The sequence below is a fragment of the Marmota flaviventris genome, chromosome 6 (assembly GCF_047511675.1).
Source record: "Marmota flaviventris isolate mMarFla1 chromosome 6, mMarFla1.hap1, whole genome shotgun sequence".
Taxonomy (NCBI): domain Eukaryota; kingdom Metazoa; phylum Chordata; class Mammalia; order Rodentia; family Sciuridae; genus Marmota; species Marmota flaviventris.
Window position 1 is genome coordinate 119,951,683 of NC_092503.1, and position 70,979 is coordinate 120,022,661.

A 70,979-nucleotide genomic window follows, 5' to 3' on the forward strand; every position below is an offset into this window, starting at 1 on the left:
ACTATTAGGTTTGGGGGCTATGTGCCAGGACTGCAGTGCCAACTACCTTCCTCTCCCACATGGATCCAGCCCAGTGGCTCACCTCCAGTGTCCCTGGATCTAGAGAACTCCCTGCCCGTCATGCCTACAACAACTTCTTTCCCCCCTTTTAAGTCTACCAGCTTTATTCCTTTCTTGGTTTAACATCAACTCTTCTTTCTATAGGTGTTTGTTCTCACTCCCCAGCTGACCTCAAGCAAGATGATATGAAGGCAGTGTCCCTATCTCCCACCAGGCATTCCCTGTTGCACTTCGCACATAAATACTGGGGTTCATCCACTGCAGGAATATGGTACCAGGCTAGGGGAAGAGGCATCAGGAAAGCAGAAGACTCATCCTGTGGGTCTTGCATAGTGGCCTTAAAAGAAGGATACCTGTGGGAATCTGCCTAGAGTTCCACTCCTTCCTATTGCCTCATAAATCATGATCAAAAAAGCAACAATGGACAGGACAGTTGAAATATCATTTTGAGTTGGCTGGAAGTGGGAAGACAGAACTACATCTGTAAAAATAGTGGTTGGGAGAAGAGGAAAGAAGAAACTGCTTCACTGAGCACAGGTCTCTGGGTGGTTTTTTTCTCCAGCCTTATTCTAAAAATCTCTCAGTGTTCACATGAATAGAGAAGTGAAATCTCCTCCTACCATTTCCTGCTGCTGCTTCACAAAAGGTTTCACATCTCCTTTGACTGTCAAGAGCCAGACCCGTCACAGGAGGGAACTCCCGCTCAGCCTCACTGCCACAGGTGATGGCCACATCCTGATGGCACGGGACTACATAGCACACAGTCCTTTGCCAGGGACAGGCTTTGTAGACATTGAAAAGGATGCCAAGACCTGGCTCCTGCAAGTTCAGGCTCACTATCTACTTGGAAAGGATGGGGAGGAATGTGAGGAGGAAGTTTAGGTGGGGGGGCAGGATTTGCATAATTTTGAAACTGTCATAAGAGAAAGTGGGCTGAATGTGGTGACTCATGCCTGTAATTCTAGCTACTTAAAGAGACTGAAGCAAGGGGATCACAGGTTCTAGGCCAGATTGGGCAAGTTAGTGAGACCTGTCTCAAAAAAAAGGTGGGGTGGTGGTGTCTGGGGATGTAGAACAGAGGTAGAGCGTTCCCAGCTTCAATCCCCCGAACCAAACAAACAAGAGAAAAACAACAAGAGAAAAAAATGAAAACCAGAAAGTAGATGAGAGTGGTTTTAAAAGCAGAAGGAATTCTGCGCACAGGAAAGAAGAATCTTGGATAGATTGGGTGTGGATTGTGGCCCTTTTCTTCCTCCTTTTCTCCACAGAGTTCTTACTAACTTCCCTTATTTGGGCCATCCCAGTTCCAGGAGGTATTTAAGTATGTGAGCACACTTGTTATAGCTGAAGAGGGAATGAAGCTTGGCACTGTGTGTGTGTGTGTGTGTGTGTGTGAGAAGAAAATAAGTTAAATCCTCTAGACCTTAGATGTGAATCCCTGGATTGTTTTCAAATCTATAAAATGAAGACAGTTGAGCCAGGTGTGGTGTTGCATGCCTGTAATCCCAGTTCCTTGGGAGGCTGAGGTAGGAGGATTGCAAGTTTGAAGCCAGACTCAGAAGCTTAGCAAGTTCTAGGCAACTTAGTAAAATCCTGGACCTTGTCTCAAAATAAAAAATAAAAAGGACTGGATGTGGCTCAGTGGTTAAGTACCCCTAGTTAAATTAAAAAAAGAAAGAAAGAAAAGAGAAGTAAATGAAGACAATTAACAAGTCTTTTAAGATTAAATGAGATAGCATTTAAAAGACCTACCTAGAATAGTATCTGTTACAAAGTTGAAATTCAACAAATTCTGGACCCACCACCTGGGTTCTGCCTACTTAAACACACCTGATGGTTCCTTACAGGGGTCAGAGTCTATAATCAAGGTGGGCACAAATCATGGGTATAGTTGGGAAATATGAGCAGAATTTCAGTTAATCTTAATTAGTTACACAAAATAAATCTTTTGTTCCTGACATTAATCTTGGAATTCATTTTTGGTACATTCCCCCCACCCCCTTTTTCTTCATAAATACCAGATTTTCTTGAGGTCAGGGACTTTGGCAGTGGGCAGGTAAGTGTGGTGTTGGGGGACTCCCTCCTGACCCTCTTTTGTTTAGTCTGCTATTAAATACAACAGCTTTCAGAAACTAAGGTGAGAACAGGTAGCCCTGAAGCCTGCTGGGGAGCAGAAGGAAGTCAATTTAGGGTTTTAAGTTTAGGGTGAAAAAAATTCATCAATTGTATAGTTCACAATAGGGTAAAGAGTGAATTTCTATTTAAAATCTGTCTTTTCAGGGCTGGGGACATAGCTCAGTGGAAGGGAGCTTGCTTAACATGTGAAAGTCCCCAAATTCAATTCCTGGCACCTAAATAAAATCTGTCTTTTCCAGGGGAATACTAACTGGGAAGCTTCCTCTCACTGTTTTGGTGGTGTTCATAATGCATGCACCTGCCTTGGGACTGAAGGGACTATGGGGGGAGACACTCAGGGAATTTAGAATTTGGGGGAAGACAGGTGAGTTTTAGACCCAGGGCCAGCTATTCACCCAAGGGCTTTAGTGGAATTGCCCTGCGGTCTACCCCAGAGATGGCTCTGAGCACAGGAGGTTAGAGTTTCCTGTCTCCAGAAGACAGCTGTTACAGGTGAGGGAGAAATGAAGCTTGATTGGCTAGAATGGGAGAAGCAAGGAGGCCGTGGGGGGACTTTCCTGTCCTGTCCCTGTCTCAAAAGTGGAACTACTTCCTTTCTTCTGCAGTCTTGCTTTGAAAGCAGTCCACTCTGCACTCTCTCTGCGCCTTCTTCCTTCTCAGTAGCTCTGCCTCTGCCACAGGGGTGACAGACAGATTAAGGGTTTATGTATTATTTCCCCATGTAACTGTCTTTTAAGGGACAAAAATGAGTCTCTGGCTGGGTACGGTGGCACACGCCTATAATCCCAGTGCCTTGAGAAGCTGAGACAGGAGTATTGCGAATTCAAAGCCAGCCTCAGCAAAAGTGAGGCACTAAGCAACTCAGTGAGACGCTGTCTCAAAATATAAAATAGGACTGAGAATGTGGCTCAGGGGTCAAGTGCCCCTGGGTTCTTTAGGAGGGTATTAAGAGAAGAAAGTTATACTTGTGGACAGTCCAGGCCACACATATCCTTGAAATGTTGGGATTATTCCCTCCACTGACCTTAGGAAATCACCTATAGTCTTGTTTTACACAATAAATTTAGAAAATGTGGATGTGTAACCGATGTGATTCTGCAATCTGTATTTGGGGTAAAAATGGGAGTTCATAACCCACTTGAATCTAATGTATGAAATATGATATGTCAAGAGCTTTGTAATGTTTTGAACAACCAATAAAAAAAAAAGAAATTTAGAAAGAAAGTCCAGGAATTTAAGAGAGAGAGAGAGAGAGAGAGAGAGAGAGAGTGTGTGTGTGTCTCCAGGAGTCCCAGCTGTCTAAGCCTATGGCAGGACAAAGTTTACCTGGTAACTGATGATGCTAGGCTGAGAACTCAGCAGCAATTTGTCTTTACATTTGTCCCCACCTACCGAGTTAATCTGACAACTCTGGGACAGGGGACTGAGTTGGTAGGATCAGTTTTAGTATCTAGGGGCTGGCTAGCCCCCAAACACTCATCTAGTGAGGATCAATACCCTATTCTGCTCAGTGTGTGGAGATCATTTACCCAGATTGGCGCTTCCAGAACAGAAAAGGACCCAAGGCCCTGTATGAGCTGGTCCTGGGGCTGGAATCCCCTGTGTCTACCAGAGCATGACCACACTCCTGCCGCTGCTGCTGGGCCTCAGCCTGGGCTGCACAGGAGCAGGTAAGCATCTTCCTTCCTGGGACCCTCTCATCCCCCGTTCCTCTTTTAGGGCAAGGCTGTTCAGTTTTGTTATTGGGTTTGGGCAACCTGGACTAGTTGGTCTCTCTACTTTGTTATTCCTATAGCACTTTGTACTGTACTTTTGCAGCATTTTTTTTTTTTTCCAGTACTGGGAATTGAAACCAGGGCTGCCTTGTGCATGCAAGGCAAGTGCTCTACCACTGAGCTACATCCCCAGCCCTTTTTTATTTTTTATTTTGAGACAGGATCTCACTAAGTTTCCCAGGCTAGCATTAAACTTGTGATCCTCCTGCCATAGGCTCCCTAGTAACTGAGACTTGCAGCAATTTTAATAATAACCAAGCGGTGTAGCTAGTTGTGTAATGTGTATTCCTTGCTGCAAAGTTGGCCAGGACAATGGCTGCATCTCCAGCTCCTAGCACTGTGCCTGGCACACAGCAAGTGTTTCATAAATAGGAATGCAATGAATAGTTAATAATATTTCCAACACAGAACAAGGCTTTTTTTTTTTTCTTCACCCCTTTTCTCCCTTTCAATCATTTGCCTTACTGAAGGTCTCTGTTTGGGGTAACTTTTAATGTTTAATCATGCAAATAATCATGGGCTGCTCCTATCCCAGTAGTCTCACATAATGAGGAAACTGGATCTAAAATCTTCTCTGCTTTTATATCTATTCTCCTCAGTTGGGGCTTTTAGAGACTCCAGCATGGAAGCATGGTCAGTAGAGGCTTTCCAAAATGGGAAATCTCTGCCAGACTAACTGGGTATAACTGAGGTTTGGGTTCCCAGCTGAATACAAGAAAACCCATGTATTTTGTTCTTCTGTGTGTTTATGTGTTCTGTGACCAGATGGGTAGGTTCCCCCCTACCCCCTCCAACCTTTTATCCTAGACCTGCTGGGTACAATTCCATGGTGACACATAGTCCCCACAGGCTAAGGGCTCAGTCACACAAGACTTCCCCCACTTCAGAGGTCACTCACAACTAGAAGGACCCCAGGTTAGAAGGCCCACAACTTTCACCCAACTTGGCTACAAATCAGAATTTTCCATGATCCCCTCCTTGAGTTTGATAATTCACTAGACAGGCTCATAGAACCTAGGAAAATAACTTACTATTGTTGATTTATTACAAAGACTAGTTTAAAGGGTAGAGGTGAGACACCAGATGAAAAGGTACATAGGGCCAGATCCCCAAACGTCTCCATGGAGTTAGGGTGTGCCTCCCACCTGACACTTGGGCTCAGAATTTCATAGGGGTTTATGAGACCTCATCACATAGGCATGACTGATTGAAGAGCCTTCCAGCCCTTCTCCCATTCCTGAATGATAGGAGATGGGGATAAAAGTTCCACGCTTCTAATCAGGGCTCCATCTTTCCAGTGTCCATCCCTCATCGGAGTCCACCAAGAGTCACCTCATTCAAACAAAAGACACTGCTAGGAAATTTCAAGGGATAAGGAACTCTGCATCAGGAACTAGTCAAAGACCAAATATTGGAACAAAAGATGCTTTTAACGCCCTGTACCATTGCTCGTGAAATCACAAGCATTTAGGAACTTTGTGCCAGGAACAGGAGAAAGAGAACACTTTATTTATTTATTTATTTATTTTTTTGGCACTGGGGATTGAACTCAGGGACACTTAACCACTGAGCCACATCCCCAACCCCATTTTGTATTTTATTTAGAGACAGGGTCTCACTGAGTTGCTTAGTGCCTTGCTTTTGATGAGGCTGGCTTTGAACTTGCGATCCTCCTGCCTTAGCCTCCTGAGCCGCTGGGATTACAGGTGTGTGCCACTGTGCTTGTCCAGAGAACACATTTTTAAGTATGTCATACCTACCCCTCCTCCTCTGGCTCCTCTAGGTGGCTTTGTGGCCCATGTGGAAAGCACCTGTCTCTTGGATGATGACAGGAATCCAAAGGACTTCACATATTGTATCTCCTTCAACAAGGACCTCTTGGCCTGCTGGAATCCAGAAGAGGGAAAAATAGCCCCTTGTGAATTTGGAACACTGTATCCATTGGCCCAACAAATCTCACAATACCTCAACCATAACGATAATCTGCTGCAGCGCTTGCGCAACGGACTGCAGGATTGTGCCACACACACCCAGCCCTTCTGGAAATCACTGACCAACAGAACACGTAAGAAGAGAGGGGTGCAGAGGGGCTATGGGGAAGCACAGTTGGGGGGTGGGTAGGGAAGATCCCTTAGCAGGCAAGGGGTTTGAGATTGGAGCAGGAAAGAAGCTACAGTGACTTCCAAGAGAGCTTATGGGTCAGACCTGGCATTTATCAATTGTGATTGAACATGATCTTGGAGTAAAAAAGATTAGTGCATTGAATGAAGGCAATGAAGGAATGCAAGAGAAGAAGCAGTGAAGCAGGTGTAAATGTAATGCCTCCCCTTGAAGCAGTGGCTCGTTACGGGGTGGTGAGCGTGGAAAGTAGGTTGGCAAAATCTATGAAGAGTTGAAATGGGAAAGAAATCAGGTTGGAGAGAAAGCCAGAATGTCACCTTTGTGATCATGTTTTTCCTTCTATGTAGGACCACCATCTGTGCAAGTAGCCCAAACCACTCCTTTTAACACAAGGGAGCCTGTGATGTTGGCCTGCTATGTGTGGGGTTTCTATCCAGCTGAGGTGACCATCACGTGGATGAAGAATGGGCAGTTTATCAACCCTAACAACAGTGCTCAGAAGACTTCCCAGCCCAATGGAGACTGGACATACCAAACCGTTTCCCATTTACCCTTAACCCCTTCTTATGGGGACATCTATACCTGTGTGGTGGAACATTTTGGGAATCCTGGGCTAATCTTTCAGGACTGGAGTAAGTGTATGGTAGACAGGAGGAATCAGAGAAAAAAAGAGATATTGGAAGTTGTTGGTTGGCAAAGAAACATGGGTATTTGGGCAAAGGGTATGAGATGTGGAGAGATGCATGGTTCATATGGATCAGATGGGGATGCCAGAAATTGGAAGCGAGTCTGGAAAAACTTATGGAGGGTTTATGACCAGAGATGGGGCAATGGGATAAAGGAATGTAAAGAGTTAGTTATTGTCATTGTTGCTATCATGGTGTGGTTGATATTGCTATGTCTTGTACTGACAGTGTGAGGGGAACATGATTGTCCTAGAAAGAGGATGTAAATTTGGGAACCACACATTCAGAACCAAGCATTGGAATTCACTATCATAAGAGACTGGTTAGATTTCAACTATTCTGTTGTCAGGTCAGGAATGGGAGTTGAAGAATTAATGAAGGTAAGAGGAAAGGGGGCTCTCTCCTGGTGGGGCAGCCATGAATCGAGGCTGTCCTATCTAGTGTGATGAGGTGGTAAAGACATGGAGGGTAGATATGGTGGGCATGCTTAGGGACTAATAGGTTAATGACCACTGTTTCAATCCCAGGATTGGGAGTTGTTAAAGGTAAGAAGAAAAGTAGCACCCAGATTTGGAGGTTCTTGGGAAAGGAAAGAGGTAGAAATGAGGAAGAGAAAAGGTGACTATGAGGAAAGGAACCATAGAACAGCATTCCAGACTGGCTGTGGAAACCAGGCCTCCCCTTGGTGGGAGTGCTCTGTCTTTCTGGGCAGCTGTTGAAGGGTCTGGGGAACAGGAAGAGAGAGGAACTTGCATGTTCACTCAAGTTCTCCTGGGGTAGGTCTCCCTGGTGCACAAGGAGTTTCGCTGGGGGATGGAAGGTACATTTTATGGGGGAAATAATCCAACTGGAATATGATTCAAATAGGACCAGCTCTAGGAATTGGGGTGGGGGGAGCGCTATGGAGTGGAATGGAGGCAAACCTCTAAAAGGATACATGAGAAATCTGGCTGTAGAAGACACATAAGCTGCTGTGTTAGAGAGGAAGTAGAAACTAGGGTGCCAACTCTGGGGACATAGGTTCTCCAGGGTTGCTCTAGGAGTAGAGGTCCACAGGATGGCAGGTTTGAAAGAGGAAAGTCATCTCCTTGGGAGTGGGTTGGTGGGAACCAGATCCATGGGGCTTGGAAAAAGGACCTGTGAACCTTCTAGATGGAGGTTGCAAGAGATCATGTTGCTCTGACAGTGAGTATTAGAGACTGGTTCTAGTAAGTTTCTACTTTTTGCAGCACCTGGGCTGTCCCCTGTGCAGACGGTGAAGGTTTCGGTGTCTGCGGTGACTCTGGCCCTGGGCCTCATCATCTTCTCTCTTGGTTGCATCAGCTGGCGGAATTCTGCGTCCTCTAGTGAGTGACCCCCTTGACCTTCCATCTTTACACCTGCTCCCAGCCTCTGCTCACTTTCTGTTTGTGGTTGATTCACCCACTCTTACCTGTTTGTTATGAATAATACTAGATATTTTCATCCATAAAAACTGGTATAATCAAGTGTCTTCCTCTCCTAGGCTACATTCCCCTCCCTGGATCCAATTATCCAGAAGGTAATTTGTTGGTCTGTTTGCCCTCTGTGGGGGGTGAGGGTTAGAGAGGGGTTGGTGTTGGGTTCATGGCATGATTTAAGCTGTTTTGGTTGGGATTAGGAGTAGGAATGAGGAAAGGGGAAAGAGGAGAGCCCACAACCTGTCTTCTACCCAATGGAGTGTCCATGGGAAGGAGCTGAAGATGGTTCCTTCATATTAGAGTTATTGACCTAGAATTTTGAATACCATTATATTAAGGGCTCTGACATGGGATGGTTATAGAAACAAAAGATGGGGTCAAGTTGACTTATTATGATCTCTCTTCTATTTCTTCTGCAGGACGGCACATTTCGTAGAGACAGAATCCTACAACTTCCATGCTGAGGAGATTCAAACTCTTAAGGATGCTACCCTACCCACTCCCCAACATCTTAAATTACCCTACATTCTTTTGGATCCTAAGATTTTTTTCCACCCAATTCTTTGAATTTCCCAGTCTCCCTATGTAAACCTTAGCAACTTGGGGGAGCTTATTCCTGGGAATATTCTAAAATTAAATTATTATCCAAGGCTATATTTCTGGGGTGAGTATAATCTGGGGGAGGCTGGGGATAAAGATCCTCGTGAGGGACTCATTGTGCCAAAGAGGTCACTGAGTTGCTGGTGTCATCTCTGAGAAATAAACTGATGGAAATATATTTTTTTTTCTGTGTGTTTTTCCTAGGGGTCTGGGGGAAGGAATATGGCTGAGGCTGATTCTCTCATTAAGTGAAGGAGCTGGTTGCCTCCTCGTTTTTTCAGCTAGACGTGACAGAATTTGGGACAATTTTTGAATTTTTAATTCATAAGAAGAAATTAAGCTGTGATGGAATAGAGTCACAGAATAAGAGGGAGTGTCTAACAATCTACCCCATAAGGGGTCTTTTAAGGATTAAATGAACACTTCTAAATGGCTAGGTACATGCCTGGCATATACTGAACTCTCAATGGTGACATTAGCTATTATCAGTTATTTGGCATCTGGGCAAGCAGTGTGCCAGGTCTTTTTTTTTTTTTTATTGGTTGTTCAAAACATTACAAAGCTCTTGACATATCATATTTCATACATTTGATTCAAGTGGGTTATGAACTCCCATTTTTACCCCGTATACAGATTGCAGAATCACATCAGTTACACATCCATGTTTTTACATATTGCCATACTAGTGACTGTTGTATTCTGCTATCTTTCCTATCCTCTACTATCCCCCCTCCCCTCCCCTCCCATCTTCTATCTCTACCCCATCTACTGTAATTCATTTCTCTCCCTTGATTTTTTTCCCCTTTCCCCTCACATCCTCTTATATGTAATTTTGTATAACAATGAGGGTCACCTTCCATTTCCATGAAATTTCCCTTCTCTCTCCCTTTCCCTCCCACCTCTCGTCCCTGTTTAATGTTAATCTTTTTCTCATGCTCTTCCTCCCTGCTCTGTTTTTAGTTACTCTCCTTATATCAAAGAAGACATTTGGCATTTGTTTTTTAGGGATTGGCTAGCTTCACTTAGCATAATCTGCTCTAATGCCATCCATTTCCCTGCAAATTCCATGAATTTGTCGTCTTTTAGTGCTGAGTAGTACTCCATTGTGTATAAATGCCACATTTTTTTAATCCATTCGTCTATTGAAGGGCATCTAAGTTGGTTCCACAGTCTAGCTATTGTGAATTGTGCTGCTATGAACATCGATGTAGCAGTATCCCTATAGTACGCTCTTTTAAGGACTTCAGGGAATAGTCCGAGAAGGGCAATAGCTGAGTCAAATGGTGGTTCCATTCCCAGCTTTCCCAGGAATCTCCATACTGCTTTCCAAATTGGCCTCACCAATTTGCAGTCCCACCAGCAATGTACAAGTGTGTCCTTTTCCAAACATCCTCGCCAGCATTTGTTGTTGTTTGACTTCATAATGGCTGCCAATCTTACTGGAGTGAGACGGTATCTTAGGGTGGTTTTGACTTGCATTTCTCTGACTGCTAGAGATGGTGAGCATTTTTTCATGTACTTGTTGATTGATTGTATATCCTCCTCTGAGAAGTGTCTGTTCAGGTCCTTGGCCCATTTGTTGATTGGGTTATTTGTTTTCTTATTGCTTAATTTTTTGAGTTCTTTGTATACTCTGGATATTAGGGCTCTATCTGAAGTGTGAGGAGTAAAGATTTGTTCCCAGGATGTAGGCTCCCTATTTACCTCTCTTATTGTTTCTCTTGCTGAGAAAAAACTTTTTAGTTTGAGTAAGTCCCATTTGTTGATTCTTGTTTTTAACTCTTGTGCTATGGGTGTCCTATTAAGAAATTTGGAGCCTGACCCCACAATATGTAGATCAGAGCCAACTTTTTCTTCTATCAGACGCAGAGTCTCTGGTTTGATATCAAGCTCCTTGATCCATTTTGAGTTAACTTTTGTGCATGGTGAGAGAAAGGGATTCAGTTTCATTTTGTTGCACATGGATTTCCTGTGGTGAGCCGCTTCTGCCGTTTCTGCAGACTATGGTCGCCATTACGAGATGGCGCTGGCTCCGCTGTGGTATGTGACAAACAACTCCTTATCTGAGAGAGTTGGCACATGATTTTCACCACCCTGTGAGAAAGCTCCACGCGGCAGCTTTGTATTGGGGCTTGGGATGCTTTATTAAGGCTGGGAGGGCATCCGGGGGAGAGAGAAGGAAGAAGAAGAAAGAAGAAGAAATATCAAGGGCCTGAATAAACTGCTGAAAGAAGATTCCTGAGTTGCGTCTTCCTTGCGGGCAAGGGGTCGCGACAATTTCCAGTTTTCTCAGCACCATTTGTTGAAGATGCTATCCTTCCTCCATTGCATGCTTTTAGCCCCTTTATCGAATATAAGATAGTTGTAATTTTGTGGATTGGTTTCTGTGTCCTCTATTCTATACCATTGGTCCACCCGCCTGTTTTGGTACCAGTACCATGCTGTTTTTGTTACTATTGCTCTGTAGTACAGTTTGAAATCTGGTATTGCTATACCTCCTGTGCCAGGTCTTTTACATACATTATTTTATTTGATCCTCATCACAGACCCAAGCAGACCTCAGAACTTCAAGATTCAGGGGGCAGAGCTCAACTTTAGATTTGAGTCCTAGCAAGTTGTTTTTCTTATACCCTGAGTGAGGAGGGGATCTGGCTGGAGGGCATGTCCTCAGCCCTGGGCTAGGTACATCATGTTTGCATCTCGTTCTCTTCTCCCAGTATCCCCATAGGGACCTATTTCTCTCTACGCCACAGACCAAGAAAGTGAGGTTCCAAGAAGTTAAATACTTTGTCCAAGGTCAAAAAAAAAAATGCTCTGTACAATGTTTGTCTACCGGAGATGGAAGTAAGTAGATATTTCTGAAGATCCTCGTGTAGGTGAGCATACCTCTCTAGAAGGTCGCCTTTCCATTTCTTTACATCTGAAGTCAGAGGGGGCACCTCTGTTGTGGGACAGAGTTCACCCTGTAGGAGAGGACATGGTTGGTGCTATTTATTTTCCAGTGGAGACACCTGCTGGACACAGAGAGATGAGCAGTGGAATTGTTTTTGGAATTAGAGTTGGGCACTCAATTGCCAGCAAGGAAAAGAAACCAGACATGAAAAGAGATAAAAATATTGAAGGAACTTAACAGAGAATTGTAGAGAAAGAATAAGGGGTTATGGTCACGTGTTTGTGGGGGGGCGGAGGGGAACTATGTAGGAACACAGCATCAGGATGCGATGAGCTGGGAGAAGGGATCAGAGACAGGCTGTTTGGAAACTCCCTGTGGACTCTTACTGTGGTAGGTGTGAGTGGGTGGGAGACGTGGTCACCAGTGCTAGAACCCTCTGCTCTAGACTGGTCCTGTGCTGATGGGGCCTGGAGAAGAGTGGGGGTCGCACTGTTCATACAAACTTCACGTCCAGTGTAGCTGCTCAGTGTTTTTCCAATCAATGAATTGATCTCCACTGCACCCACTGTTTCCCCAGAAAGATCCTTGTGATCAGGGCATTTTTTTTTTTTTCTGGAAAGAGTTTGTAGCAGACATCATCGGGAGGGGAAATACTCATGAATTTAAATGGTTATTCCTGGAGCAAGGCCATACAGGATAGGAAAAAGCAGAGTGATGTTACTGGGAAGGTAATTGGTAAATGTAGCGTCAGAAATTAATCCGCAATTTTTATCGGTTTTATATTTCACTTTCATTTTTTTGTTTTCATTCACTGACCTTTTTTTTGATTTTGATTATTTAACAAAGCATATTCCTTTTGAAATTGTAGGCTAGTTTGGGTTGGGGCTTTGGTTGTGTCTATGCTTGTGTGGTTTAGAAGAAGCCGCACATCTGGAATATCTGGAGTCTGGTTGTTACCAAAAGCTGGGTCCTTGAACTTGATGCCAATCCAATAATGAAGACACTGTTTTGAGAAAAAAAGAAAAAGAAGTATTATTGCTTTGCTAGCAAAGGAGAAACACAGGAGAATCCTGTCCCAGAGGCTGATTCTGCCCTTCAGCAGGAACAGAGGGCTTTTAAAGAGGTGATTCCATAGGACGTGCTCTCTGTTGGAGTTGTAATTCACTTGGTAATTTGGGAGTCTTCTCTGAGCTCTCCTGGTGCGGTCCCCAAAGTCTGGATTACTTCATTCCTATGGTGGGTGTGTGCTCAAGGACAGATAAATCTGCCTAAAATGGGGGAAGCAAGGTAATCCTGTTTCCCCTGACTTTAGGGAGGGGGAGAGATTAGGGAGGAGCAGGGTGAGACCAAGAGAAAGAAACATGTCCTTTTAAAAACTAAGTTGCAGTGGCAGAGCAGCAAGGGCTAGATTCAAAGTATAAAGTAGACCATTTTGTTAACACTGTTACAGCAGTGGGGATCAAAGGGCCAGGACCCCAGAGAAGGAAAGAGACAGTCATCTAATTAAACAGCTTTTAGACCTCTCCAACCCGGCCACCAGAGATTACTGGTGCAGGCTTTTCTCTGCCCTAAATTTGTGTTTTATTTTATAGGAGAAAGCTGTCAACTTCCAGGCGAGGATTAGAAGAAAACACCCCATGGGTCTCCCAGGATCTAGGAAGCCAGATTACTCTAGGTGGAAAAGGAAATACCGTTGTCATTACACAGGGGGATAAGGATGCATGAGAGGAAGGTAGAAGGGGGTAAAGGTGGGCCACTGAGGGATGGTGTGAAAGTAGAATTGTAAGGGTCCCGCGAAACGTCGGAGAAAGAGACCACCAAGTGACCACTCATGCAATTGGCAGAAGGGGGATTTATTGAACCAGCATGCTGGGGCTCCGTGCCCACTCAAGAAGGGAAAGCAGCCCAGAGCCCCGAGCAGGGGCTGAGCACTGCTTAAGTACACTTTTGGGGGAGGGCGGAGGGCTTTGTATACATCCGAACAAATCATCATTAGGCACGGGAAAATTGAATAACAACTCCTAAACATGATTGGTTCATTCATTGGCGGGAACAGGTCAGGCTGGAGTGATAGGTCATTCCTAAGGAGGGGGTTACATTTAAACTGATTGGTCCAGGCCCTGCAATGCCTACGTGCGACCACACAGAGCCCTTATTAAACAACCAATAGTCAGGGGAAATATTTACTGGGCAGTTCCAAGCATTGTCTCAACAGCTACAGAAATTTCAGATTTTGCAGGTAGCATAGAAACCTAACAATACCTAATCCTTTACATTTTAACTCAGACCTTGCAGCTTAGAAACTTTACAACACCCGGTATTTTACCCTTTAACTTTTACGCTTTAACTTCAATTTCTTTTACCCTTACAGAATGTCAGACATTATGGGGTGCCCAAGAGGAGGGAAGTGTGTGATAGTGGGGGAAAGAGGGAGAGGGAGAGAATAGAAGAGAGGGAGAAGAAGGCAAGAGCAGAGACCCAGGAGAGAGTAGAGAGAGTTGTGGGCTTTTGGATTATTCCTAATGTGAGCTACATAATGGTTCAGAGCTGGAACTGACTTTAAAGGTCATCTAGTCCAACTCTCCACTCATTAAAGAACCAGAGTCTCTGTCCCCAAGGGCAAGAACAGTGCAAGGAGTTCCTTCAACCCCCAGGGCAGATAACACTGCTTTAGAGAAATGTGTGGACTCCAGGTTTGAGGTTCTTTGACTATTAAAGACAATGGGAGTAAAACCCAAATATATGACAGGAGGGCGCAATGGAGGGCAATGGGAGGGAGTAGCCTCAGGTCTTTCCTGAGTTAGTTTTTTCCCCCCTTCCTACCTGTGCAGGCATTCGTGTGAATGGAACAAAAATCAGCATTTCATCACAGTGCCTAGTTATGAAAATTACTTTTTGATCATTTTCTCAATTAATTCTGTTTCCAAAGTAAAATTGGGCAAATCAGAAGACATGAGCGTGGAGCTCTAACTCAACTCCATCTCATATTTGGTGAAGTGCCTGCCATTCCTAGGAGCCCCCAAAATGCTTTGAAGCGAGGCATGAAGGATTCCTCCTTGATGCTTCCTGACAGTCCTTGGCCAGACTGTCCCCAGGGGCTGCAGAGGTTGCAGAGGCACCAACTGCTCCCAGACCGTGTGCTTGTGTAACAGGGGTTCACTGATGCTTTGATTATATCCCTAGTGACTTTGGAACTTACATTTTTTTTTTCTTTTTCCCCAATCTCCTTTTCCTAAACTTCTCCTCCCTGATCTCCTTTTCCTAAACTTCTCCTCCCTGATCTCCTTTTCCCTAACTTCTCTTTTCTGATCTCCTCCCTGATGTTTTTTTTCCCCTGAGCTTCTCCTTCCTGATCTCGCCTCTAATATCATTTTCTCTGAATCATCTCTGTAAAAGCCCACTGTTCCTGCTGAGGGGCAGAATCACAGCCTTTGAGAAGGGAGTCCCCTTTGTTTCTCCTTTGCTAGTGAAAAACCAGCCTCTACCTCAGAGCAAAGCCTGTCCAAGGAAGGGACCTGACCTTTGTCCTTGGAAAGACCCACAGTGCACTCCTAGGCACATTCCCACCCTGCTAAGTTGTTTATCTACTAATGAGATCTGCTGCGCCAGGTGTCCCTGACTCAGTCAGGCTAGGTGGGGACCCATAGCAACCCCCTAGCAGCCACCAATCAGCATGAGACAGGGAAATACCTGGGATGCCAGATGACCCTCCCAGTAGTTTATGGTGGTTGATAACGTGTTGGAAAACCATGTAGTTCAGCACCTACACCCCTCTTGGCTTAAACCAATCAGTTCAAATGAATCCCCCTCTTGTAGTAACCAATCACCTCTACCCGTGAATGTGTTAATCATGTTTTAGAGTTGTTATTTGATTTTTCCCGCGGTGTGTGATGATTTGCTAAGAGATGCTATAATGTATGTGGGGGTCCCTGCATTCTCCAAAGAATGTATAAAACTGCTGCAAACCCTGGGCTTGGGGCCTCTCAGCATCACCAGTTGCTGTGTGCACGAGGAGGACCGAGCTAGCTCGTAATAAACACCTCTTTGCTGCTTACATCTATCTTGGTCTCTGGTGGTCTTTTGGGGGTCCCGAATTCGAGAATAACATTAGCAAAGCAATAAACCTTTTCCCTTTTTCTCAAAACTCTGTTCCTGTTATTACATTGGCACTGGGGACAAGGATCAAGCTTTCGGCAACACTTGCTGGCTCTCAGACCCTGCCTCATCCACTGCATGTGAGGAGTCCAAGAACTCTTGGCCAAGGTGGTCTGGGACAGGGGATGAAGAAATGGTTTTTATGGTTATGGTGTCCAAGTCCCAACAGATAACAGATGGCATACTCAAAATAGAATAGTTCAAGGACAGTTTAATTTACAAGGAAGGATTTACAAAGAAGTGGGTGGAAGACAGTACAGTGAGCTGGTGGCAGCTGGGTTGTTCCTACCCTAAGAGCCAGGGACAGGAGAGGTTATCAGAATTCAGCTGGAGAGCAAGTCTTGTAGGGTTGCCACCCTGCCAGGAGCAGTGCCCATCAGTCAAGGGACAGCCAGTTCAAGGTGAATGCAGAGAAGGAAGCCTGACCTCATACTTCTCTTCCATCTGCTGTCAGGTGGAGGCTAAAGCAAGAGGAGCCTGTCTGTGCCCTACAGGTCAGCACTCTGGGTGCACACCAGGGTGGAGAAGGGTGGAGAGTGGGTCCGGAAGGACAGATGGGGACAGTAAGCACATTCACAACGGGGAGGAAAGGAGCCAAGGTTGGGTGTGTGCTGGGGGAGAGGTACAGAACGTGGGCTTCCTTTGGCCTTGAACAGCTATAGAAACTTAGTAGCAAGACCAAGTTTGGTTTCCTGCTGGGGAACCTGGGAGAACATTCTCTTGCCCTCAAGTTTTATGTAACTGTGGATCTTTGTTTATTTTTTTCATACATATTTTCCAGTACGTTTAATACATCCCTCAAAGTTAAGCTTGAATTTTGATTAAGGTTATACTGTATTTATAGAGCAATTTGGGGATAATTGGTTTTTTAAAATGTTAAGTCATCCCATGCCAGAGCAGAAGGTAGTTCTGTTATGCTCGAATTCAGGACCCCCAAAAGACCACCAGAAATCAAGATCGGTGTAAGCAGCAAAGAGGTGTTTATTGCGAGCTAGCTCGGTCCTCCTCGTGCACACAGCAACTGGTGATGCTGAGAGGCCCCAAGCCCAGGGTTTGCAGCAGTTTTATACATTCTTTGGAGAATGCAGGGACCCCCACATACATTATAGCATCTCTTAGCAAATCATCACACACCGTGGGAAAATCAAACAACTCTAAAACATGATTAGCACTTTCACTGGCGGGAACAAGTTAGGTAAGGATGATTTTGGTTAGTACAAGAGGGGGATTCGTTAAAACTGATTGGTTTAGGCCACCAGGGTTTCCCAACACGTTATTAATCACCATAAACTACTGGGAGGGTCATCTGGCATCCCAAGTATTTTCCCTGTCTCATGCTGATTGGTGGTTGCTAGGGGGTTGCTATGGGTCCTCACCTAGCCTGACTGAGTCAAGGACACCTGGCTCCACAGATCTCCCCCGTAGATAAACAACTCAGCAGGGTGGGTATGTGCCTTGGAGTGCTCTATGGGTCTTTCCAAGGACAAGGGTCAGACTTTGCTCTGAGGTAGAGGCTGGTTTCTCGGTTTCCCATTTATTAAAATAGATTTGTTTGCTCTTTTCCATGCTTTTTAAAAATGAAAATTTTCATAGTAGTCCTTTGTATGCTCTGCTAATTTTTAGAAATTTTATAGCTTTTGCTGCTATTGTGATTGTTATCTAATTGCAATTTTATTTTCAAATCAGTTTTTCTGGTAAAGAGAAATATAACCACTTCCCCCCACCCCGCCCCAGTACTGGGGGTTGAACCCAGCAATACTCTACTACTGAGATGCACCCCCAGAATTCTTTCTTTCTTTTCTTTTCTTTTTTGAGGCAGGGTCTCACTAAGATGCTTATTTGCAATCCTCCTGCCTCAGCCTCCCAGGTCATTGGGATTATGGGCATGCTCCACTGTGCCTGGCTCAATTTTTAAAAAAATTATGATTAAATATAACTTACACAATTTACCATCTTAATCATTTTAAAGTGTACAATTCAAAAGTATTAAGTATATTCACAATGTTGTACAATCAATCCCTAAACATTTTTCATCTTGCAAAACTGGAACCCTACCCATTAAACAACTTCTTTTCTCCTGACCCTCAGCCCCTAGTGATCATCAGTCTATTTTCTGTTTCTATGAATTTGAGTATTTTAGTTACCTCATATAAATATGATAACATAGGTTTTATCTTTTTGCAACTGGTTTATTTTTCTTAGCATAATGTCCTTAGAGTTCATCCATGTTGTGGCATATGACAATATTTCTGTATTTCTTCCAGCTGAATAACATTCTACTGTATATATATGCCACCTTTGTCTATCTGTTCATCTGTCAATGGACATTTGTTTAGTTTCTATTTCTTGGCTACTATGAATAATGCTGCTATGAACACAGGTGTGCAAATTTCTTAAGTTCTTTTTTTTCCAGTTCTTATTTATTTATTTATTTATTGGTGCTGGGGATTGAACCCATGGGTGCTTTACTACTGAGCCATATCCCCAGCTCTTTTTATATTTTAATTTGAGACAGGGTCTCACTAAGTTGCTTAGGGCCTCACTAAGTTGCTGTAGCTGGCCTTGAACTTGCAGTTCTCCTGCCTCCCTAGCCTCTGAGATGACAAGTGTGCACCACAGTGCTGGCAAATTCTTTTAGGTTTATACCTAGAAGTGGCATTGATGGATCATTTGGTAATTCTATTTTAATTTTTTTACATATGATGATACTGTTTTCCATAGCAATTGTACTATTATACAGTTCCACTGATAATGTATATGGATGCTAATTTCTCACATCCTGGCCTATACTTTTTTTCTCCCTCCCTCCCTCCCTCCCTCTGTCCCCCCACCCCCCACTTTCCTTTTTTTTCTTTCCTACTTCCCTTTCTCTCTTTCTTAGAGTAGCCCTCCTAATGGGTCTGAGGTGATATTTCAATACATTGTTGATTTGTTTTTATGTAAGTTTTAGTGGTGTTGAGCATTTTTTCAGATGCTTGATGGCCATTTGAATATCATCTTTGGAAAATTGTCTTTGCCCGTTTTAAAATTGTTTGCTGTTGCTGCATTGTAGGAGGTCTTTATATATTCTGGATATTAACTCACTGTCAGATATGTGATTTGTAAATGTTAGAAATTAACCGATTTTTATACTATTGGTCTTATGAAGGACAATCTTATTGGATTCTCTCTTTTGATTTTAGTGGCTTGTTATTGATGTTTCCTTTGTCTCTCCTTTCCAGGTAAATAATAATATCATCCACAAACAAGGAGAGTTTTTTTTTTTCTCCTTCTAAATTCTTCCTTTCCTCTTTCTTCCTTTCTTTTTCTTTTTTCTTTTCTTTTCTTTTTTTTTTTTTTTTTGTACTGGGAATCAAATGCAAGGGTGCTTGACCACTGAGCAAAATCCCCAGCCTATTTAATTTTTTATTTTGAGACAGGGTCTCACTAACTTGCTCAGGGCCTTGCTAATTTGCTGAGGCTGGCCTAGAACTTGTGATCCTCCTGCCTCAGCCTCCTGAGCTGCTGGGATTACAGGTATGAGCCATTACCCTGCCTGTTTTCTAAATTCTTAAACATTTTAATTAGTTTTATTTTTCATATTATTGACTAGGATTTCCAGTGCTATGTCAAATAGTAAGGTAATAATGAGCATAATTTTTTAAAAAGGAGACACAGCTCAATGATCTCCATTAAGTATGACTTTGCTATAGAGTTTTTAAAAATTAAATTCATTTGAGATATTATGGATTCACACACAATTATAAGAAATAATACCTTTTACTCAGTTCCCTGATAGCTGCATCTTGCAAGCTATGGCACAATATCAAAAGGAGGATACAATGATAGAGTCAAGATACAGAGCATTTCTGTCATCACACATTCCTCACACAGCCCTCCTCTGGCCCCACCCACTTCCCTATTGCCCAGCACCCTCCTTAAAGTTGCAGTTGCTAATCTGTATTTCCTTCCCTCCCTCCCTCTGTCCCTCCTCGCCACCCCACCCCGTCCTGTCCCTCCCTCCTCTCCCCCAGTCCCTCCCCTCCACACACCCCCCCCACCCCCCACTTCCTTCCTTCCTTTTTTTTAACCAGGGATTTAACCAAGGAGTGCTTCTTCAGCCCCTTTTATTTCCTAGACAATTCTAAGTTGCTTAGGGCCTCGCTAAATTGCTAAGGCTGGCTTGGAATTTGTGATCCTCCTGCCTCAGCTCCCAAGCCACTGGGATTACAGGTGTGTGCCATTCTGCCTGGCTTCTGTGCTTTTTATAATTTTTTCATTTTAAGACAAAATGTTTCTAAAATAGAAACATACATTATATAACTTCTTGGTATTGATTTTTTTCCTAAGAATCATTTCTCTGGAGATTATACAAGGTTGTTGCATATATAAATAATTTCTTACAGTTGAGTCATAGTCTGTGGTATGGCTGTAGCAGTTTTGTCTTTCACCTGTTGATGACATTCTAGCTTTTAGCTAAAATGAATAAAGCTGCTATAAGCATATAGGTACATTTTGTGTGTGTGTGTGTGTGTGTGTGTGTGTGTGTGTGTGTGTGAATAGAAGTTGTTTTTCCTTGGGATAAATGTGCTGTTGAATTCTTCAATGTCCTTCCTGAGTTTCTGTCTAGTTCTATTAATTTTTGTGAGTTGTGTTGAAGTCTCCAATTATAATTTTGTACTTATCTGTTTTTTCTTCCAGTTCTATTAGTTTTTGCTTCACATATTTTTAGCTTTGTTGTTTTTGCATAGACATTTATGATTGCTATGTACATCTTCTTGGTAGATTGACCCTTTTATTGTTATAAATTTCCTTTTCTTCAAAGTTTATCTGATAGCAGAACATTTACTTCTATTTTCCTTTGATTAACGATTGCATGATTTTACTTTTAATCTGCCTATATTGTTATATTTGAAATAAGTTTTTTTTTGAAGATAGCATGTTTGTTTCACCTTTTAAAAATTCATTGCCAATCTCTGCCTTTTAATTGATGTATTTATACTATTTGCATTTAACATAATTATTGATATATGTATTTCTCTATTTTGCTGCCATAACAAAATACCGTAGACTGAGTGACTTAGCAGAACTTTGTTTTCTCATGGTCCTGGAGGCTGGAAGTCTAAGATCAGGGTACCAATATGGTTGGCTTCTTCTAAAGGCTTTTCCTGGCTTGCAGAAAGCTGCCAGTGTTCTCACTGTGTCTTCACCTGGGGGAGGGAAGGCAGATTTCAGGAGACAGAGAGAGGGAGGGAGCGCTTGGGCATACCACTGTCTTCTGATTCCTGCAGGGACACTAATCCTATCAGATCAGGGCCCTACCCTATGACTTCATTTAACCTGAATTACTCAAAACTCTTTCTTCAGACAGTCCCACTGGGGATTAAGACACATGAATTTGAGGGACTCAATTCACTTTGTAGTAATACAATGGGACTTAATTTTCTCAAATTATTTTATATTCTGTTCATTATCCCCATTTTTTTCATTTTTCTGTTTACTGTTTTCTTTCTGTGATTTACCTGAAAGTTTGTTTATAGTGTTTTTTTTGCACAACTTTTAAATGGTTGATATATATTGCTTATCACAGTCTGCTAGTATCATCATTTACCAGTTTGAGTAAATTATATAAAATTTACTTCTTTTTATATCCCATACCTTCACCCTTTCCATGTAAATTCTTTTTTTTTTTTTTTTAAATTTTTTATTGTTGGCTGTTCAAAACATTACATAGTTCTTGATATATCATATTTCACAATTTGATTCAAGTGGGTTATGAGCTCCCATTTTTACCCCATATACAGATTGCAGAATCACATCAGTTGCACATCCATTGATTTACATATTGCCATACTAGTGTCTGTTGTATTCTGCTGCCTTTCCTATCCTCTACTATCCCCCCTCCCCTCCCCTCCCCTCCCCTCTTCTCTCTCTGCCCCCTCTACTGACATTCGTTTGTCCCCCTTGTATTATTTTTCCCCTTCCCCTCACTTCCTCTTGTATGTACTTTTGTATAACTCTGAGGGTCTCCTTCCATTTCCATGCATTTTCCCTTCTCTCTCCCTTTCCCTCCCACCTCTCATCCCTGCTTAATGTTAATCTTCTTCTCATGCTCTTCGACCCTACTCTGTTCTTAGTTACTCTCCTTATATCAAAGAAGACATTTGGCATTTGTTTTTTAGGGATTGGCTAGCTTCACTTAGCATAATCTGCTCTAATGCCATCCATTTCCCTGTAAATTCTATGATTTTGTCATTTTTTAATGCAGAGTAATACTCCATTGTGTATAAATGCCACATTTTTTTTATCCATTCATCCATTGAAGGGCATCTAGGTTGGTTCCACAGTCTAGCTATTGTGAATTGTGCTGCTATGCCATGTAAATTCTTATACCTTTATGTACATTTAGAATCACATCAAGCAATCACATTGCTTCAGTCATCAAACAATTTAGAACACTAAAGAACAGAAGAAAAATTTATTGCTTTTACACATATATTTGCTTACCTTCTTTTTTCTTTCTTGATGTTTCAACAGTGCTATTTTATCATTTCCACTCTGTTTAGAGAACTCCTTTTTACCATTGGCATTATTGCTGGGTGGGTGTTCTCCCCCGACCCTCTATCTCTGTTGATATCTTGGGGAGGGGGATCTCATTACTGAGCTGCAGAAATGAAATTCTTGGCTTCCTAACTGATCTTTTTGGACACCACTAGGGTGATGTGTGGGGCCTTGTTATAGACTCAAGAGTGTGGAAGTCTTTGGCTTCCTGGTGGGTGTGTGTGTATGGGGGGATCACAGTTATCTATGGTGTTTGCTTGGAGTAGAGCAGTTATTTCCTGAAAGTTTTGTCTTGATAGGCTGCCTCTGTCCCGGTTGTGGGCAGGGATTTTGCTGCAGGTGTAGCTTTTTGTGTGTGTGCCTTGCTCTTTCCAAGTTCCGTTTCTTCACCCCCAAGTCTGGGATAGATGAGGCAAAAGAAGACCCAAGGAACTCTCCCCACTGTGCTAGTCTTCAGGGCTGAGGTCCTAGCTGATCTTCCTTCTCATCTCCACCTTTCAAAGTCTTCTTATATTTGCTTCCTATATAATGCCCACAGTTTTAGTGACATTTAATAGGAGGAATATGGAAAAGTATGTCTAGTCCATCTTCCTAGAAGCAGACGTCCTTGCTGTAGGACTTGGGTGACTTATAATAAATCAGATAGGGTTTCTTTCATTCCTACTTTACTGTTTCTTTTTATATGACATAAAATAATTGTATATATTTATAGGCTACATTTGATGCACGTAAACACACATATTGATCAAATTAGAGTAATTAGTATTTTCATTTCTTTAAACACTTATCTTTTCTGCTAAGAATCTTCAAACTCCTGTTTCAGTTCACTTTTTTTTTGTTTTTGGTACTGGGGATTGAACCCAAGTGTGCTCAAACACTGAGCCACATCCCTATCCCTTTTTATTTTTAATTTTTATTTTGAAACACGGTCTTGCTAAATTGCTTAGGTCATCATTAAGTTGCTGAGGCTGGCCTTGAACATGTGATCCTACTGCCTAAGCCTCCCCAACAGCTGAACTCCCACACCCAGCAGAACTAATTCCTTCTATATAACTGTATCTTGGTATGCTTTCTCCACATGGTTTTAAAAGAAAACATAAATGGATGTTGAAATTAAAACAATAGTTTTCCGGTATTCATTTATTCTACTGTATCTATTTTGCTTTTATAATTTCTTAATATAGTGGATCATATTGAGATTTTTTTAAAAATATGAAATATCTTTGCATCCCTGGGATAAATCCTGTTTGATCATCCTACAGTTACACATTCACTGTTGGTTTGTTTAGTTAATTTTTTACTTAGGTGTTGTATTTTCTTTTATGAAGGACAGACATAAAACTTGTTTTTCTTGTATGTCCTTGTTTGTTTTTTTGATAAAAATTCCTCTATACAATAAACTTGGCAGATTTTTTCTTTGATCTATTTTCTGGAACGACTTATAAAACTATCTTTAAAAGCCAGCTTTTGTTTTCACTAATCTTTTTATTGCTTTAGTTCTCTATTTCATTGATCTCAATTCTTATCTTTATTATTTCCTTCCTTCTTTCGGTTTGCTTTTTTAAATTTTTTTATTATTTCTTACATACATGATGCTTTTTTTTTAATCTAACGTTTGAGCTAATTAGATTCTAACCTTTTTTTGTTGCCTGCTAAGTGCATTTAAAGGTGGAAAAATTTTCCTCTAAGTTTTGCTGTAATCATATCTAGTACATTTTTGTATATAGTATTTTAATTTTTATTCAGCTCTAAGTATTCTTCATATTTTTACAATTTTTAACTCAAAGTTTAGAACATTTAAAATTTTCTTTTAATTTTAAAGTGACTTCAAACTATAAAGAAGTTACAATAGTACAAAGAATTCTTATGTACACTTAGTCTAAATTCACAATTTTGCCTATTGATTTTTTTTACTGTCTGTCTCTCTCTAATGTTTCCCCTAATCTTTGCAGAGTTAGTTGTAGGTGTCCTAGCCCTTTACTGCTAAATATTTTCATGTACTTCCCAAGAACAAGAACATATTCTTATATAAATCCAGGAGAATGATCATATTCAGGGAATTTAACTTGGGAAAAATACTACTGTCTAATCCAATCTATATTCAAATTTCATGATTTTTTTTCCCCAAAAAGATACTCTCTACCCCAAACTCTTGACCTGCAGAAGCATTTATTGCAGTAAGTTTTCATGACTTTTTAGTGATTTTTAATTTGGAAGAGTTTAGCAGTTTTTTATTTATTGAGGCTTTATATTAACAACCTTAAAATTAAATAACAACTGAACTTCAATATCTATCCCCCCACCACCCCGGGGATTGAACCCAGGGGCACTTAACCACTGAGCTACATCCCCAGCCCTTTTGTATATTTTATTTAGAGACAAGGTCTCACCAAGTTCTTTAGGGCCTCACTAAACTGCTGTGGCTGGCTTTAAACTCACAATTCTCTTGCCACAGCCTCCTGAGCTGCTGGGATTACAGGTATGCACCACTGTGCCTGGCTGAACTTCAAGATCTCTGCTTTTTTTTTTTTTTGTCTAGTTTGTGAAGATTTTTGAAGGGATTTGTTTAAACCATCAAATGCATTCTTTTTTTTTTTCTTTTTTTCTTTTTTTCCTCTTCTGCAGTGCTGGGGATTGAACTCAGGGTTTTTCACATTCTAGGCAAGTGCTCTACCACTGAGACACACCCACCAATTTTGCATTAAAAAAAATCAACTTCTGCATGTAGTTTTTTTCAATTGTTGCTTTATAAATTGTGAGACCATTGTTAAATTTATTTGTATTTATGATTACTATAATTTATTGTTCTATTGTTTCTTTTTAGAATTACATAGATATCTTTTCTTGTCTTTTATGCACTTTATTTTTTTTTTGGGTTCTGAGGATTGAATTTGGGCACTTGACCACGGAGCCGCATCCCCAGCCATATTTTGTATTTTATTTAGAGACTGGGTCTCACTGAGTTGTTTACTGCTTCAGTTTTGCTGAGATTGGCTTTAAACTTTAGATTCGTCTGCCTCAGCCTTCCAAGCAGCTGGGATTATAGGCGTCCACCACTGCTCCTGGCCTACGCACTTTATTTTAACTTTGTATTCTATTTTGTTATATATTGTATTGAAATTGTTGGGACTTTATTTTGCCTCTTATTTACCATGGGGTAAATGTTTTTTCTCTCTTTCTAATTTTAATCCTTACGTATTTTTCTACTCTAAGAGTTATTGTGAATCACGTATGATTTTTTACAAATTTCCTCCATTTCGAGAACCTTGATCTTTTAATTGGTAACTCCTAATGTATTAAGATATACTCTTGCAACTCATTTCACATTTTCTATTTATGGTAAAACTTCCACTTCTTGGAAACTTGATAGATTGATACTTTTTTTCCTACTGGATTAAAAGTTGTTACATACTGACTTTGTTCTTATGATGGGTGCTTGTTATTATTTTAACTTTTATTTTTAAATTAGAGGGTACAGTGTGCTATCCATTGTATCAAACATTTATCATTTCTTTGTGTTGCAAATACTCAAAATCCTCTCTATTATCTCTTTTGTTATAAACTTTTCATTGTTGTCAGTCATAATTCCCCACTGTTCTATAGAACACTAGAAGTCATTTCTCCTATCCAACTGTACCCTTGTACCTATTAACCATTCTCTTTCTATCTGCCCTTCCCAGTAGGTTGCCTTTAAGACATACATTTATTTATTTTTAAAAATTTCTTAAGTACTTTAATATTTGTTTCTTGTCCTCAGTCTTTTAATAGCATTATCCTATGTCCTTTTGATGTTATCCTTCCCTTATCCAAATGCCAATTCTACCACCAGCTGTGTGTGTGTGTATATATATATAATTTGGGGGTCTGGGGATTAAACACAGGGTCTTGCAAATGTTAGAATTTGCTGTGCCAGTGACCTACACACCAGCCCAAAGTATATTCTATTTATTTATTTATTTATTTATTGCTGCTGAAGAATGAACCAAAGGGCGCTTAACCACTGAACCACATCCCTACCCCTTTTTATTTTTTATTTTGAGACAGTCTTGCTAAATTGCTTAGGGCCTTGCTAAGTTGCTGAGGCTTGCTTTGAACTTGCAATCCTCCTGCCTCAGCCCCCTGAGCTGCTAGGATTACACATGTGGTTCATCATGCCTGGGCTCCAAAGTATATTTTAAATTCTGGACACACACACACACACACACACACACACACATTTTCTTTTCTTACAAAAATAATTTTCTCTCCTGTAATTTCATTGTAAATAAACAAATAGTAACTAAAGACCATGTGATGTTCTTTGATCAAAGCCTTAAAATTCTGACATAGCTCCACATTTTTCTAGATGAATTTTGAATAAAAACATAGTTAATAATAAAATGCTGTGGATTTTCAAAATATTTGATTCTATTTTCCTTCGACCTCCTCTCTTGACTAATGCAACATGGCTTCTCTTATATATCTACAAAAAGGTGACTTCAAAATCTGTTTCTCCAAATCTGAATCCACCTTTATACTCAATACCCATGTTTGCCACTATTTATTTATTTGGTACTAGGGATTGAACCCAGAAGCTCTCTACCACCAAGCTACACCCCCAGCCCTTTTTTATTTTCTTTTTGAGACAGGGTCTTGCTAAATTACTAGGTTGGCCTCTAACTTGGAATCCTCCTGCTTCAGCTTCCTGAGTCACTGAGATTACAGGTGTGCACCACTGGGCCCAGCTGTGTGTTACTACATAGAAGAAAAAGAGACTGTTACTTCCAGTAGACTTACTACTATAAGTCTTGATTTCAAATGAAATCAACACAAGGAAAATCAATGGAACAGACTTCGATGTAGACCTGATAGGACTTGAAAACTGATCTGAAACAAGTTTCTGGCTCAGAAGGTTGAGTGGACAGCGTTGTGATCCACTGGAAGAGGAAACACACAGGCAGGGCAGAAGTGTAGGGAATGTTTTCTCAAAGGTCTTAGGAGAGGTGACTATTTTCACACTGGGTGCTCCATGGTTTCTTGTTTTTGTATCAGTTGGGGATGTTGGGAGACCCGGGAGATAGTTCATCTCATAGATAAAGAAGGAGCATCCAAGCTACAGGGAATCAGTTGGTCAGGAACCAAGGAGGCTCTGTACTAAGCAACAGTTCATCAAGTAAGTACCATGAAATGCTCAGCCATTAGGTGAAGCAATGGGCCAGGGACCTTAGGATCACAGGCCATATCCAGTCCTGAGCAGTTTGAACAGTTTCATAGTTGGAAATGTGGTCATACCCCATGGAAGAATACGGGCTGTTGTTTCACATTCTGATCAGAGATGATAATAAGAAATGGCTAGAGTTATGGCCTTGTAGATGGGTTCTTAGATCTGTTTCTTTGATCCAGTTCTTGTAACAGGCGGCAAGACAGAACATGTCCTATAGGACATTTATCTTAAAGTTGGGTCACAGGTGATCTGCATTAGAATTTTCTGGGGCTTAAGATGAAAATGTAGATTTCTGTACCTCTCTGAACCTGCTGAGTCAGAATCCCTGGGGCTGGAATCTGAGAATTTACACTTAAGCCTACTTCCTAGTAATTCTTAGGTAGACTAAAGTTTTAGAGGAATGAGTTAACTTGTTGGGTCAACTTGTGTAGTCTTAATAATAAAAAAAATTATACCAAATATGAATTAATTGGACAATTGGACATTTCACTGGTTTGAGGATGCTGATGATGACTTTGTCCAATATTTCTCAGTTCATCTGTTACTTCCAGTAGACTTGCTACCATATCTTCTATTGAAGTTTTCTTTTCCCCAGTAAATTTTCTTTCTGCTGGTACAAAGAAAAGCATCTCTGTTTTCCTTTTTAGATTTATTTTTTAATTAAAAATTTATGAAACATTCTTAGATTTAATGACAATCCTTCCGGAGCCCGTTCAAAAGGTGGTCACCTGGTTGATGTTCTGGAGAACTGAACTGTGTATCAGCAGAGTTTGATAAGTATTTGTAAGCATTTATACTTACAGGGTCCTTTGGATAAAACAAGAGAAGACAGACACCATTATCCCATGGGAGAGCACACACTCTAGTTATGCAGACACTTAAACTGTGGTATTGAATGTTTTTAAAATTCTAAATCCCTCTCAGTAAAAAAAAAAATATTCAAATTCCTACCTACGTGTACACAGGCTTGTTTATAAATTGACCTCATGTGCTAGTATATTATTTGCTTATACACACTATAATATACATCATACATAACAAGTAAATTTAAAAGCTGCTGACAATAATCAGGCATGGTGGTGCACACATGTAATCCCAGTGGCTTGAGAGGCTAAGGCAGGAGGATTGTGAGTTCAAAGCCAGCCTCAGCAACTTAGTGAGTTGTCTCAAAATAAAAAATAAAAAGGACTGGGTATTTGGTAAGTGGTAAGTGCTCCTGGGTTCAATCCCTGGTGTGTGTGTGTGTATGTATGTGTGTGTGTGTATATATATATATATATATATATATATATACACACACATACATATATATGTGTATACACTCGCTAAAAATAGAAATTTTGATATTTCCTTCCTATACTCCAAAGATCATTTGTGCATTCCCTGCAGTGGGCTCATATTTTGCAGACCAGTGGTTTTGAAAACAATGTGTGTCTACATATTGTTAGGTACTAAGTTCTAAATTACAGTAAAAAATGCTTTAGAGTGAAATAAGAACAAGTCCAGATTCCCTCTGAACTGGTCAATGAATTGAATATAATTCAGAAATGAAAATATATTCAATAAATAGAGGACATTTTTGCTTTGGATTCATGATATGGTCTAGTAAGAGGGAGACATAAATAACAACAAACAAAAACACATATGCAGAGGGCATAGAAACACAAGAAATTTGAATACTACTTCCTTCTGGTGAAATGTTTTGCTGCCCTTTATAGGTATTTGCTGACATCTACAGGCTGCAATGTGCTAATGATTTTACTTAAAGTGAATGCTTTCCAAATGTAGTTAATTTTAATTAATTGATTGATTAATTAAAAATTTTAGTACTGAGGATTGAATCCAGGGTCACATTAACACATCACCACAGCACCCCACCCCCAATTCTTTAAAATTTTATTTTGAGACAGGGTATTCCAAAGTTGCCCAGCCTGGTCTTGAATTGTAATCCTCCTGCCTCAGGCTTCTGAGTAGCTAGAATTACCATGACAGGCTAATGTGTGAATTAAAAAATATATATTTTACTAGAAGATTAAATAATTTAAATTAGTTTAGTAATTCAAATTAAAGACATTTTTTTTTTTAAACCAAGGATTGAACCCCAGAGGCACTTAACCATCAAGTCACATCTCCAGCCCTTTTATTTTTTCTTTTGAAACAGGATCTCACTAAGTTGCTTAGGGCCTCCGTAAGTTGCTGAGGCTGGCTTTGAACTTACCTCAGCCTCCCAAGGCACTGTGATCACAGGCATGTGCCACTGTGCCCAGCCAGTAATTTGAATTTTTTTAGAAGGCAAAATAGTTGTTGTAAATTTTAGTTATTTATACATCCAGTCTTGGTGTCCAAGACTGCATGAAGGGAAATTTTATATATATATATATATATATATATATATATATATATATATATATATATATATATATATATAATGGTTTTAGTCAGTCATAAAAATGAAATGATGTCATTTGCAGGAAAATGGATGGAACTTGAGAACATTATGTTAAGTGAAATAAGTCAAACTTAGGTCAAGGGTTGTATGTTTTCTTTCATAAGTGGAAGCTAGACAGGAAAAAGGAAAAGAAAGGAGGTGGGGATTTCATGAAAATTAAAGAGAGATCAGTAGTGTAAAGAAAAAGGACCCCGGGGGATGGAGGAGGGGAGGGTAAGGGGAAATGATATTCGTCGAATTTTATTGTTATATTGTGTGCATGAATGAATATGTAACCACAAATCCCACCATTATGTACAACTATAAAGCACCAATAAAAAATATGGAAAAAAATAAAAACAAACATCATCATTAGCTTTGTTAGGAAAGAGACTGTATCTGTCTTAAGAAGCTCCCTACATGACATAAGGCTCATGGTGGATACCTGAGAATGTCTTCTAAATGACTGAAATGTATTTGTTTAAGGAAATCTGTTACAAATCATTTAGTAAAATTAAAACCAATTAACAGTTGGTAAAATATATTTCTAGTGTTCATAAATGGACAAAGCCGTCATTTCAGTAAGCCAGTGGGCATGTCTGAGTGGCATGGTTAGTACAGATTCATATCTGGAACACAGTTCACACAGTGTCACACTTCTTTAGGAGCTGGAGCTTAAAGAAACTAGAAAAAGCTTGCCCAAGGCCACACCATTACTTAGGGGCAGTTATTGTAATATGTAACAAATTATGTGTGATTGTTGTCTTTCAAAGGGATTATTACAGGTTTTCTTAAAGAACCATCCTCTCTCTACTATCCAAAAATAATTCAAGCTCTTTCTTGTTTTCTGCAAGAGCAGACTACATAGGGCTAGGATAGCATTTTGTAGAACTTAAAACTTTACATTTGTTTTACAATACTTAAGGATTCTCAAGTGTTTAGTGAAAAATATTAAAAACACGTGCCACAGTTTTTATCTTAATTGTCCCCTAGAGGTCCTTGTGGTAAAGTCTTAGTCCCCAGCTTGGTGCTAGAGAGAGGTGGTGGAAAACTTAAGGGGCGGGGCCTAGTGGGAGGTCTTCAGGTCACTGGAGGCATGTGCTTGAAAAGGAAAGTGGAAGACCAGCCCCTTCCTCTTGCTCTCTTTTCCTTCCTGGCCATGAGGTGTTGTCCTCTGCTATATGCACTCGCCATGATGTCCCACCACAGGCATGAAGCAATGGGGCCAACTGATCATGGACTGAAACTTCTCCAACTATGAGCCAAATAAAAATTTTTTCTTTGTAAGTTGATTATCTTGGTTATTTGTTACAGTGACAGAAAGCTGACTGAACATGGAGGTTTAAAAATCTTCATCAGATAATTCTAGCATTTCTTTCATTTTATTTTTGGCTTCTATCTGTTGCTTTTATTTTTTCATTCAGCTTGAGATATTCTTGGTTATTGATACTAAAAATGATTTTCCCTTGAAACCTGGACATTGCATTATGTCTTGGTGTCCAGGCACAGATGAAGGTATAAGGCTCTGGGTCTTATTTAAATTTTCTGTTTTAGGTGATTTCTTCTAACAGCACTCTGGCAGGGTGGTGGGTGAACTTCATCACTCTCCAGGTACGGGTAGAAGTCCACCCAGCCTCCATTGACACCTCAGATGAGTCCTCATTATTGCTGAGTGGGGGTGGGAATTCTGGATCCCCACTAGGTGTTCACTCATACCTCTCTGTCTGGTTGGGGTGAAAGTGCCAGTACTATTTTTCACGTGACCTCCACTGACACTAAGCGGGGAGAGTGGGGGGAAGGGTGGTGAATAGAGTCAGGGGTGGTTGCCCGATTAGCTCTTGGTGGTGATGAAAATCCTGACTCTCCACTAGGTATTACCTTTCCCCTAAGAGGGGAAAAAGAGGGGTGCCTCATTACAGCTGGATGGGGGTGGAAGTCTAGATCCCACTGACACTATTGAAGTCTGGGTGGTCAGAGAACTCATTTCCTCTGAGAGTGGATGAACATCCTGGTTCCCTAGTCACCTTCTCTGATGTCACCTGGTGTGTGTGTTGGGGGCCTCATTACTGCATGGTGAAGGTGGAAGTCTAGACTGTTTGCTTGGCTTTTGCTGATGGGGATAGAATCACAATTTTTCTATGTGGTGTTTGGCTGGAGTAGAGCAGTTATTGTCTAAAAATTGTCCATTTTGCTATGTTGCTCTCCTCCCCTTCTCCCCCACTCCATGGCTATGAATATTTTGGGTTTCTGGCTTCTTTAGTTGCAATTCTTAGATATATAAAACAAATGGAAAACTTGGGGAATTCACTGTGGTTCTAAAGTCCCTAGTCAGTCTGCCTTCCCCACACCTTTTAGAGTCTTCTAGTGTTTGCTTTTATATATAATGTCAAGGGTCTTAAATGTACTTAGGAGGAGGAATAGAGAAAAGTACACCTACCCTCGCTCTTGGAAGCAGAAATTTTCTCCCCATGCATTTTGAAGTTGGCAACAAAGTTTTTATCATAAGTTAAAATAAAGGCTAGTTTGGGCTAAGTGTTGGAATTTTAACAATAGAAGTTTTCCATAGTTTAAAAACTGTATATGCAAGATGTTATACACTCCATCATCTGTTTCACAAATATAAACATTCAGACATTTTGCATTGTTTCTCTTTCCTCAATTTCACACTCAACTTGCCTACCAGAATTTTATTCTAGATTTGTACTTGCAAATTTTTTGGTCCATCAACATATCACACTTCTCTGCAATACTATAGTCAATATAAACTTAACATTTCTAAGGCTAAAATGTTTTCTTTTGTTTGACTTATTGCATTTAGAAAGAGTATACAATAGAGCAAAATAGTATAAATTTATTAGACATTTTGATAAATATAAGAAGCAAGATTATGTCAGCAATGAATCTGTTATACAGATACATGGAGCTTTTCCAATGAATTTAATGTATCTGTAGATGAAATATAGTATGAAAAATAGTTATTTCTAGATTTAGACAGCTTAGAATCAGTTTTATTTATTTTTATAATTTTTTTGTAGTTGTAGATGGACAGCATGCCTTTATTTTATTTGCTTATTTTTTTAATGTGGTGCCAAGGATGGAATCCAGTGCCTCACACATGTCAGGCAAGCGCTCTGCCACTGAGCCCTAGCCCTAGCCCCAGTTTAATTTATTTATAAATGATTTTTATTGTGATATTTAAGGTATGCAACATGATGTTATAGAATACATATAGACAGTAAGATGGTTACTATAGTGAAGTACATTAACATTCATCGTCTCTCGTTACTCTTTTTTTTTTTTTTTTTGCGTGGTAAGAGCAGCTAAAATCTAATTTAGTAGTAATTAGCATCAATTTGATTTGAATTATCCATTTGTATATGTAAGCACTTAGAAACTTTGGCATATAATTAAGAGGATGGGGACTGGGGCTGTAGCTCAGTGGTAGAGCATTTGCCTAGCATGCATGAGGCACTGGGTTCGATCCTCAGCACCACATAAAAATAAACAAATAAAATAAAAGCATTCTGTTCATCTACAACTACAAAAAAATAATGTGTCCACATTAAAAAAAAGATGGGAATGAATAGAATTTTGTTATAGCGATTTTTCTTAATTATTTAAATTTCTGCAGAATTTTATTTCCTAAATCACAGTGAGCTATTATCAAAAATTATTTTTAAATGACGTAACAGCAGACAACTTGAATAGGCTCTTTTTTTTTTTTTTTTTGGCCAGAAGTAGAGAACTGGAAACCACCTGACTTACAAAAAAGATTTGTTACTGGTCATTAGACTCATTCCTTGTGTCAATTTGTGGGAGAAAAATCTAAAAATAGAATGAGTCTAATCTAATTAAACTATCACAAGAGGTGCTTTGATTTTTAAAAAATGTTTATTTTTAGTTGTAGATGGACACAATATCTCTATTTAGTTATTTATATGTAGTGCTGAGGATCAAACCCAGTGCTTCGCATGTGCACTCTACCACTGAGCTGTAGCCCCAGCCCAGAGGTGCTTTGATTTGTTGACTTTTGTAAACTTGAGAAAATGCTGTAAATGACTTAGTTACTCACACACTCTGTAAAATTTTAAAATTGTACCTCTTTGGAAAACTACTTTTTGTTACTGGGCACTTAACCACTGAGCCACACCCCCATTTTTCATTTTTTATTTTTGAGATAAGGTTTCACTAAGTTGTTTATGGCCTTTCTAAATTGCTGAGGCTGGCCTTGAACTTGTGATTCTCCTGCCTTAGCCTCTCAAGTCACTGGGATTACAGGTGTGCACTACTGTGCCTGGCCTGGAAAATTTTTAATGTTAATAATGATAATATTTCTTTGAAGTTTCAAATGATTTTGTAATTATGAAATAATTCACATTGGGTTAATTAATAACTGACTTTTAATTATTTGCAAAATCCTCCAAAGAAATCATTCATATGGAGAAAAATTATTGGTTTACCAACATTTTTTTTTTTAAATGTATGTACTCTTGTCCATATTGACTTTTGGCAAATCTCAAATTAAGGTGGTAAATTCATTGTGATATGTACATTAGTGCATTGCACTGATAAAGTTCATTGTATTTTAGAGCTAAAGTTGAGAGTTTTGTCATTCAATTATATGTATATTTCTGCATGTTTAAAATACACACAGTCCTATCGGTATAGCTCAGTGGTAGAATAGTTGTTTAGCATACATGAAGCCCTAGGTTCAATCCCCAGCACCACAAAAGAACATAAACAAAAACAACAAAAAACCTACCAAACAGTGAATTAAAGTTAATAAGGAAAAAAAAAGAAAAGAAAGAGAAGGGAATCTGTCCTTCAAAATTGGTTTTGGAATATTCAGTGTATTCTTAGAGGTAGAAAAGTTTTTTTTTCTTTTAGTGGAATCTACTCAATTAAGCAGAACTTTCTTATTAGAACACTCTTTCAATATCTTGATAACTTTTAGTGCTTTGTGCTCATATTTCTGTTCTTAAATAATTTAAAAAACACATAGCTGGGCACAGTGGCTCATGCCTGCAATCCCAGGGATTCAGGAGGCTGAGGAAGGAGGATCGAGAGTTCAAAGCCAGCCTCAGCAACCTTGTGAGACTGTCTCTATATAAAAAATAAAAAGGGCTGGGGATGTGGCTCAATGGTTAAGTGCCCCTGGAGCCAATCTCTGGTATCATATAAATAGATAGATAAATAGACAGATAGGTAGGTAGGTAGGTAGATAGAAAGATAGATAGATAGATGGATGGATAAATCCACAACAACAACCAGAAAATTTTCTTCTGAGAACTCAAAACTTCTGATAATTATCAATACCTTGTTTATATTTATTTTAAAAAGCATTATTCTTACTCTGATTATTGAGATAGAAAAATCTTACAATTGCTCACTGTCATGTACCTGTGCTCTTATCTTAATTAAGTGTCTTTTTTCCTCTGAAAATTCCTTTTTGTTGTTGCCTTCCTCAAACCCATGTCCTGAACCAGAACACTAAAACTGTCAAGTTTACACTCCCCAATCTTGCCTTTTTCTCATTAAGTGGCACCTGCCCACTTGGCCACTAGGTGGCACTAAAAGCCTAATCTTTTGCTTTATAAACCAAAGGAAGCTGGAAGCAAATTAGGTGTGTTTGGCGGTGATTCCTGTATTTTAAAATTAATTCTATACTATTAAAAGAGCTATCCTGTATATCAAACCCAACATACAATGTGAAAAAAGCCTGAAAAAAACAGGAGTTCAACTTTCTTGTGTTAAATTTTTTTTTGAGGTAAAAATAATATTAATGTATATTTAGTGACTGCATGAGTTTCAGAAGAGTAAAAGGGCATGTCTGGCATGGTGGCTGTGAATACATTTATTTTTAGGAAGATTTTATTTATTGGTTTAGAACACTCTGGTGAACTGATAGGAATCTTAATCATACTTTGTAGGATGGGTTAGAAGATCATGGAAAGTGGTCAATGCCCTCCTTGTAGACAATGTGCTCTGACTTTTGGAATAAGGACTAGTAAGTCTTGGTGAAATAATGACCCTTGGAAGATTCTGCTCTTCTGTTCTGCTGTTGCTGGTAACTATGAGAAATTAAACAGAGGCATCTGGTCCTGCCTTAAACAGATGCTTTCTGCTTTCCCCTTATGTTTGCCTGAAGACTTCTGCTATGATCTAGTCATCAAAAATTGGGTTTCATGAGAGAAACAACAGAAAAGGGAAACCTCAGAGGTGCATGACTCTTGATATTGTGGAGAATACATACATACATATGTATATTTATTCTATTTTCTGATGAGCATAAGAAAACCTGTATTTTTTTCTTTTATTTATCTATAACTCTCAGCTTTAGCCTATGCTTGTGGAAACTAAGTCAAATGTTCTTGAATGGTATCTTGTTCCTATGGACCCAGTTTTTCTGGAAAAATATCCTATAATAAATATTAATGTAGATTACGAGGTCTATTGATTACTTAGGAGAAATTAAGCATGATTATGGACCTTATTAATTGGAATTCTGACAAATGCTTTTAAAATATTTTAAGGTTAGGAAAATCTTTGCTATCCTTTGTTAAAGAGCATAGAGTACAATTTTGCTTTTCATAAGCACCATACATCTATAAACTATGAAACATTTTATAGATAGCATCATTGATAGAATTTATGATGATTTTTCTATAGAAAATTTGATACATAGTTATTTTCTGAAAATATGCAAAGTGCCTTTTATGGGTTACTTTGTTTTTACAAAAAATGTAGTAACATGCAATGGTTCAGTGATCCTGAGAGCCACAAATTTGGAGCCCTGAGATACCAGAACTGTTACATTAAAAGAAATCTCATTTACTTGGGCATTAAATTATTAGAGAGCAAAGACTGTAGTTCATATGTGGAAACAAGGCTTACAAAGTCCTCCTAGGTACTGGTTTATAGGAGTCCCCACCTGATAGGTGGAAAAAACTTACTTTTGATAAGCCAGGATCACTGGTGAATTTTGGGAAACTCAGAGAAATAGGATTTCCTCCATAGATAGGGACTATGTATTGTCCTTAAAGCAAAGGAGAACAGTAAAACAACATGTCCCTGAAGGTCTCCTTTTTGTTTCCAAAAACCTACCCAAGTTAAGGGAACAATAAAAGCAGGCTTGGGTTAGAAAGTTCATATATATATTATCTTGAAGGACACTGGTTTGCTGATGGGCACACCAGAAACTAGGGCAAGTTAGTGTTATCTGGAAAAAGCTACTTTCTGGCATGTATACCAGGACACCTGCTCCTGGGGATGCTGGTCCTACAAGCAAGCTAATGCTGGAGATGTCCCTGCTTCTGTACCTTAATATATAAAACCCATCTTTAGGAGTGGGGACAGGTGTGGAACTGAGGGCACCGTGGAACGGACATGTGCTGCTCATCCAGCTGGTGAGGGAGGACAAAACACCGCGAGGGAGAGGAGGCACTACATGGCACAGTACCCTGAGTGACTGATGGAGGTGTGATCTGCCTGTCGCCCTGAACTTCTCTGCTGTCTATAAGCACTTCTTTGGCCTGTCTGCAATCTACCCCATTGTCCTGGGACATCCGGGCTGTGGGTGAGATAGACTACAAGCAAAACTCTGAAGAGATGAGTTAGGGGAGGTTTCTCAGAATAAATGAGTTGATGAGGGGGGGTAAAAACATACCTAATGGTTGGGGATATAGCTCAGTTGGTAGAGTGCTTGCCCAGCATCACACACACACACACACACACACACACACACACACACACACCATACCTTGTGGGCTGAGGGTGAAGCTCAGGGGTAGAAGGTGTGCTTAGCTTGCAGGAGGCTTTGGGTTCCATCTCCAGCATGCACACATGCAAACACACATACACACACACACACACACACACACATACACACACATCCTGGTTAAGACTGAAGTGAGTGAAATTACGACCTTATAGAACAAAGCCTTTCAGGCAGATGTGAACTCTCTAGCCTTAATCTGATAAGATTTTTGCTTTGTTAATTATACAACAAGGAAGTCTTTATTTCTGAATTCTAAAGCAGGCCAAACTAGAAGAGACTATAAAATTAATGAAACTGAATTAGAACATTTCTGTACCTTAAGGTCAGGAATTGTGTAGGAAAAAAAATGTTCCAGATTAGTAATAAGGTGAAATTGTGCCTGTTTGATTGTTTAATATCATACTTGAATCTTTTTTCAATAGCCTGCCTCAACATCTGAGTGATTATAACTTGCTTAAAAGAGGCCAGCTCTATCAACCCAGCCTACACAATTAGAGGCTAATTGGTAGAGAGCTGATAAGGGATGGTGGCTTTTGCCTTTTTTCTGTAGAGAAGATAACATGAAGGTTGGGATTTTATTACCCTGTAGTACATTAACCATGCTGAATGGCTAGCAGCAGTTTTTCCTGTTTTTCATCTTTCTCTGTTTTCATGATACTCTTTGAATCAAATCTCTTGCATTCTTCCTGGTTCCCTCATTAATGATTTTGATAAAACTTTGAAAAGTCTAGTAAACACTTCTGTTTCAGAATTAGACATTTGGAAAGGAAGTGCTAGAACAACGGATGGGAGGCTCCTCTTGTGAAGTGGGAAGTCCCAAACCACACACAGAACGAGGGTGCTGAACCTCCTCAGTGCTGTGGCCCCCCGGGGCTTGAGATGCTGCTGCTTCTTCTGTTAGGAACTGTGCGTTACTTGCAGCCACTACTGCAGGCACCAGCTAAACCACTTCTGTTCCAGGAACTTCATCTTTTTACCATCGCTTCTGCAAAAGCCAGTTGCTGCTTCTTTATTTCCATTGGCCTTTGCCAGCAAAATGAATACAGGTTGGATGCTTTTTCCTCCTGTTGCTTCCTTTTGAATTGAAGACTCAGGTGGATGAATTTGATTGATGGGACTCAGTTCCTGTATTTTTGTCCTAACTTCAAAAAGGATTTGGGGAAGTGATTTTTCTGATTTCTACCCTAGAGAGGCAGGACTCATAAGGTAGGAGCTACTTCAGAGGACTCTAATGGTGTCCAAATCTGATGGACACCCAGGAGATATAATCAGAGTCCATACCCCAAACACTGTGAGTGCTGGGTGAAGTGTTGGGCTACCATGAAAAGGCAGTTTGGCTCATGGGCTGTGTCAGTGCTTCTTAGAGGTCTGGTAATTCACAGACTCACAAGAGAGGATAAAATAATTTTTTTTTCTTTAGTCTAAAGCCATTAAGTTTGGGGGTGGTTTGCTAATAGCCATAGATAACTGAAATAAACAGTATGCTTTTTGTGTATGTATCTGGCTTTTCCACTTGATATTATTATTATTATTATTATTTTGTTACTGGGGATTGAACCCAGGGGTGATTTACCACTGATCCACATTCCCAGTCCATTCTATTTTTCATTTTGAGACAGGGTCTCACTAAGTTGCTGAGGCTGGTCTTGAACTCAAAATCCTCCTGCCTCAGCCTCCTGAGTTGCTGGGATTATAGGCATGTGCCACTGGTGCTTGGCACTCAATATTATTTCTGACAGAGTCATCCGTGTTGTAGTATTATCAGTTGTTCATTAATTTTTAATTGCTTATGTAGTATTCTGTTGTATGAATAAGCAACATTTTATTTATCCATTTATTGTTGATGAACTATTTTGTGAAACCATTTCAGGGTAATTTATGGACAGTATGACATTTCACCCCTAAATGTTTTGTCATGTACATTTTAAGAACGTGGACATTTCTCCTGCATAATCACAATACCATCATCAGATAAACTTGATACAATATTACCAAACACATAGTCCTATTAAAATTGTCCCTATTGCACCAGTAATGCCCCATAGAAAATGTTTGCTTTTGGCCTCATTTATTAGACAGCAGCAGATAATACCAGAGTCTCCTTCGATAGTGGGATATTCATGGAGGGGTTTGGTGATTCATGGTCCTCAGACTTCTCTGGATCTGCTCCTGTGTTCTCAGTTCATATCTCAGGATCTAGACCCAACTCAGCAGTGGCTGTACCTTAGCATCAGGGCCCCTGTGGAGTTTCGCAGCCAACAGTAGACCCTGGGCTGGCCCTCGTCCTTGTCTGTGCTGCATTGAGGATAAAAATATTCCCTTGAGATGGCCACAGAAACTTCTAAACTTTTCATTCATGTCTCAAGTTGGATTAAAAGCTTTCAATTTATTCTTTCTCCTCTCTGTGCTCTCTAGGGCAGTCAGAAGCAGCCAGCCTATGATGGTCCGGACAGAAACCTCAACTGAGTCACCCAGAGTTTGTCTGGTACCATTCTATCTTGTCACAGGTCTCCTTGGATGGGAGGCCAATCTGAAACTTCACGGATGACTGTAGCAGTTCACTTAATCAACACTCCTGCCACATTTACCTTAAAGTTTCACTTTGTGCCCTTGATGGCTAATTTTATGGGTTGACTTGGCCAGCGTATGGTACCCATTTGTTTGCTACCAGTCTAGATGTCGCTGTGAAGGTATTTTTTTTTTTTTTAAGATAAATTCAGCATTTAAATCAGTACATCTTTGGCAAAGCAGATTACCCTCCACAATGTAGGTGGGTCTTCCAATTAGTTGAAGGCCTTAAGAAAGACTGACATTCTCCAAGGAACAAGGAACTAACTCTACCTCCACACTCCATTCAGGCTTCAGCTGCAACATCTATTCCTCCTTGGGTCTTCAGCTTGCCCGGTAGATTCTGAACTTGCCAGTCTCCATAGACACATGAGCCAATTCCTTAAAATAAATCTCTCTAGGGCTGGGGGCATAGCTTCATGAGAGAGCACTTGCCTGGCATGTGCAAGGGCCCAGGTTCGATACTAAGCAATGCAAACAAAACCCAAACCATCTCTCAATCTATTCATTCTATTGGTTCTGTTTCTCCTGACAAATACAAGCCATTTTATAGAGAATGGAATCTCTATATTTTATCTCTGCATTTTTGAGAGCATACATTCTGTATTACACATACTATACATGGAACTCTGTCATGTTCCTTGTTGGGTAAAGTTGAATATTGTGAGCCAATTTCCAATGCTTCTGCGTAAGTCCAGTGAGTGAAAATGTTCTTCTTTTCACAATATACATCCATAGCCTGCAGACTCAATAATTTAAGGAGGACCAAAACAAATCCATATATTCTAGCTTGTTATATAAAATAAAACATGTTTTTTACATTCCAAAAGATTTATAATAATCTCCCCTGACCCCACAAATGCACTGTGGAGAGAGGCAAATGTAGGAATGAATATAAGAATCATTCTTTCTTTTCTTTTTTTTTAAAGTATTTTTTGTTGTAGATGGACACAATACCTTTTTTTATTTACTTATTATGTGGTGCTGAGGATTGAACCCAGTGCCTCACACATGCTAGACAAACACACTACCACTGAGCTACAACCCCAGCCCTGTAAGAATCATTCTTCTTCTTTTTTTAAAAATAACTTTATTTTGTGTATTTATTTTTTTTATGTGGTGTTGAGGATCCAATCCAGTACCTCACATATGTGAGGCAAGCTCTCTACCACTTAGCCAAAATCCTAGCCTGAATCATTCTTAGTTCTTACCTTCCCTTTCTAAATCTTGATCTTCAATTGACTGCTTTGTTTCCTGTTTATTTAGTTGTATGGGAAAAACGGGGGAATTAGCTAATATTTGTCATGAAAATATAAGGAAAATTGCTCTCAGAACTATGATTTTCTTTGAGTTGTTGATTTCATTTTAACCTCAGATGCAAATGGTGGAATTAATTCTATTCCTCAGTTCATTGTACATGGTTATCATCAGTCTATATAAAATCTCCTCTGTATTCATTATAATTTATTTCATTTCCTACTTCCAATTTCTTTCCTCTCACTAAAGACAATCATTCTAATGTGCCTTATGTATATTTCTTTGTTATATGTATTCTTGCAAGATTTGTATTGTTTGTGTGTGTGTGTGATTTTAACTGAGCAGTTTTGTGCTAAAAGCTCATTCTATTGTTTTCCTAGCTTTGTGTTTTCTAGATCCATCCATGTCACTATGGGTGCATTTAATGCAGTGCTCTTGGCTTCTTCCTGGTGCTCCAGGGTGGCCATTCACACCTTTCTCCTGCCTTCTCTCTGGTAGACATGAGGATTGTCTCCATCTCCTGACACCACAAGGTGTTTAAAATAGCTGCCTTACAGTAGGAGAGGTCTCCTTGTGGACACGTATAATAGGAGATGCGGGCATGTTCCCAGGAGTGAGGTTATTGATCATAGGGTGTTCATGCACATAATGTGATCAAGCATCAGAAAATTCTCCCCAGAATGGCTGCACCAGTTCATATTTTTACTAGCAGTGTGAGGGGCTTCTCTTAGTCCTATTTCCTCATCAACATTTGGCATCATCTGGCAATGTTTTCCAGTCTAATAGGTACGAGGTTGTCTTTTGGTGCATTTATCTCTAGGGGTTGCTAACTTTTTAATTACTGATTTCCAGTAGTTCATTGAATATTCTGGATATTATCCCTGGTTTTATTTATTTATTAATTACAGTGCTGGGGATTGAACCCAGGGCCTTGTACATGATAGGTAAATGCACTACCAGTGAGCCACATCCCCAAACCCCTGGTTGGTTTTAGATAATGCAAATACTCTTTCTCATTCTCTTTTTTGTAAGTGCTGTCCCCTTCATTAAAATTTTTTTAAATTTTAATTTAATTAGATAATAAAATATTTCCAATTATGGTTTTTGAAGTTTTATATTTTTGAATAAGTTCTTTGCTACTAATCACGAAGATAATTTTTTGCATTTTATTCTATAAAAGTTTCACATTTCTCTTTTCACTTCAACCTGCCTGTAGTCTGTTATTGTATGTGGCATTACGTCAGGATCTGGTTTTATATTTCTTTATATAGTAAACTTTGTTTTGAATAACATCTGTTACAATCCATAGTTTCTCTATTAATTTGTGGTGCCAAGTTAATGCATATTAGATTTCCATAAATCTATGGGTTTATCTTTCAGCTATTTCTATACCTCTGTTCCCTTGTCAATTTGTTTTAAAAATGACTATTAGATTTATAATAAGTCTTTTTCCCAGTTAGTTCCATAGAAGGTCTTAGTATTTCTTTAGATGAGTCTCTCCTTTATATTATTCTTTTCTGAAGGTTTGCTTAGCTATTTGATGATTTTATTCTATCATATACTTTTTATTTTATTATTTTAATTCTATCATATATTTTTTAAAGTAAATTTATAAGTTTCTTCAAAAAGGTCAAGTGGAGTTTCAAATGAAATTAAATTCAAGACTAATGGGAAGGCAATTGATACCTTTATAAGATTATGATCCTCCCCAAGAACACAAAATGGCTGTTATTTAAAATCATATTCAATAACTTCTTAGGGTTTTAAATTTTTCTATAAATTCTCAATTAAGTTAATCACTACATGCTTTATAAGTTTTTTGTTTATGGTGAATACTTCCTGATTTTATTGTATTTCTTATTGGTTGTTCTGGTGTATTGAAATGCTATTAATTTTATAGCTGAAAATCTTGATAAATTCTTTAATAATTTGCTGCTTATTTTTTTTTTCAGCCTGCATTATATCTGCCGTGCAGTGATCTGTGGGTGGACTACATGTGATGGAATTGATGGTCTCCCTCTATCATCGATGTTACAGGATTCTTTTTTAAAATGTTTTTCTAGTTGTTGATAGACCTTTATTTTATTTCTTTACATGTGGTGCTGAGAACCCAGTGCCTCACACATGCCAGGCAAGTGTGCTACCTCTGAGCCCCAGCCCCAGTCCCGGATATTTTTTTTTTTTTTAAGAGATCATTATAAACAAAAAGTTAGAGTTTGCTGGTTAGAATGAGAACCAGTCAAGGAAAAGTAAACTCTTCTGTCCCTAAAGGGCATTAACTAGGTCTGTTTTCATGTGCATCAGACAGTACATGTATAGGAAGCACAGTATCAGTGTTTGGTTTTTCATGTGTGTGTAAGCTTAGTTATTAATTTTCGTCGGATGCAGTCAACTGTTACTCAAACAAATGTGGTGCCTATTGAAACAACAGGATAGAGCTGCAGATGTTTAGTAAGGCTAGGAAAATATTTGCCCATTTAGCCGAGTTTGGTTTTTAATGGCTATAGTAATTAATTGAGGCAACTCTGGGGCATGTGCTATGAAAAATTCTATTCCTTTTCTTTTTTAAAAAAATATTTATTTTTTTAGTTGTAGTTGTACACAATATCTTTATTTATTTATTTATTTTTATGTGGTGCTGAGGATCGAACCTAGGGCCTCGCACATGCTAGGTGAGCACTTTGCCGCTGAGCTACAGCCCCAGTCCCAAAAAATTCTATTTCTTATTAAAGAACAACTTAATAGTAGATGAGTATTTCAGCAGTTGACTAATATTTGAAATTATTTTTTTCTAAGAATTTTTTATAACCTTCCCAAAGTAGTGATGTTTGTATTTATAAGCTTTAGAAGACAATAATAAATAAATAAATTAAGACTGCCTTCCTTTTAGGAAAATTGCAATTTTCTGGCCACGAGGTCATAGTACAGTTCACTTAAATGTTGACATCATTTATAGTCAGTCTCCTTTTCTCTTATGCAAAAGGTGCATAGTAAACCGTATTTTCTAAATAGTTGTTCTTAAAATTTCAGTCTTATAAAGTTAGTAGTAGAGTTTTATTTAAAGGCCTTAGTTATTATTTTTTTTTTAAATGAGTGCTTGAACTCAAAGCAGGTATTTGGAATAGCTGCCACAATTGTAGTCTTGTGTGTGATTTTTTTTTAAGTTGACATGTTCAATCTAAAGATTGTTCCATTAAAGTTTGATCTTTTCTTATGCTCAGGATGAGTTTGTGAACCACAAAGAAAATGAGACTAGAAAAACAAGTTAGATAATAGTAACTACAGTGGTTGCTGGTATTGAGATTATTGTTAAACTATAGCTAATAATTTGGATGGCAGTATTTATCTTTGTTGGAAACTCTCATAGCTGAATCACTTAGGTGTAATTTAATAGAGTTTTAGTGTAGTTGATTCTTTTTTTTAAAGAGAGAGAGAGAGAGAAAGAGAGAGAATTTTTTAATATTTATTTTTCAGTTTTCGGTGGACACAACATCTTTATTTTATTTTTATGTGGTGCTGAGGATCGAACCCAGGGCCCGGTGCATGCCAGGTGAGCGCTTTAACGCTTGAGCCACATCCCCAGCCCTGTAGTTAATTATTAATGGGAATATCTGAAACCTAAATTGCAGATTTAAAAGTTACTGTATAACCATTGTTTCTGTAAATAATCTTTAGTATGTAATACAACTTGAGTGAGCGCTTTGGGAAGTATTATCAAGTTCTAGTGGTTACTTCTTAGTATTGAAGTGAATTTTCAATTCTGTCCTAGACATTTTGCACTACAGTAGCCAAATCCATTCTTGTGTCTTTTTGTTAATGTGCTCTATGCTGCTGGGGAGTGCTCCTTAGTTTCCTTACCAGCTGCTACAGAAGGTTATTTTACATCCCTGTAGCTATCGCCAAAGCTACAAAAAGGAAAAGCTATATTTGCATGCAACACTAACCCTTTGGTTCTTTTTTTAAAAAAACATTTATTTTTTAGTTGTAGGTGGACACAATACCTTTATTTTTTATTTTTATTTTTATGTGGTGCTGAGGATGGAACACAGTGCCTCACACATACTAGGCAAACGCCTGTACCTCTGAGCCATAACCCCAGCCCTAACCCTTTGATTTCTAATATATGTTTCTGCTCTCTGTGCCTTGTTATGGCTGCTTTTTTGTGCTAAAAAAATTATGTTTGGTGTTCTCCTTTTGAGATATATATATATATATATATATATATATATATAGAGAGAGAGAGAGAGAGAGAGAGAGAGAGAGGGAGAGATTGAGAGAGAGTGAGTGTGTGTTATCAAAATAAAAATGTTTATGTTTTCAACTGGTGTTAGAGTCTGTAAACAAGTCTGGATGGCGCCTGGCTTTTCGCCAGAGGGAGTGGTTTATGAAGTAACGCCAGCGAGCCATTAAGTGTGGAGATTCCTTATTGGTTGACTGCTGTATCGAGTTTATGTTAATTAGATAAGCTGTGTGGAATGTATATATACCGCTCCTGTCCTACAATAAACGGCTCCTACACCTGCTGTATCGATCTACACAAGTTGTTCGTCACCCCCCCGGTTATTTTGCTGCAGCCGGGCTGCGGCAAACTGGGTACGGTGGTGCATGCCTGTGATCCCAGCAGCTTGGAAGGCTGAGACAGGAGGATCACAAGTTCAAAGCCAGCTCCACAACTTGATAAGGCCCTCATCAACTTAGTGAGACCTTGTCTCAAAACAAAATATAATAAAGGGCTGGGAATGTGGCTCAGTGATTAAGTACTGTTGGGTTCAATCACTACCCACCCCCCAATAAGATTTGATTCTTGGTTCTATAATTGTTTTCCCAAAATCATAAATATATAGTTTATCAAGTGCATTTTACTAATCAATTGAAAAAAAGCATATGACTCTAATTTTTAATTTATAAATATTGTGAATTATAGCAATGTATTTTATTATATTGAACCATCCTTGCAGTCCAAGGATTTTCCATTTGATTTTGATGTATTATTATTAGGTTTAATGCCATCAAACTCAGTTCACAAATAATTATTTATTTTTTCCCATCTGTATCCAAGGTTAGGTGGACCTATTATTTTCTTTCCCTGAATATTTCATATTTTGATTTGGAGTCAAAACTACATTAACCTGATAAAATTAGCTGGGAACCTTTTAATCTATTGCTTTCTATTTTGTGAGAAAAGTGCTGTCATTCTGGGAGGGCACAAACCTTCAGTCCATAACATGACCATCAACATCACACTCAGTCCCTAACATAACATGTGAGAAGGAAGAAGATTGAGATACCTTGCCAGCTCCAAGCATGTGTGGGTGCTCCCAGGGACCTTCTGCATTCATCACCTCCTCTGCCTCCTCTTCTTGTAAGCCTTAATTTTGGACGGCAGCTTATCCACCAAGTCTTCGAGCTGGGGGATATTCTTGGGGGCACTTCCCAAGCTCACAAAGAGAACATCCATGATAGGACTCCACAAACCTATTTGGCTTCTATTGATGAGATTTGGTCCACATGACCTTTGCTAAGGTTTTGGAGCCTCCACCTGCCCCTATTCTGACTATGGTAATCGTGCTCTTGATACTTGAATGGTGGCCACACACTCCAGATGTTGCTTGCCTGGCCTCTGGCCTCCTGTGCTGAGAGCCATGGCCGAGTCTGTATGGCCCCTGGCATTTTGCCAACAGTATTGATTGACAGGCGAGGCATTACTATCCGCCTCTGCCGCAACTTTTGAGTTCTCGCACTATTTTGGAGTTCTCGTGGGGATTTCCGGGGATTCCCCAAGAGTTCCCATTGGTTGGGGAAGTGCAGGAGGAGGGATTTACGGGGGAGATATTTCCGGCTGGGGGTTCCTGGACAAGCCTCGTGGCGTTTGGGAGGATTCCCCAGGAGCTGTGTGAAGTGTTTTCCTGCAGTTTAAAAATAAAGTTTGTTCCTGCTTCAGTGGCTCATGATTTGTGCCCAGCCAGACTGTGGCATTTGGCGGCCCGTGCGGGGAACGTCTGAAGCTTCGGGGTAAGTGAAATTGCTTGCCCCTAAGGGAAGGCGAGAGAATGGGTGACCATTTTAAAAAACAATGTGTTCTTGTTTTGATTTGTTTTGTGTTTGTTTCAAGCTGCCTATCCCTAGAATTTTCTCAGGCAGATTGGGAAAAATGGTTGGCTCAAGGTTTGAAGTTGTTCGCCCCTGAGGAAGAGATAGAAATAGACCACAAATGCACATGTCAAGAAAGTAGGAAAATTGATACAACGATTTTTTGTTTCATTCTGTTTCGGTTTTGTTTTGTGTTATCTTATTGGGTTGCGTTATCTTTATAACAGATTAGAAATTAGTAAAAAACAAACTGAAAGAGTGTTAAGTAAATTGTTAGAGGTTCAGACCATGGAGAAAGACATTTTAGATCAAGCAAAAGAGAAGGTCTCTCAAGCTAGTCAGACAGAGGAAGAAAATTTAAAGGAAGAAAGCTTAGAGGAGAAACAGCTATTAGGGAAAAAGCTACAACAGGAGGCTGCTACTAACACCGTTCTATCACCAGAGGGCGTAATTCAACCAACAGCTCCCCCTATGGAGATAGCTGAGTGGCCCTCAAACCCCGTAGTTGATAGATGGGATCCTGAGACAGGACCTCAAAGATTAGCATGCCCTGTACTTGAGCAGGCAGGAGGGCAGCGAATTCACCGTGCTTTAGATTTCAAAACAGTGAAGCAGTTAAAGGAGGCTGTAACAACCTATGGTCCTCAAGCACCGTTCACTGTAAGCATGGTCGAATCCATTACCAACTTGGACATGACGCCAGCAGATTGGGCTAGTATGTGTAAATCTGTGCTAAATGGAGGACAATATTTGTTATGGAAGGTTGCCAATGAGGAATTTTGCAGGGAGACAGCTAGACGAAATGCAGCAGCCGGTTACCCTCAAAGAAATCTAGATATGTTGTTAGGAAAAGGACCTTATGAGGGTCAACGGCAACAAATTGAATATGATCCTGGCGTATACGCACAAATTGCTGTAGATGTGGTTAGGGCATGGAAAACTTTACAGGGGCATGGAGGTTTACAAGGTCAATTATCTAAGGTAATACAAGGAACTAATGAACCGTACGCTGAATTTGTAGATAGGCTTATTCAAGCAGCTTCCAGAATTTTTGGGGATACAGAACAGGCAATGCCATTTATAAAACAACTGGCTTATGACAAAGCAAATCGTTGTTGCAGAGAGGTCATTAGACCATGGAGACATGAAGATTTAAACACATATATTAAATTATGTAGAGACATTAATGAACAAGGGCAAGTCTTAGCAGCAGTACAACAAGCTTTAGATGCCAGGCCAAAAACATGCTATAATTGTGATCAAACAGGACATTTTAAAAGGAGTTGCCCCATAGGAGGAGGATTTAACAAAGCTAGATATCAAACGAATAGAATACCGGGTATTTGCCCACGATGCCGTAGAGGGAAACATTGGGCTAATGAATGCCGTTCTCAAACCACCATAGAGGGTATTCCGTTATCAAAAAACAGACAAGGACCAAGTGTTTACCCACGATATCATGGAGAAAGGCATCGGGCTCCATTGCCAAAAAACGGACAGGGGGGCCCAATGCTCCGGGGCCCACGACCACAAATGTACGGGGCACTGGAGGAACCCAGAAACACCATGGAGGAACCCAGCAACACCATCAGGGTAGTGCCCAGGACACATTATCCATCAGATCTCTCATCAGACGAACCAGAGGGAGCGCAGGGTTGGACATCTGCGCCTCCGCCAGAGCAGTACTAACTCCAGAGATGGGAGTTCAAATCATTCCCACAGGAGTAAAAGGACCTCTTCCCCAAGGAACAGTAGGCTTATTGTTAGGACGCAGTTCTTCTACGCTAAAAGGACTTATGATAAGTCCCGGGGTAATTGATCCCAATTATGAAGGTGAAATAAAAATTATAGCCAGTTCTCCAAAGGGTATATCCGTAATTTCACCAGGAGATAGAATAGCACAGTTATTAATAATACCCAGCCTACATGATAAATTTTCCAGTAGTACTATAGAAAGAGGTTCCAGGGGATTAGGCTCCACAGGTGTAGATTGGGCTATGCTGTCTTTAAATTTAGATTCTCGTCCCATGCTAAAACTAAATATTCAAGGACATGAATTTAATGGGCTACTGGATACAGGTGCAGACCTTAGCATCATATCTCGTCAAGAATGGCCAAAACATTGGCCGTTACAACAAGCCACTCAAACGCTTCGAGGCCTAGGAGTGGCAACTAATCCCCGTAGAAGTGCAATGGTATTAGATTGGAAGGATCCTGAAGGATGTGAAGGAACTATACAGCCATATGTATTGGATCATCTTCCTATAAATTTATGGGGACGAGATGTCCTAGATCAATTAGGTTTGACATTAACAAATAACATCAATCCAAATGCACCCACTACTAGGGCTAGACAAGGTTTCAGGAAAGAAAAAAGATTAGGAGAACAAGGCATAGCAGCACCAATTCAAATAGATCAGGGAATAAATAGACATGGACTGGGTTTTCAGAAGGGGTCACTGAGGCAATAAAAATTACTTGGAAATCAGATAGACCAGTATGGGTTCCTCAGTGGCCCCTGACTAAAGAAAAGATACAAGCAGCCCATGACCTGGTCAAACAACAATTAGCGGAGGGACATATACAACCTTCCGTATCTCCTTACAATACTCCCATTTTTGTCATTAAAAAGAAATCTGGTAAATGGAGATTATTGCAAGATTTAAGAGCCATTAATAATGAGATGGTTATTATGGGACCTGCTCAATCGGGGATTCCTCAATTGTCTGCTTTGCCAAAAACCTGGTACGTTTTAGCTATAGATATTAAAGATTGTTTTTTTTCAATTCCAATTCATCCTGAGGATAGTCCACATTTTGCATTTACTATCCCTGCACTGAATCATGAAGGTCCTGATCAGAGATATGAATGGAAAGTACTCCCTCAAGGGATGGCTAACAGCCCAACTATGTGTCAAATTTATGTTAACAAAGCAATCCAGCCACTTAGAAATCAAAATCCTAAACTACAAATATTTCACTATATGGATGATGTATTGTTAGCACACAAAGATAAAAACACATTGCTAGAATGTTATGCCACACTTATAAATTTATTAAAAATTATAATCTAGAGATAGCAATAGATAAAGTATAATTAAATTTTCCAATTAATTATTTAGGAGTTCTATTATCCTCAACCATGGTCCGTCCACCAAAAATTCAAATACGAGTAGATCAACTCAAATCACTTAACGACTTTCAAAAGTTATTAGGAGACATAAATTGGATAAGGCCTTATCTAGGCATACCAACAGGAGAGTTGGGACCTTTATTTGATATTCTAAAAGGTCCATCAGATCCAAATTCACCCCGCATGTTAACGCCTGAAGCAAGAAAGGCATTAAAAATTATTGAAACATATATGGAAAATATGCATTTGGATAGAATTGATATAAGTTTGCCTTTATTATTTATTGTAATACCAACAAAAAATATTCCTACAAGAGTATTTTGGCAAGAAGGTCCATTATTGTGGATACATTTATCTTATTCTCCTAACACTATTCTTACTAGGTATCCTGAGGCTGTAGGACAATTAATACTCAAAGGAATAAAAGCAGCCAAGGGAGTGTTTGGAATTTCTCCCAATAAAATTATTACTCCATATACTATGGATCAAATTGATGAGTTAGCTAATGAGTTAATGAGTTAATGAGATTTCACCTAGGTAAAGCTACAAGGCCTTTACTATTGTCTTATGTGTTGTATGTTATGTGTGCACACTTCTGTTTTGTGTTGTATGTCTGTATGTGCGTATGTCCATATATCATATATGAGGAGCGCTCATGAATAAATGGATCTGAATTTTTTTATTCACATGATTTTAATGGTTTAATTTAGATTGGGTAAACAGCTGTTGAAAATTGTTTTAATATGTGAACAAATAAGGAGGTTAACAGATCTGTTTGTTTACTTTCACCTTTCCTTCTCATTATATTTAATAATTCTGTTCAGGATAATGTAAATTGTTCAAAAAATTGTTTTCTTAGTGCCTGTTGGAATGTTACATAATTTTTTTCTTAGCATCATTGCCAGAATTCCTATCTTCATCCCAGTGCCTGTGAAGACAAAGATAAAACCAACCTACAGCTTCTTCGATAGTTATCACAACAAACTGTAAAAACTGATGCATCAATGAATAATAACTCAACAAGTAATGCTCAATTAAGGAGTCGATTTACTTTGGGAGGAAATGGACATATTGACAGATTCCTCTGCTTTGAATTGCTTGCAGACCTTGCCTGGACTATGTATCACTTGTATGCATTGTGAACTATCTGTTGGTACAGCAAATTGTGGTAGTGCTGGAGTATTTTTGCTGATGGTGTCACCGGTGGTACAATTTTTCAAAGGAGCCCTCAATTGGCTTAGTGTCATGGCATTTTTGCATCCTCCTCCCTTCTACTAGTGATGGTCTAAAATTTGGGGGCCAACAGAGGTGAGGCAAAGAACCTCACCCCCCCCACTGGTGCAAAGGCCTATCCACAAGTATGGCTGTATGCTGGACCGGTAGTCAGTGATGGGTATGATCCAATTGCAGTGGTACCAACCTAAGACAGGAGGCTGACGCCTAGAGGTCAGTTCATCCGATGACGGGTAAGGACCATATGTTGAATTGGACTACCTAACAGGCACGGTCCCTAAGCCACATTGCTTGTTGTTTAATTAAACAAAAAGGGGGAGATGCTGAGAGCCAAGGCCGAGTCTGTATGGCCCCTGGCATTTTGCCAACAGTATTGATTGACAGGCGAGGCATTACTATCCGCCTCTGCCGCAACTTTTGAGTTCTCTCACTATTTTGGAGTTCTTGTGGGGATTTCCGGGGATTCCCCGAGAGTTCCCATTGGTTGGGGAAGTGCAGGAGGAGGGATTTCCGGGGGAGATATTTCCGGCTGGGGGTTCCTGGACAAGCCTCATGGCGTTCGGGAGGATTCCCCAGGAGCTGTGTGAAGTGTTTTCCTGCAGTTTAAAAATAAAGTTTGTTCCTGCTTCAGTGGCTCGTGATTTGTGCCCAGCCAGACTGCGGCACTCCTGGGTTCTGAATTCCTTTCCAGCAGTCACTGCACCTAAGCCCTGGAATACCCCTGGGTTGAATCTTCCTGATGGTGGCTATTCATGGCTCCACCTTTTCCTATCTTTTGCACCAACATTGAATCCAAGTGGTCATAATAAGAGATGAACAAAGTATCTGGATGATTCAGTGGTGTGTCTGTTTGTTGAATATTTGGGGTATTACAAAACAAAACAACAAAAAAATGGGTGGTGGAGAATGAAGAAGCCAGGATATTGGACATCTGAACAACAACTGGGTTCAATGATTTGAGTGTGAGGTCCCTATTATGGGTTGAATTGGTGTCCCACCTGTAATATGTGGAATTTCTAATCTCCAGAACCTATTGTGACCTTATTTGGAAATAGAGTTTTTGTAGATGATGGAGTTAAGATAGGGTCATATGGTGAGTCCAAATTCAAATGACTGATTAAAAAAAGCAATAATTTGGACACAGAGACAGGTACGCACGGGAAGAAAGCCAGAGATGATAAGGCAGAGACTGAAGTGATGCTTCTAGAAACCAAGAACATCAAGGATTGTCCATAAAACACCAAAAGCCAGGAAAGAGGCCTGGAACAGATTCTACCTCTCAGCCCTCGGAAGGAACCAACCCTATCGACACTTTGATTTCCAACTTCTAACCTCTAGAACTGTGAGATAAAAACTTTATTATTTTAAGATTTTAAGTTCAGTGAAAGGGAGAGGAAGAATAAGAAGGAGGAGGAGGAGGAGGAAGGAGGAAGGAAAGAAAAGGTATATAAGTTTTGAGCTGTGAGGCTGGGAGTTGTATGTTCCTTAATGTTTGTTAATCACTTTTTTTTTTTTTTTTTTTTTGTACCAGGGATTGAACCCAGGGAAGCTTAACTACTGAGCCACATCCCCAGCCCTTTTTAGTTTTTATACTGAGACAGGGTCTTGCTAAGTTGCTGAGGCTAGCTTTGAACTTGGAATCCTCTGTCTCAGCCTCCTGAGCTGCAGGGACTATAGGCGTGTGCCACCATACCAAGACTGGTGCAATGTTACTCACTTGTAAGATCATCTGGGCATTTAAAAAATCATTTATCAGAGGCCATCAACAACTTTTTCTGTATCTTCAATATTAATTGGTGTAGTTGATTTTGTATTTATTCTTGTGCTGATTTTAGTAGATTAAGTGGTTTTCTGGGAACTTATCTATCTCACCAAGGTTTTCAAATTTATTAGTATATATTTATTCAAAATACCCTTTATTATGTTTATATCTCTGTTGTACTCACAGCAATTCTCACTTTTTTGTTCTTTATTTTTATTCATTTTCTCCCCTTTATTCACAGTCTTGTTCTAACTTTGAATATTTTAGAAATATATTTTAAGAAGTAGATTTTTTTTTTTCTGTACTAGGGATTGAACTCAGGGACACTCGACCACTGAGCCACATCCCCAACTCTATTTTTGTATTTTATTTAGAGACAGGATCTGACTGAATTGCTTAGCACCTTGCTTTTGCTGAGGTTGGCTTTGAACTCAAGATCCTCCTGCTTCAGCCTCTGAGCCAATGGGACCTATCCCTTTTTATTTTTTATTTTGAGACAGGGTCTCAGTAGGATGCTTACAGTCTTGCTAAGTTGCTGAGGCTTGGCTTTGAACTTGCAATCCTCCTTCCTCAGCCTCCCTAGCCTCTGGGATTATAGGTATGTACCACCATGCCTGGCTATACCTTTTGTTTTGTGACTCTTCACTACTTAGTTTTTGTTCTCTATTTCATTTTTTTTAAATATTTTTTTTCTTCTTATTTTTTTAGGTTTATTCAATTTCTATTTTCCCACAGATTTTTTTTTTGTACCAAGGATTGAACCCAGGAACACTTTAACCACTGAGCCACATTCCCACCTCTCCCCCCAGATTTTTTTTTAATCTTTATTTTACATTTATGTGGTGCTGAGGATCGAACCCAATGCCTTGTGCATGCTTGGCGAGTGTTCTACCACTGAGCTACAACCCCAGCCCTCCCCCCAGATTTTTGAGGAGAATTTCTTGGCCATTTATTTTTAACTTTCTTGTTCTAATAAATATATTGAAGTCATAAAAGTCTTCCAAATTACTGCTATATCAGTATTCCAAAACATGGGGTAACATTTTTTTTTTAACCTGGTTTCAAATGAGTTCATTTTTCTCATGATTGACTTTTAAATCAATGTTATTTATCAATATTCTGTTAGATAAAAGAATTTTAGATATCATTTTGTTAACCAAGTTCTCATTCTATTGCAGAACATAGTTTCTAAAACTGAGACTTTGAAATTTACTGCAGTTTTCTTTATAGCATAATGCATATTCTATTTCAGTAAAAGTCCTGTGTGACTTAAGAAGTTATATATTTGGGATTTTTGGGTGGCTTTCAAAATATAAATCATGTGAAATCTTGTTCTAGGTTTTATTTCCTTGTTCTCTTTCTATACCCTGTGAGTCAGAGCCAACTGTATTTTATTCATTGATGGCTGGCTGGTACATATGTGTCTTGTTAAACTGGCTTTCTGGGGGAAAAAACAAGATCTGACTGGTAGCACTGCTGATTTCTGTAGGGTAAATACTTCCATCATGGTCAATATCAAATTACCAATGATTTAACAACTGTCTTGAGAAATTCTTTGAACTCACCATCCTTCTGCCTCAGCCTCTGAGCCAATGGGACCTAGCCCTTTTTATTTTTTGTTTTGAGACAGGTTATATTTTACAGTCTGTTCTTGCAAGCCAGTGTAAGCCAGCTCCATACCACTTTAATGTATATACACATTTTAGCCTTTAGATTCATTTATTCTCTTAACCTAATTTTCCCTTTACCCTGATTTGTACTTTTAAAAATTATGTCTGGCTGGGTATGGTGGCATACACCTGTAATTCCAGGGGCTCAGGAGGTTGAGGCAGGAGAATCGAGAGTTTCAAGGCCAGCCTCAGCAATTTAGCAAGACCCTCACAAAACCCTGTCTCTAAAAGATAAAATTCAAAAAAGGGCTGGGGATGTGGCTCAGTAGTTAAGCACCCCTTAGTTCAATCCTATATACAATATCTATATCTATATATACATATATATGTATATCTATATATACATATATATGTGTATATATATATATATATATATATATATATATATATATATATATATATATATCATATCTGTCTCTAAACTGTTATAAACTCTTTTTGGAATGAAGGGTAGGGATATAAGAGCAGTTAGTTGGCCAATAAAAAAAATCAAGCCTTCCAGTTTTAATAGGTTTCAATCTTGGTTCAGTTCTCAGTCTCGCTGTGCTGCTTAGGGTGTGTCACACGGGTAAGTCCCTGGCTTGTGCAGCTCAAGGGTAACTGAGCAATCACGAGGGTTCAGACCTGGAATCAGGGAATCCCCAGCCTCAGGGGTCTTTTCTGGAGATTCCCCTACACTCTCCTGCCCACAGGGGCCCTTTTTCTTACTTCCTCTAGTATTTGTTTTGGAGACTTAGCATTTGTGCTATGCTCTAGTGCACTTCTGTACTCAGAATGACTTCAGGGCAAAGCTGGGGGAGGAAAGGCCTTGAAACGTGGCCTTTGAGTTCTGACTCTCTTCACAACCCACCTGCTCTTGTTTACTTTCAGACTCCTCAAGTACTTGTTTTTGTATCCTGTACAGAGTTTCTAGTTGTGATCACCGGGAGAGAGAGGCTCTTAAACTATTATTTTTAAAATTCAAAATAAATAGCAAGGAGGCTTTTATGATTTTAGATTTTCCCCACACTCCTAAGGGTATGTGATTGTCTCTGAGTACTCTGAATTTAGGTTTAGCCTGAGATGCTACTTATATTTCCGTTGAATGGACCTCTTAAGGGATCATTTTTTTTTTTAAAGAGAGAGGGGAGAGAGAGAGAGAGAGAGAGAGAGAGAGAAATTTTTTAATATTTATTTTTCAGTTTTCGGTGGACACAACATCTTTATTTTATTTTATGTGGTACTGAGGATCGAACCCAGCACCCAGTGCGTGCCAGGCGAGCGCATTACCAGTTGAGCCACATCCCCAGCCCAAGGGATCATTTTTTAAAAAAATATATTTTCTTTAGTTGTAGATGGACACAATACCTTTATTTTACTTATTTATTTACTTTTTAAATGTGGTGCTGAGGATCGAACCCAGTGCCTCACACATGCCAGACGAGTGCTTTACAACTGAGCCATAATCCCAGTCCCCAAGGGATCACTTATTAGCAAAATGTCATTGGATGCTGGAGAAAGAAAACACTCACCACTTTCTGGTATAGAGAAGAAAAGGAGAGCTCTCTGAAGGGAAATAAGTTGCCCTGTCACTCAGGAAGTGCAGGCAAAGATAGTACCAGAACTCAGCTGTGTTTAACCCAGTTACTCAAACATCTGTAACAATTTCCTAAGTGTCAACAGACAAACTTGCGGGTTAATTTTTGCACCCTTATCTCTTAAGCCTTGGAATGAGTTGTTTTATTATTGTTATTATTATTATTATTATTATTATTATTATTATTATTATGTGTGTGTGTTAGGGATTGAATCCAGGGCATGTGCTCTGCCACTGAGCCACACCCAGCAGCCCTATGAGATTTAAAAAAATTATCTATAATGTTTAAAAATCACTGAGTATGATGACCTATCACATATAGGTTCCCTCCTATTTCTAGTATTCTCCTGTCTCCTTTCTCTAGGAAAGATGTTTCAGATCTGAGACGAGAATAAAAAGAATATGCTGACATCTGGGAGGGAAGAAGCCCCCTCTCCTAATATTCACCTCTCTGACACCCATTCCCCATTCACCACACTGGCCTCTGGTCCTGTAGAGTTTATTAAAAACAAGGAAGGAAAGTCAGAGGAAGATTCACTCGTCATAGAATTTTGGCAGCTCATTCCCCAAGATTACTCGATGATCCACACCAGCAGCGGTGACAGTGACCAGGTAGATGACACCTCCACTGGAGCCATCCCGGTTCATGGCCAGAGTGATAGCTGCAGAGGATTTCAAGTTAGAGAGAGGAGGAGAGAATGACTTAGCTTCAAAAATCTTTTCCTTCCCCTCCTGTCCACCATAGGACGACTTCCACTTTCACCTCAAAACCCCGCTTCCAGAGAGGCATATTTAGTGGTGAACTGGTAAACCAGCTTCAGAAAAGCAACCAAAAAGAAGCCTTCATATGTAGCACCCACTCATGCCCATGGTTTAGTTGTGGCCACTGATCAGTTTCAAACTACCAACAGATTAACAAGAAGTTCCAAACCCTCGGATATTTAATAGTCAGCCCTCATGCATTGGCATGAGCCAGCCCAGCACACCACTGGTTCCTACGAGGACCACATATCCTAGCTTGTTTTGTTCTGAACAGTTCTGATTTACCCCTATTGTCCTCAAACCCCATTCAGTCTTATATTTGTCCTTCCCAATTTCCCTTTCAAAGTGTCCCAGTTTGAACAATAAATTAAGTGGCCATCTATATTCCTGTTCCTCGTAAACTACTTCCTTCCCACGTGCAGCCTCCCACCCCCAGGTTACCTCCTGCATGGTTAGTTACCATCTGTGGTGAAGCGCCTGCACTCCTCAGGGGTCATGCCTGGTTTATATGCTGCATCCACATAACCGTAGATGTAAGTGCTGCCAGATCCACCAATGGCAAAGGGCTGTCGAGTCAGCATTCCTCCCAGGGTTCCATATACCTGGCGGCGGAGGCACCCTCAGGTCAGACTACAGAATCATAGAGCCGCTCGTTCCCACTGAGTCAAGCAGGTCATCTTTGCACCCTGTAGGGAAGCCCTGTTTTTCATATCCCCAACAGTTGAGGCTGTAGTGTACTTTTTAAGAGGCAGTGTCTTTGGAACTCATTGCTGGAATGACTTATGACCTCCATCCCCTGTGTAGGGAAATGGGAAACCCCAAGGAAGGGGGTGCCTTGGGAGGGACTCACCTGGCCCCCTTCACGTTGGTCCCAGCCAGCTACCATGAGGTGTGCCGACAAGTCTTCCCTATATTTGTAGGTGATATTCCTTATCACATTTGCAGCAGCCAGAACCAGTGGAGGTTCTTCCAGTTCCAACCTGAAGGAGATGTTAGGAATAAGTCCCACCCTCCTGTGCCATTACTGTCATCCCTGCCAAGTGACACTTGAACCTACAGCTGCAATAGTTCAAACTCCAGCTTCTCTCCCTCATCTACAGAGAAACTAGAGAGCCACACCACCAATTTGTAAGGAGCTTTCAGTTATTCACCCTCTTCCACTCAGCTCCACCCCACCCATCTTGCAATGGTACAAGTCTCTTTTGGCTGCAAGGGCCCTGCCCTTACGGGGAAAAGCAGATAAGCTTCACCTCAGTCCTAGGGACTTTGATTTCTCCTGTGGTGACTGCCTGATATTATGGTGGGCCCCACATCATTGTTTTCTTCCTAATGAGTTTTCTTAGGATAGTATTTACAGTTTTCAAACGGCTTTCACAGTTATCATTTGATTCTCAAAACAGCCATCTGGGGAGTCAGAGTAGGTACTATTTACTCCACTTTACAGATGTGGAAACTGTTCAAAGCTAATAAAAACAGAAGCTGAAACATTGCTCCTGGAACAAGATACTTCATCTGGAGTCAGGTCCCCAGGGTGTCATACCCATGCAACTCCAGCTGGTAGGCGGCCATGTCCGCAACGGCTTGGGCATCAGCGGCTGAACCAGAGAGGGCACAGTAGATGCGATGGTGTAGAGGGGACAGCTTGTCAAACACCCGGTTGACCACTGCCTCTCTGTTGGGAAACAGCCAATGGTCATTAATGTTAGAGTTGCAGGAATTTGGGGGGCTAATCATTTATTGTTTCTCAAGGTTATTTGAAAAGAGAATAGCATGAAATTTAATGCTTGGATTAAAGCAGCCAACAAAAATAAAATAACCTCAGATAAAGTAATCACTCTATTAATCATTATTAATTAGACTTCTTTTCAGACTTAGATTTTACAACAAAACAAATATACGGAGTTAAGAAACATGTGCCTCATGAATTTTTCTTCCCTATTAATCATCTTGGAGGAGTTCTGTTCTACAGAACATAATGTAAGTAATACTGATCTAATCCTATATACTCATGCTGCATGTGAGAAAACTGGCTAGGAGGGGAGAAGAGACAAAGTTAAATGAAAACGTAAAAATGAGAAGTGAGATGCTTACTTGATGAAGCCATCTTATTTATCCTTAAACCCAGATGGAAGAAGACTCCTCAGAAACCTACAGCCTGTGCCACATTCAGACCCTAGTCCTTTACACTTATCGTGACACATGACAAGGACAGGCTATTTAGGTACTGAGACCCTAGATCCTCCTCCATGAATTTAGCACCCATACATCTACCCAAGGTCATATTATAGTAGATTTTTGAAAAGGTCAGCTTCATTTCCCGAAAGCTCTAACCTATCAGATTTTTTCACAAATGGGTCAGAAAAAAATGTGTATTGGGGGCCATCATTAGCTTCCGTCCAAAGATATACACCTTCACTGTACTCACCCTGCAGACACCCGGGAATCAGAACCCACCACGACACCCCCATCAAACTCCACTGCCATGATGGTTGTCTGCAGAGACACAGAGTATGAAATGTCAGAGCAGGAAAAGTCCCCATCCCTTATGCTATAGAAGAGGAAACATTCCCGGAGAGGGAAGGTGACTAGCTCAAGGTCACACAGTAGTTCAGGCCAGAGCTGACTCCTAGCACAGGATTTTTTTTCCCCTACATCTTTCTTCTTTCTCTACTGTTTCATTCAGCTGTAGGCAAATGTCACAGCCTGGCTCTAAGACCACACAGAAAGAACTATCTCTAAGCCCCAACTTCCCTAAGTGGAATTCTTACCACTCAAAAGAGAGGTGGAGATGAGGTTCCTAAAGGGAGAAGTGATCCTATTGAGGGGAGGGCTGGGGGGGGGGTCACTTCCATGTGCTGGTGAAGAAGCCCACAAGTGAATAGTCTCCACTACCTGTGCCTGTTGTAGGTGCAGATGTGGTACAGATCTGATAGTGCAAGTTACTGTGAATTTGGTAAACAAGGTCAGGTTTTTTTTTTGATCCCAAATCCTTTACCTCAATTCTTGCTTAATCAGAAGTGAGCTCTTTAAATTTACCAGGCAATGGAAAACATCAAGGAGGTCAGTGGTTGGCATGGCCTGGGGTCAAGGTAGGAGGGAAGAAACAAGAACACATAGAAGGATTGAAAGAGGTAAATCAAAGTCTTTGCAGCCAGGGGAAGAGTCTGTACTAGGAGAGTGCTGATCTCTGTCCAGATCTCTTGACTGGAAAATTTGAACTGAAATTTCCAGGTCAAGAAAAGGATTAAGGAAGAATGAAAGAGGATAAAGATATACTTTTCCAGATCTTGTTGAGTTGGAAGGAGCCTTAAAGATTCTCTGTTCAGTGGAGGAAACTGAGTCACGGAGAAGAAATTACTTAGCCAAGGTCATGCAGAATTAATAGCAGACCTGGAACTAAAACCCAGGTCTAACTCCTATCCCTTGATTGGACTTATTGTGCTTTCCACTGCTAATCTGGCAGTGAGACTTCTTGTGCTTTCCACTGCTCACCTGGCGCTGGTGAGGCATCTTGAGCTGTCCTAACCTGTACTGGGCAGATCTGCCCAGAGACAGGTGAAGAAAGAGTCCCGCCAAGTGGCTAGGATGAGAAAATTTGTCGGAGGCCGAGAAAATTTGCCAGAGGCCGGGAGAGGAGGGAAGTGAGTGTGTGATGGCGACAAGGGGGACACCAGGGCTGCTAGCCAGAATGACAGTTCTGATTTCAATGACCATTTCCAAAATAGTTTGGGCGGGTAGCTTTTAGAAGTGGGCAGGTCTCCACGCCTTACTCTGGCCCCTACGGAGCCTACCTCGAGTGCACTTTCTGACATACTGACTTATATATAAAGGGCCAGAGAACAGGAGTACTACATCTCAGAGGCCATCTCTTTATAACAAAACCACCTGAGGCCTAGAGTAGTGGCAGTCAGTGGTCAGAGAGCAGAAACCAGCCATATGCTTTCATATGCTCCAGGCACCCGGTATGGGCAAACTCCCCCAGCGGGCATGAGGGAGGTAAGGTAGGGAGCACGGCAGCACCTGTGCCAAGCAGGAGCCTTCCAGGAAAGAGCATCTCACATAAGGACACCTTCCTTCCTTTATTAGTGCTTGGGCTGCGAGTTACCCAGGGACAAAGTTTTGTGTAATGAATTGGTCCTTCTGCATAAATGCTCATATTTCTTTCTTCCAAGTGCTGCCCTGCTTCATTCAGGGCACCATTTTCTTATCTCTTTGCAGTCTCCAAGCTCCTCTCTTGATTTAACTCACCCCCACTGTACACACCAGAGGGAAAGCGAAAGCGCTTCAGAGCAGCTTCCCCTTGACGCTACCAGCTAAGAGCCAAAGCTCCCTTTTCCAACACGGTCGCACGGAGACCCTGAACATCTTCCTTACGAATAGGGGCACCTATGTTCATTGCGGAGTGCAAGCACTGGCTGCTCCAGGCTACCTCCCTAAACTTCTGGTTAGTTTCTCTATTCACTGCCCGGCTCTTCCAGGGTCCCCCTGTCTCCACCTCCCTGAGCCCTCTGCCAACCCTCAGACCCAGACTCATTACCCCAGTGTGGACTTCTCCGGTCCGGGAGAAGTCCCCGGTAGGTGCTCCAGCCCGCAGCATCCCAGCCAAACGCCGCGCTCCTTGCTGACTGGGGCACTAGTTTCCAATCAGCGGCAGCGCGCTGCCTACGGCTCGCAGCCCCGCCCCCTCACTACTTCCGCCAGGGGGCGCCGGCGAGGCGTCGCGCGCTGTCCTAACCTGTGCTGGGCAGATCTGCCCGGAGACAGGTGACAGAAGAGTCCCGCCAAGCGGCTGGGGTGAGAAAATTTGTGCCCGTGGACCTGAAGGAGGCCGGGAGAGGAGGGAAGCGGCGGGGGTGGGGTGGGGTGTGTGATGGCGACAATGGGGACACTAGGGCTGCTAGCCAGAATGTCAGTTCTGATTTCAATGACCACTTCCAAAATAGTTTGGGCGGGTCGCTTTTAGAAGTGGGCGGGTCTAATGAGCGGCGGCCGCTTTCGATTTCTCTTTCCCCTAAACAGCCACACTTCTAGCAAGCGCTGCCAGCATCAGCCGGTTCCTGGGACTTTCCTAGAGCTCCGCCTTGGCCGGCGGCTCTTCCCTCCCCCAGCCGCTGGTCCGGTCGCCCACCGGATCGTGGATTCGGGCAGCAGAGACTCCGGCCCAGTCGGGAAAGCGGAGAGTCCCAGGCCGGGACCAGGGACAGCTCCTGCGAGGCAATGGCCTGTCCAAAGTCGTCCGCCCGCTGCGGGTTCTTCCGCTGCTCCGGAGCTTCCCTGGGAGCGTGGCTGGGGGCATCACTGCTACTTTCCGCCGACTGTGTGCTGCTCCGGACTGCGCTGCCCGGAATAGTCTCCCGGCTAGTGCCCTCTTCGCTGCTGCTGCTCCGGACCTGGGTGGTGGGTCTGAGCCGCTGGATCATACTGTGGCTGGGGGTCCGCGGGATCCTCAAGGCAACAGTTGGCTGCAAGGGCGGAAGCACAAGGGGCCACGGGTGGCTGGCAGTTTTGGAGCCATTGGCGGCGGCGCTGGGTTTGGCCTTACCGGGACTTGCCTTGCTTCGAGAGCTGGGCTCGTGGGGAGCCCTCGGGGATGTTGATAGCACCAGACTATTGCACTGGGGAAGTCGCCTGGATGCGTTCGTCCTCAGCTATGTAGCCGCACTGCCTGCAGCCGCACTGTGGCACAAGCTCGGGAGTCTCTGGGAGGCCAGCGGTCATGGAGACTCTGGGGTTGCGGTACGTCGACTTCTAGGCTGCCTGGGCTCAGAGGTGCGACGTTTCCCTCTGATCCTGGTCCTACTGGTTCTCTCCTGTCTTGGTAAGGGAGACGCAGGGCTGAAGGGAAGGATACAGGGGGCTGGGCAGGAATCCAGGGTGATGGTCAAAGAAGAGCAGTGTGGGTTCTGGGAAATGTTGATGGGTGGACCTCTACCTAGCTCAGGTCCTGCAGACCATTCCAGACTGGACTGGATGGGAGCAGAAGTCCTGGGCTTCAGTGCTGGCCTGGGTCCCTGTGGGCAAGTCCTTTCTCTGAGGCAGAACATCTTATTTCTAACAGGAGGGTATTTTACTGCACCATCTCCATCCTTCTTAATTAAACTCCCTGAAGGCGCTGGTGGGGCAACCACAGGATTGTGAGTTCAATCATATTCAGGTTTGGGCTATGAACTCAAAGTCTTTTTTCTGCAGCTGCCCTGCAGGGTAATGGTAAGCCTGGAGAGGGGCAGGGAGGAGACAGTTTGAGAAGAGATGACCTGCTCAGACTTAAAGTTTGTGACTGACCCATCTCTCTTCTCTTCCAGGGGAGATGGCCATTCCATTCTTCACCGGCCGCCTTACAGACTGGATTCTACAAGATAAGACAGCTACTACTTTAACCCGAAACATCACTCTTATGTCCATTCTCACCATAGCCAGGTCTGGGAGTTCAACATAGGAACCCTGGAAAAGAGAGGGTTGGATACTGGGGAGACCATCCAAAGTGCACTCCTGCAGGGATATCTGGGACCTTTTCTTCCTTGCCTGAACATACCCTGACCCTTCTTCTTCCCCATCTCTCTCTAGTGCACTGCTGGAGTTCGTGGGCGATGGGATCTATAACAGCACAATGGGGCGTGTACATAGTCACTTTCAGGGAAAGGTGTTTCAGGCTGTCCTGCGCCAGGAGACGGAGTTTTTCCAGCAGAACCAAACAGGTTTCTCACGAAATTCCTTATACACTCTTATGCTCTTTATCTCCATATAAGCTCTTTTACTTTTAACCTTGCAGATTTCCCCTGCCTTTCTTAAACCCATACATTCTTATTTATTTATTTGTTAGCTGTAGTTGGACATAATATCTTTGTTTTATTTATTTACTTTTATGTGGTGCTGAGGATCGAACCCAGGGCCTCATACATGCTAGGCGGGTGCTCTACCGCTGAGCCACAAACCCAGCGCTAAACCCACACATTCTTATTTGTTATACTCAATATACCTCAGAAACAAAATGTTGTTCTCTTTACCTTAAAAAATGTTTTCATCCAGAATTCCACATAAATCTGTCCCCATGTGTTCTAGTCAGAAACTATAGAATTTGAAACCTGGGAATGTTGAGATCATGAAGTCCCACTGCCTCGTGAGGTCTAGACCCTAAATGCTGAAACCTGGATAGTCATATTTGGTTAGAGGCAAACTTGGTGTTAGACCCAGCATCTTGATTCCCAATGCAGCATTCATGATGGACTCCTGGACTGCTTCCTAGCAGCACCCTCCCTTCACCGGGTCTGCTGCGCGACCAGTTTGAGCTCCTTCTTGTGAATAGTGTGGGATATACAAAGCTTTAAAGAAGAAAAAGCTTTTAGAGAAATATAAAATCACAGGCAAACCAACTTTCTTAGAGTTGAAATGAAGGCCTTTGGCCAGGCTTTTCCTCTCTGACACTCATTTTTTCTGCATTGAGGTTCCCACACCTCCCCAGACTCCTAAGCTCATTTGCCTAGCCTCCTTAGAAACCCATGTTGACACCCCAACCCTGGCATCCTGGCTCTTTGTTCCTCTTCTCATCACTCTGTGAACTGGTCTCATTCCTTCCACTCTCTTCTTCCCGACCCTGGCAGGTAACATCACCTCTCGAGTAACAGATGACACATCCACCGTGTGTGAGTCTCTGAGTCATGAACTGAACATATTGATGTGGTACCTGGTGCGAGGACTGTGTCTCTTGGGGCTCATGCTCTGGGGGTCACTGTCCCTCACCCTGGTCACCCTGGCTGCCCTGCCTCTGCTTTTCCTTCTGCCTAAGAAGCTGGGAAAATGGTGCCAGGTATGTCCAGGGAGTTGGCTCAACCTACACAGACCATCATCATTGACTGGGAAGACTCACTTTTTCTCAGATTGCTTTCAGCATGACTCTCTTGGTACCCTCACTGATTCTCAATCTTCATGGAACTCCCTGTCCCTGTAGTTCCTATAATCCATGTTCACAGATTGCTCAGCATTGATCTCCATGTTCTCTTCTAACTTCTTCCCACAATCTCTCCTTAAGAATATGATCCTCAAACTATTTTGAGAAATTTTCCTCTTCCCTGCATGTCTTTAGTGTCCAGTGGTATAGTTGTGCCCCCTTGTCTTCCCTCCTGTCCCTCTTTCTCTTCCAGACTTTAATTTTTAAGTATGTAGTTCAGATAATAGGGTCTCTTATGGTTTGCTAACCATATGTGACATTTCTTGTCCTTGTCTTCACAGTCACTGGGAGTACAGGTGCGGGACTCTCTGGCAGAGGCCAGCCAGGTGGCCATCGAGGCCCTGTCAGCTATGCCTACGGTCCGGAGCTTTGCCAATGAGGAAGGCGAGGCCCAGAAGTTTAGGCAGAAGCTGGAGGAAATGAAGACACTCAACCAAAAGGAGGCCCTGGCCTATGCAGTCAACCTGTGCACCACTGATGTGAGAACCTGGAGATGAGTTGCCACTCCCTTGTCCTTTTCCTGATCTTCCTTCCATTCTTCCTGCACCAGGACATGGTTGGTTCCGAGTTTTCATCATAGCACTGAGACTCAGTTACTCTACTTGTTGTCTCTAACTTCCTTCTTCTTTTAGGGTTGCTAAGTAGCTTCTACTATGGTATACAAAGTTCACCCAACCTTATGGATTGGAAAGATGTCATGTCTTCCAGTCCTAGGGCCTTCCTTTGCCTCTCAGCAAAAGCTAAGGGAGTCATAAATTTCTGCACCTGGGTCCACTTCATAGTGGTGCTGTGCCGATATGCTAGTGAGAGCCATGGGAATACTAGAAGCCAGGGATCAGGGGCATCTGTGATGTAATGTAAAGGGAACTGAACAGCAATCAGCAGTCCTGGCTTGATGCTGCCGTTTACTAGCTCTGAGTACAGGCAAGTAACTTACCTTCTCTGAGGCTGTTTCCTCATTTAGAAAAATGGAAATGATGGACCCTCCTTTACAGGGACTCTTGATACTAATATTAGCTGGCAGCATATTCATGAAAGTCTTTTTGTGAAGAGTAAAATGCTCCCCAAATAAGTTGATGTGAGAAACGTTAAGGAGGACTCCTGGGATCTGTATTTGAGTCAGACTCCATGGGTCTGACTGGTTCATTTTTCCTTTCTACCTATGGAGCCTGCTACTATAGATTGAGAGAAAGGGACTTTATCTCTCCTTTATGCTAACCATTCTGGTTCTTTGTGTCCCTTCCACAATTCTTCTTTTTAAAAGTCTCTCTGTGTGGTCTCTCCATAGGTCTCAGGGCTGCTGCTGAAGGTGGGAATTCTATACATTGGTGGGCAGATGGTGATAACAGGGACTATAAGAAGTGGGAACCTTGTTGCATTTGTTCTCTACCAGATACAGTTCACCGTTGCTGTCAAGGTGAGGTCCCTCCAGTTTCACTCCCCAGTGCTATTCCTTCCCCATCCCGTCACCACCTGTGTTCCTTTCCTTCCACTCTTTACCCTTCTCACGTCATATAATGCTGGCAAGTAGGTTAGGACTCCCCCTCTGCCCCTCTCACATTCATATCTCTCCTACAGGTGCTGCTTTCTGCCTATCCCCGGGTACAGAAGGCTATAGGCTCCTCAGAGAAAATATTTGAATATCTGGACCGGACCCCTCGCTGCCCACCCAGGGGTCTATTGATTCCCTCAAACATGAAGAGCCTTGTCCAGTTCCAAGATGTCTCCTTTGCCTATCCTAATGATCCAGACGTCCTAGTGCTACAGGTATAGCCTCTCAATCTCTGTATTCCAGCCATCTCACCTTAACCTCTGTCATCCTAAATTTTCTTTCTGCTTCTAGCCTGCTAAACATCAAGCCCAACCCTTCTTAAGCTGTAAAAGACATTGATAAGGCTGGGCATGGTGGCACATGCCTGTAATCCCAGTGGTTTGGGAGGCTAAGGTAGTAGGATCACTAGTTCAGAGCCAGCCTCAGCAACTTAATGAGGCCTTAAGCAACTTAGTGAGAACTATCTAAAACAAAACAACAAAACAAAAAACGCTGGGGATGTGGCTCAGTGGTTGAGTGCCTCTGGGTTCGATCCCTGGTACCAAAATAAATAAGTAAAAAATAAACAGGCATTGGTAAGCATATCTGTTCCATAAATCTTCCCCAAACTCAAGGATTAGTTTGAACTTCCAAGGAGAATGGGAAAAGAGGTTTTAAAGAGAAGACTCTCATGTTCCAAGGACTTTCTCACCAAAATATGTGTTCCTGGTCTTCTTTCTTTTCTTGTGTGATTAAGAATGTGATTTTTTTTTCTGCTTCCTGGTGGTATCCAGTATCATGTGTGTGGCATAGTGGTGCTTTTCTTTACCTTCTTCTTTGTCTCATCTTCCATCTCTTCTCCTTGGGGAGGTATCATCCCAGAAGTCTATGCATTTGGGCTAGTAAGAATTCCTATATGTCGAGGCTGGGGTTGTGGCTCAGTGGTAGAGCGCTTGCCTCGCTTGTGTGAGGCACTGTGTTCAATCCCCGGCACCACATAAAATGAAAATAAACAAAAATAAAGGTATTGTGTCATTTTACTTATTTTAAGAAAATAAGTTATATTTGCTTAAAATCTATCTATCTATATATATCTATATATCTATCTATATCTATATAGATAGATATTTTTAAGAATTCCTATATGTCCTCATTTTCTCCTTTCTTCTCTGGGGTAAGACGTCATGCTAAGTAACAAGACAATGACAGTCTTAATGTTAGAGTCCTTGATTAGAGTGCTTCTTATTGTGATTCTCTGACTTCCAGGGGCTGACATTCACCCTATATCCTGGTAAAGTGACAGCACTAGTGGGACCCAATGGATCAGGGAAGAGCACTGTGGCTGCCCTGCTGCAGAATCTTTACCAGCCCACCATGGGCCAGCTGCTGCTGGATGGGGAGCCCCTTCCTCAATATGAACATCGCTACCTGCACAGACAGGTGAGCAAGAAGATGGCATGGGGAAGAAGGGGAGCACCAACCTAAAAGAGCATTGCCACTGAGCTGAAAGGAAGGTTAGGGATGATTAGGAGACTTTGGGTGGATATGGAATTGTGGTCAGGAGAGGAATGTAATTTTATAATATGCTGTCAATCGTGAATGTCCTGTCTCCAGATAGCTATATTCCTGTTACTTGTTCTGTGATTCTTCACCATATCTTAGGTGGCTGCAGTGGGACAAGAACCACAGCTGTTTGGAAGAAGTATTCAAGAAAATATTGCCTATGGTCTGATCCAGAAGCCAACTATGGAGGAGATAAAAAGTGCTGCAATACAGTCTGGAGCCCATAGTTTCATTTCTGGGCTCCCCCAGGGCTATGACACAGGTACCCATTCATCTTACCACCTGAACACTTTTTCCCTTCTGAAACCCCAGTAGTCTTATCTTTATTATTCCATTCCTCCTGCCCCGTGGACATCAATTTGAAGTTGTAAGATCTTGTTGCTGTGATGGCTTCATCCTCATAGCCTCAGAACTCTGCCCACCCTCCCAGAACCTCCCCTGTCCAGTTGTATCCATCAGTCCTTGGTGTGTGTTTGTGTGTGTGTGTGTGTATGTGTGTGTGTGTGTGTTTGCACATGTGAACACATGGGTCTATCCAGCTCTCATCTGGGCTCTTATCTCTGCAGAGGTAGGTGAGGCTGGGGGCCAGCTGTCAGGAGGTCAGCGACAGGCAGTGGCCTTGGCCCGAGCATTGATTCGGAAGCCATGTGTACTCATTCTAGATGACGCCACGAGTGCCCTGGATGCAAACAGCCAGTTACGGGTAAGACAGCCATCTTCTTAATGCCTAGATCCCACTGAACCTTACTTCCTTTACTCATCCTACATTAGTTACACCAATGTCATAATTATCCAAACTGGTCCTTGGAATTTTCAGTTCCCATTAGCTTTTCCCCCAAGATATTCAGAACCAGTTAAAAGAGATTATCTCTGAATCCATAAAGACAAACATAAAGAAAAGACTATTCTAAAATTAATATTAATTAATCTTGTACTTACGTACTAGACTTGATACTATTTTATAGTACTGTGTCATCAATTTATTAATCGTGATTCCTTGTGAGCTGGACATTATTGTCCTCTTCTACAGATACAATGGAGGCTAAGAGAGGTTGAATAACCTGCTGTTTGGCCTTGACCCAAATTCAGATTTGTCTGACTTGAGTGCAAATGCTTTTTACTACTACTAAATTATATTTGCTCAAAATCTAAAAAAAAAAAAAAAAAATTCCTGCTTGGTACAGTGGCATGTGCCTGTAATTTCATTGATTTAGGAGGCTGAAGCATGAGGCTCCAAATTTAAAGCTAACCTAAGCAATTTAGTGAGACCCTGTCTCAAAATAAAAAATAAAAAGAGCTGGGGATGTGGCTCAGTGATTAAGCACCCCTTAGTTCAATCCCTAGTACCAAAAATAACATAAAATAAAATAAAGTAATCCTGGCCCATAGGCAGAGAGGAGATTTAGTTTCACCATGAGATTCCTACTTTGTACCGCCTCATGTGAATGAATATTCCTTAATAAAGCAAAGGTTCGACAGAGAAACACTCAAAACAGGAATCTTCAGTGCCCTTGGGGTTGTTGGAAGACCAGGCAGTGACCCTGTGAGGTCTGTCCTAGCCCTGGAAACATAGATGGATGGTTCTTGGGCTGGGAGTGAGGGGTCCCGTCCTGACAGAGTTTCTGTCTTTCCTCAGGTGCAGCAACTCCTGTATGAAAGCCCAGAGCGTTTCTCTCGCTCTGTGCTTCTTATCACCCAGAATCTCAGCTTGGTGGAGCAGGCTGACCACATCCTCTTTCTGAAAGGAGGCACCATCTGTGAGGAGGGAACCCACCAGCAGCTCATGGAGAACAGGGGATGCTACTTCGACATGGTGCAGGCTCCTGCAGGTGCTCCAGAATGAAAGACTTCTCTACCTGCACATTACCTTTCCCTCCATTTTATTCTGTTCTCTGTGGTGGAGAACTTGGGAGCAAAGGTCCTACCAAAGCTATAGAGTGGGCAGCTGCTGCTAGGAAGAGTTACATGTTAAGATGTAACCTCTGGGTGATTGTTGAAATTTGTATGTGTGTTACTTCTTCTCCAAGCTCCTCTTGATAATAAAGACTTCCTGGAAGACAAAACAGGATTTTGTAAA

At 41.1% G+C, this 70,979-nt stretch overlaps 3 protein-coding genes and 1 long non-coding RNA gene across 7 annotated transcripts in view; 3 read left to right on the forward strand and 1 right to left on the reverse strand.

The window, feature by feature from the left end:
• Window positions 1-3,595: 3,595 nt before the first annotated feature.
• Window positions 3,596-8,995, forward strand: LOC114099369 (HLA class II histocompatibility antigen, DM beta chain). Its single transcript, XM_027943679.3, has 6 exons — window positions 3,596-3,866; window positions 5,755-6,036; window positions 6,440-6,724; window positions 8,008-8,124; window positions 8,283-8,318; window positions 8,637-8,995. The coding sequence occupies exons 1-6, from the start codon at window positions 3,812-3,814 to the stop codon at window positions 8,651-8,653; spliced, it is 792 nt and encodes a 263-aa protein (XP_027799480.2). The 5' UTR covers window positions 3,596-3,811; the 3' UTR covers window positions 8,654-8,995.
• Window positions 8,996-19,988: 10,993 nt separating this feature from the next.
• LOC114099429 (uncharacterized) lies at window positions 19,989-47,578 on the forward strand. 3 transcript variants are annotated; one of them, XR_003583891.2, is made up of 4 exons: window positions 38,728-39,019; window positions 40,229-40,503; window positions 43,591-43,769; window positions 45,113-47,578. It is a non-coding gene; the product is annotated as an uncharacterized lncRNA (long non-coding RNA). The 3 variants fall into 3 exon arrangements; XR_003583892.2 differs by having other exon boundaries at window positions 38,728-38,859; window positions 43,591-47,578; XR_011707762.1 differs by lacking the exons at window positions 38,728-39,019; window positions 40,229-40,503 and adding an exon at window positions 19,989-20,077 and having other exon boundaries at window positions 43,591-47,578.
• Window positions 47,579-57,584: 10,006 nt separating this feature from the next.
• Psmb9 (proteasome 20S subunit beta 9) lies at window positions 57,585-62,536 on the reverse strand. The gene is made up of 6 exons (XM_027943696.2): window positions 62,401-62,536; window positions 60,289-60,356; window positions 59,404-59,535; window positions 58,714-58,843; window positions 58,324-58,465; window positions 57,585-57,763 (listed from the first exon to the last, which is right to left on the reverse strand). The coding sequence occupies exons 1-6, from the start codon at window positions 62,458-62,460 to the stop codon at window positions 57,636-57,638; spliced, it is 660 nt and encodes a 219-aa protein (XP_027799497.1). The 5' UTR covers window positions 62,461-62,536; the 3' UTR covers window positions 57,585-57,635.
• Window positions 62,537-62,814: 278 nt separating this feature from the next.
• Window positions 62,815-70,979, forward strand: part of Tap1 (transporter 1, ATP binding cassette subfamily B member) — an 8,352-nt gene continuing 187 nt past the window's right edge. Inside the window, exons 1-11 of one of the 2 annotated variants that reach the window (XM_027943693.3) lie at window positions 62,815-63,681; window positions 64,166-64,280; window positions 64,428-64,558; window positions 65,462-65,667; window positions 66,090-66,287; window positions 67,097-67,225; window positions 67,387-67,575; window positions 68,606-68,779; window positions 69,002-69,164; window positions 69,469-69,605; window positions 70,539-70,979. The exon at window positions 70,539-70,979 is cut by the window's right edge and continues 187 nt beyond it. In XM_027943693.3, the coding sequence (XP_027799494.2) occupies window positions 63,081-63,681; window positions 64,166-64,280; window positions 64,428-64,558; window positions 65,462-65,667; window positions 66,090-66,287; window positions 67,097-67,225; window positions 67,387-67,575; window positions 68,606-68,779; window positions 69,002-69,164; window positions 69,469-69,605; window positions 70,539-70,745 (2,250 nt within the window). In that variant the 5' untranslated portion in view covers window positions 62,815-63,080 and the 3' untranslated portion in view covers window positions 70,746-70,979. The remainder of the gene's footprint in view (window positions 63,682-64,165; window positions 64,281-64,427; window positions 64,559-65,461; window positions 65,668-66,089; window positions 66,288-67,096; window positions 67,226-67,386; window positions 67,576-68,605; window positions 68,780-69,001; window positions 69,165-69,468; window positions 69,606-70,538) is intronic. The other variant, XM_027943695.2, reaches the window with a different exon arrangement.

Coding starts and splice junctions, on each gene's coding strand:
- Psmb9 (XM_027943696.2), bottom strand. CDS start 62,460: ATGCTGCGGGCTGGAGCACCTACCGGGGACTTCTCCCGGACCGGAGAA. Junction 58,466..58,713: donor ACCAACGTGAAGGGGGCCAG/GTGAGTCCCTCC, acceptor CTCCGCCGCCAG/GTATATGGAACCCTGGGAGG. Junction 57,764..58,323: donor CAGGCGCTTCACCACAGATG/GTAACTAACCAT, acceptor AATCCTCTGCAG/CTATCACTCTGGCCATGAAC.
- LOC114099369 (XM_027943679.3), top strand. CDS start 3,812: ATGACCACACTCCTGCCGCTGCTGCTGGGCCTCAGCCTGGGCTGCACA. Junction 3,867..5,754: donor CCTGGGCTGCACAGGAGCAG/GTAAGCATCTTC, acceptor TGGCTCCTCTAG/GTGGCTTTGTGGCCCATGTG. Junction 8,125..8,282: donor GCGGAATTCTGCGTCCTCTA/GTGAGTGACCCC, acceptor TTCCTCTCCTAG/GCTACATTCCCCTCCCTGGA.